Source organism: Silurus aristotelis (assembly GCF_946808225.1).
Source record: "Silurus aristotelis genome assembly, chromosome: 21".
Classification (NCBI taxonomy): domain Eukaryota; kingdom Metazoa; phylum Chordata; class Actinopteri; order Siluriformes; family Siluridae; genus Silurus; species Silurus aristotelis.
The window spans coordinates 21,531,047-21,601,871 of NC_139594.1; positions in this window are offsets into that span (position 1 = coordinate 21,531,047).

Sequence of the window (70,825 nt, forward strand, 5' to 3'; positions counted from 1 at the left end):
TGTCTGGGCTTAGGGTCACCCTTTGTGAGCTGCCGTCATTATTCTGTTCGCACTCTCCCTGATCCTCGATAATAACGAGTTCCTCTTCCAATCTAACACAGGGATTGGAACTCGGGTGAGGAGTGCGTTGTGCTTTTGGGGAGGAGGGAGGATCTAGCGTGATATCGGACTGACTGTCCGAATCCTCTTCCCTAAAAGGGGACCAATCGTTTGGTGGATCTGTCATGGTGGAAGTTGTTCTGGAAGATTTTGGTACTGGTTGGGTGGACAAATCTGGTAGGGAGTGTGCCTCGGCCTCAGCGTGCACAGAGACCTGCACCGCTATGGCACCGCCCGCTGTGTCAGGTGGTAGAGAAGAAGCAGCAAGGACATTTTGCGTCTCTGCTTCCTCTCTCGCTTCCTCCACCTCAGTAGTGGGTGTAGGGATCTTCCATTTGTCACCTATCAGTGTGTGAGCATCCTGTATTGATTTGTATCTCAGTCTTTTACCAATCCCACGTTTTGCCCATAACACAGCAGTGTTAAAGCATTCTTCCCAGCCCTGGGAAGGATAGTGCTGCAGCTTGGCCAGTTCTTCCACCAATGTGTCCTCATAGTGGTTTTTAAGGATCAACATGGTGGTATAGGTCCAGTTTTTAGCATTGCCTTCTATAAGGGCTTGTGTTGTGGGATTTGGCAGAGCTGGTTTAATGACCTCGGATAGATTTTTCTCCATCTTGGTCAATGCAGGAGGTTGTTCATGGCTCACATTATTTTTGTGGTGTACCAGTTTAATTATTTTGAACAAGGTACGGGTTTTTGTAACAAAATCTGGGTCATCTGATTGCTTTTGAGCAACATTTTTTTGTCTCTGTTGTGTGCTCGTTTTTTGCTGTTGTGGACGAGTTGTCCATGATTGATTTGTTTTTTGTGGGATCCCTGTGACAGGTCCCCAACGGACCTGAGGTTCAAAAAATTGTGGTCTGAAAGACCGCTGATGTGATGCAGTACGGTAAGTATTTGGTGCCCTCGTGTGGCCTGAAAATTTAACTGCATTTGCATAGAAGAGGGCCCTTTGTTCCTGTGCATGACGTAGGTTCTGGTTATTGCCATATTTAACCACGTCTGCATAAGAGAATGGCCTCTCTCCTTGTGGATGGTGTCCCGTACGGTGGTGAGGACGGTGCATAGCTGTGTTTCGGACAGCACGCCTGCGTCCACGGGTGACAACCATCCAACCATCTCTGTCTGGCAGAATCATATTTTCCGAAAAGCTTTTCTTTTCTATTGCTTTTTAAACAAAATATTTATTTGGGATGTTTTTTGTGTATTGAAATAAAATAAAATACAGAACTGAAATCAAGAATCTTTGTTTTTTTTTAATTTTTCAAAAATAATTCTCTCTGAGAATTTGAAAATAAAATCAAGCAGTTGCCTGATTTTAAATAAAAATAATAAAATGTGCTTTTAAAGAAATATTTTCCTGAAAATAAATTCTCTCTGAGAGCTTGAAAATAAACTGAGCAGTTGCCTCAGTTTAAATGAGAAAAATAAAATTAAATAAAACAAAATAGAAATATTCTCAAAATATTTTTTTCAAAAGATTCAAAAGAAAATGGAACAAGCCGTTGCAACGTTTCGGTTCCCTTAGAACCTTCTTCAGGCAGGCTTGTTCAGAGTATTTGCAAAAAATATTCTTTCTTTGAAAATAAAATAGATTCAGGATCAAAATAAAGCTTGAGTGTGTCTCTAATCGAGCTGGAAGAAGTGGGGAAGATTCAGTCCTCTGAGCAGCCTCTTATATAGTGTAAAGAGGCGGGTCCAATTCAAATGAGCCAATGAGAACCATTTCCCAGCTCAATTTCAAAAAGAAATAGTTCTCAGCCAATAGAATACACCTGTATTTCAGTGTATTGAGAAAAGGCATTTTTTTTAATTTGATGAGGATTAATGAATTAAATGAATTATTTAATAATAATTAAATTAATAATTAATGATTTAAAGAATTTTGCATGACCCTAGGTTTTTAACAGGCATGAGGCACGGGCCGGTTAGGGTTGGGGTTAAGGTTAGCGGTTAGGTTTAGGGTTAAGGTTAGGGTTAGGGTTAGGGTTAGGGTTAGGGTTAAGGTTAGCGGTTAGGTTTAGGGTTAAGGTTAGGATTAAGGGTTAGGGATAGAAATTGGGGGTTAGGATTTAGGATTAGGGTTAGAAATTAGGGTTAGGGATAGAAATTAGGGTTAAGGTTAGGTTTTAGGTTTAGGGCTAGAAATTATGGTTAGGGTTAGGATTTAGGGTTAGGATTAGGATTTATGGTTAGGGCTAGAAATTAGAGTTAGGGTTAGAGTTAAGGGTTAAGGTTAGGTTTTAGGGTTAGGATTAGAAATTAGGGTTAGGATTAGGATTTAGGGTTAGGGATAGAAATTAGGGTTAAGGTTAGATTTAGGGTTAGGGATAGAAATTAGGGTTAGGGTTAGGGATGGAAATTAGGGTTAAGGTTAGGTTTTAGAGTTAGGGATAGAAATTAGGGTTAGGGTTGGGGTTAGGTTTTAGGGATAGGATTTAGGGTTAGGGCTAGAAATTAGGATTAGGGTTAGGGATAGAAATTAGGGTTAAGGTTAGGTTTTAGGGTTAGGGTTAGGGATAGAAAATAGGGTTAAGTTTAGGGTTAGGGTTGGGGTTAGGTTTTGGGGTTAGGGTTAGAAGTTAGGGTTAGGTTTTAGGGTTAGGCCTAGAAATTAGGGTTAGGGTTAGGGATAGAAATAAAGGTTAAGGTTAGGTTTTAGAGTTAGGGATAGAAATTAGGGTTAGGTTTAGGGTTAGGGTTGGGTTTAGGTTTTGGGGTTAGGATTAGGATGTAGGGTTATGGTTAGAAATTAGGGTTAGGGATAGAAATTAGGGTTAAGGTTAGGATTAGGTTAAGGTTAGGGTTAGGGTTGTGGTTAGGGATACAGGGTTAGGGTTAGGGTTAGGGTTAAGGGTTAGGGTTAGGGTTAGGGATAGAAATTAGGGTTAAGGTTAGGTTTTAAAGTAAGGGATAGAAATTAGGGTTAGGGTTGGGGTTAGGTTTTAGGGATAGGACTTAGGGTTAGGGCTAGAAATTAGGATTAGGGTTAGGGATAGAAATTAGGGTTAAGGTTAGGTTTTAGGGTTAGGGTTAGGGACAGAAATTAGGGTTAAGGTTAGGTTTTAGGGTTAGGGTTAGGGATAGAAATTAGGGTTAAGTTCAGGGTTAGGGTTGGGGTTAGGTTTTGGGGTTAGGGTTAGAAGTTAGGGTTAGGTTTTAGGGTTAGGCCTAGAAATTAGGGTTAGGGTTAGGGATAGAAATAAAGGTTAAGGTTAGGTTTTAGGGTTAGGGATAGAAATTAGGGTTAGGTTTAGGGTTAGGGTTGGGTTTAGGTTTTGGGGTTAGGATTAGGATGTAGGGTTATGGTAAGAAATTAGGGTTAGGGATAGAAATTAGGGTTAAGGTTAGGATTAGGTTAAGGTTAGGGTTAGGGTTGTGGTTAGGGATACAATTCAGGGTTAGGGTTAGGTTTTAGAATTAGGGTTAGGTTTAGGTTAAGGTTAGGGCTTAGGGTTAGGGATAGGAATTAGGGTTAGGATTTAGGGTTAGGGATAGAAATTAGGGTTAGGGTTAGGTTTAGAGTCAGAGGAAGGTGCTAACCTGTTTGCACAGGCCATCAATGCCCCCTAAGAATATTTTATTCACCTCTCATTGAGGCCTTGGGGATAAACAGTACTTAGTTTCTGAATCCAAATTCTCTCTGCTCTTTTCCTCAGGGGTACAGACCATTGTGGGTTTGCCTGTAGGACCATGACCCTGAGAGCTTCCCATCCATGCTCCCGGAAGTGTTTGACCAGGTAAGTATCCATTTGTTTTTCTTTTAATATGTTGTGTTTGTGTTGTGTCATCCTGATCAAGATAGTGTTGCCCGTCTCTCCAACATATTGGGCTCCACATTGATTACAGGAAATGAGGTAGACACAATTTTTGCTGTGCACTGTACTTGAGCGATGAGTGGTGAAGACTTCCTTGGTAAATTTGTTTTGAATATGTTGTTTTTGTTCCAGGTATTGTCCCTGATGTTTAGGTTTTCCCTGCTGAAGAGGATTAAGTTTGGCTCTGACCAAATAGTTTTGTAGGTTTTTGCTTTTCCTGAAAGCTGCAATGACTTTGTGGTCTCTGAATCTTGGTGTTTGTCCCAATATTTGTATAAAATTGGACCTTATCTCCCTGATAAGCTTCACAGAGACAGAGGAATATGTCAGGACGAGCGGCACGCTGGTGCCTTCCGCCCGAGTTCCTATTGTGAGGTAGGATTTAAAAATCCTCCTCAAAAAGGACCTTTTATATCTCCTGTTCCTGAGTGCTCTAAAGAGGATTCGTGTCGCTTCCATGAAGTCCCGTTCTCGGGTACATATGCGACGAAACCTCAGGAGTTGTGATTTGACCAGGCCAGAGTAAGTGTGTTTAGGGTGAAAGCTTTCCTTGTGTAGCAGAGCGTGTGTGTCTGTTTCCTTAAAGAAAACCTTGATGTCCAATTTTCGTGTGGAGCTGAAATCCGGGCCCTTGTAAGTCGTGGTGTCCAAAAAATCCACAGAGAGCTGGCCGATGGAGGATTTCAGTTTTATGGATGGGTTATGGTTGTTAAGTGTTGTTAAAAACTCATCAAACTCCCTCTCTGTGTGTGTCCAAACTCCCCATATATCATCAAGATATCTAAAATAATAAAGAGGCCGTTTATGGCTTCAGGATAGGGCCGAGGTCTCCCATTCTGCCATAAATATGTTGGCGTAGGCCGGAGCAAACTTCTTCCCCATCGCTGTTCCCTTAATTTGAAGGAAGAATTCCCCATTGAACTCAAAGTCGTTCCTCTTTAGATTTATTTCTAACAACTGGATGAGTTCTTTATCAGGCCTGGATTTGTCTGGGTATTTTTGAAAAATATTTTTTACGGCCTGTATTCCTTCCTGGATGTCGATATTTGTGTAAAGGCTGTCAATGTCCATAGTGAACAGGACAGCCTCTTGGGGAATTTCAAGTGCTTTAACTTTTTGAATGAAGTCATATGTGTCTTTTAAATAGCTAGGGTGGCCCGTGGAAAGGGGATTTAAATAAAAGTCCAGGAATTCGGCCGTATAGTACGTTTCGCTTCCGCAATCCGATACTATAGGCCTTCCTGGAGGAATTTCGTGGGGTTTGCTCCATTTGGCCGGATCTTTATGTATTTTAGGGAGCATGTAGAATCTCCTGCTCCTGGGCTCTGTGTCCCCCAAGAGATAGGACTTCTGTTTGGCATTTATGTGCTTTTTTGTATACAGGATCTGAACTATTTCTTTGACTAGGTGTACGGTGTCTGGATAAATGGGTTTGTCTAATTTTTTATAATAAGTTCTATCCTGTAATTGTCTGTACCCTTCCCACAGATATTGCTCACGGTCCATAATAACCGTTGCACTGCCCTTGTCAGCTGGTTTGATGATAATGTTTTGGTTATTTTTTAGTTCTTCAAGAGCACTGATTTCCTCAGGAGTGAGGTTACGTTGTTCCCAATATGGTCTGCAGTGTCTCTTGAAGGATCTAAGGTCTGTATCAAACAATGTGAGAAGTTCAGTGGGCAGTTTATCCATGGGTGGGACCCAGTCCGATTTAGGTGTGAAAGGTGGGGGAGTTTGATCTGTGTCATTTTGAAAATAAGATGCCAATTTTAGTCTTCGGTGGTATTGTTGCAGATCATACCGCATTTGCCTCCCGCTATATTGTCTGTTAATTTTCCATGCTGGAATAAAAGTTAGGCCTCTATTAAGCAGGCTGAATTGTGGGTGAGTGATTTTGGTTTTCTTGACCAAAACAACCACATTTTTGTTCCCCTCCTGTGCATGCAGGCTTATGGGGAGGTTTAATTTAAATATTGAAGCCAATGTTCCAGCATTTTTCCGGCTGTACTCCCTGTCCAGTGAATATTGTCACTCTCCGTGTGGAACTCTGATCTGGGCAGGGCCGGAATATGATTCAGGTTGGCAGTGATGTAACCACTCTGTTTAATTGTGTTTGCTCTTTTGTTGGGAGCGTTCCTGAAAAGTTAAGTTCCGGAACCCAAATCCGAGCAAGCGGGAATTTTTCTTTCGCCGCTCTTACTGCCGCCTGCATTTGTTTAATGGCAGTGTCTTTGGCGTTTTGAGTCCGACTGTTAATGCCCAGCGCTAAAATAAGATGCTCTACATCATTCGAGACCAAGATTTTATTTATCACGGCCTCCATGTGTCTGAACGTGGCCCCAGGATAGCTTTCTATTTGGAGGTCTGGGTTCTTAAAGGGGGGAATCCTGGAGAGATTGGAATCCCCAATAATCAGCCATTTTTTTCGGACAGTTAGTTTCCACTCAATCATCTTTCTGGAAGTGTTTATGTGCCTGTTTGGAACACCCTCACTGGAGTCACATGGTGTTGCAGAAGGCACCCTGAGCTCCACGTTAATACGGGCCTGTGTGGCTGTTCTAAGGCTGCCGATTTTGTCTGGGCTTAGGGTCACCCTTTGTGAGCTGCCGTCATTATTCTGTTCGCACTCTCCCTGATCCTCGATAATAACGAGTTCCTCTTCCAATCTAACACAGGGATTGGAACTCGGGTGAGGAGTGCGTTGTGCTTTTGGGGAGGAGGGAGGATCTAGCGTGATATCGGACTGACTGTCCGAATCCTCTTCCCTAAAAGGGGACCAATCGTTTGGTGGATCTGTCATGGTGGAAGTTGTTCTGGAAGATTTTGGTACTGGTTGGGTGGACAAATCTGGTAGGGAGTGTGCCTCGGCCTCAGCGTGCACAGAGACCTGCACCGCTATGGCACCGCCCGCTGTGTCAGGTGGTAGAGAAGAAGCAGCAAGGACATTTTGCGTCTCTGCTTCCTCTCTCACTTCCTCCACTTCAGTAGTGGGTGTAGGGATCTTCCATTTGTCACCTATCAGTGTGTGAGCATCCTGTATTGATTTGTATCTCAGTCTTTTACCAATCCCACGTTTTGCCCATAACACAGCAGTGTTAAAGCATTCTTCCCAGCCCTGGGAAGGATAGTGCTGCAGCTTGGCCATTTCTTCCACCAATGTGTCCTCATAGTGGTTTTTAAGGATCAACATGGTGGTATAGGCCCAGTTTTTAGCATTGCCTTCTATAAGGGCTTGTGTTGTGGGATTTGGCAGAGCTGGTTTAATGACCTCGGATAGATTTTTCTCCATCTTGGTCAATGCAGGAGGTTGTTCATGGCTCACATTATTTTTGTGGTGTACCAGTTTAATTATTTTAAACAAGGTACGGGTTTTTGTAACAAAATCTGGGTCATCTGATTGCTTTTGAGCAACATTTTTTTGTCTCTGTTGTGTGCTCGTTTTTTGCTGTTGTGGACGAGTTGTCCATGATTGATTTGTTTTTTGTGGGATCCCTGTGACAGGTCCCCAACGGACCTGAGGTTCAAAAAATTGTGGTCTGAAAGACCGCTGATGTGATGCAGTACGGTAAGTATTTGGTGCCCTCGTGTGGCCTGAAAATTTAACTGCATTTGCATAGAAGAGGGCCCTTTGTTCCTGTGCATGACGTAGGTTCTGGTCATTGCCATATTTAACCACGTCTGCATAAGAGAATGGCCTCTCTCCTTGTGGATGGTGTCCTGTACGGTGGTGAGGACGGTGCATAGCTGTGTTTCGGACAGCACGCCTGCGTCCACGGGTGACAACCATCCAACCATCTCTGTCTGGCAGAATCATATTTTCCGAAAAGCTTTTCTTTTCTATTGCTTTTTAAACAAAATATTTATTTGGGATGTTTTTTGTGTATTGAAATAAAATAAAATACAGAACTGAAATCAAGAATCTTTGTTTTTTTTTAATTTTTCAAAAATAATTCTCTCTGAGAATTTGAAAATAAAATCAAGCAGTTGCCTGATTTTAAATAAAAATAATAAAATGTGCTTTTAAAGAAATATTTTCCTGAAAATAAATTCTCTCTGAGAGCTTGAAAATAAACTGAGCAGTTGCCTCAGTTTAAATGAGAAAAATAAAATTAAATAAAACAAAATAGAAATATTCTCAAAATATTTTTTTCAAAAGATTCAAAAGAAAATGGAACAAGCCGTTGCAACGTTTCGGTTCCCTTAGAACCTTCTTCAGGCAGGCTTGTTCAGAGTATTTGCAAAAAATATTCTTTCTTTGAAAATAAAATAGATTCAGGATCAAAATAAAGCTTGAGTGTGTCTCTAATCGAGCTGGAAGAAGTGGGGAAGATTCAGTCCTCTGAGCAGCCTCTTATATAGTGTAAAGAGGCGGGTCCAATTCAAATGAGCCAATGAGAACCATTTCCCAGCTCAATTTCAAAAAGAAATAGTTCTCAGCCAATAGAATACACCTGTATTTCAGTGTATTGAGAAAAGGCATTTTTTGAAATTTGATGAGGATTAATGAATTAAATGAATTATTTAATAATAATTAAATTAATAATTAATGATTTAAAGAATTTTGCATGACCCTAGGTTTTTAACAGGCATGAGGCACAGGCCGGTTAGGGTTGGGGTTAAGGTTAGCGGTTAGGTTTAGGGTTAAGGTTAGGGTTAGGGTTAGGGTTAGGGTTAAGGTTAGCGGTTAGGTTTAGGGTTAAGGTTAGGATTAAGGGTTAGGGATAGAAATTGGGGGTTAGGATTTAGGATTAGGGTTAGAAATTAGGGTTAGGGATAGAAATTAGGGTTAAGGTTAGGTTTTAGGTTTAGGGCTAGAAATTAGGGTTAGGGTTAGGATTTAGGGTTAGGATTAGGATTTATGGTTAGGGCTAGAAATTAGAGTTAGGGTTAGAGTTAAGGGTTAAGGTTAGGTTTTAGGGTTAGGGTTAGAAATTAGGGTTAGGATTAGGATTTAGGGTTAGGGATAGAAATTAGGGTTAAGGTTAGATTTAGGGTTAGGGATAGAAATTAGGGTTAGGGTTAGGGATGGAAATTAGGGTTAAGGTTAGGTTTTAGAGTTAGGGATAGAAATTAGGGTTAGGGTTGGGGTTAGGTTTTAGGGATAGGATTTAGGGTTAGGGCTAGAAATTAGGATTAGGGTTAGGGATAGAAATTAGGGTTAAGGTTAGGTTTTAGGGTTAGGGTTAGGGATAGAAATTAAGGTTAAGTTTAGGGTTAGGGTTGGGGTTAGGTTTTGGGGTTAGGGTTAGAAGTTAGGGTTAGGTTTTAGGGTTAGGCCTAGAAATTAGGGTTAGGGTTAGGGATAGAAATAAAGGTTAAGGTTAGGTTTTAGGGTTAGGGATAGAAATTAGGGTTAGGTTTAGGGTTAGGGTTGGGTTTAGGTTTTGGGGTTAGGATTAGGATGTAGGGTTATGGTTAGAAATTAGGGTTAGGGATAGAAATTAGGGTTAAGGTTAGGATTAGGTTAAGGTTAGGGTTAGGGTTGTGGTTAGGGATACAGGGTTAGGGTTAGGGTTAGGGTTAAGGGTTAGGGTTAGGGTTAGGGTTAAGGGTTAGGGTTAGGGTTAGGTTTTAAAGTAAGGGATAGAAATTAGGGTTAGGGTTGGGGTTAGGTTTTAGGGATAGGACTTAGGGTTAGGGCTAGAAATTAGGATTAGGGTTAGGGATAGAAATTAGGGTTAAGGTTAGGTTTTAGGGTTAGGGTTAGGGACAGAAATTAGGGTTAAGGTTAGGTTTTAGGGTTAGGGTTAGGGATAGAAATTAGGGTTAAGTTCAGGGTTAGGGTTGGGGTTAGGTTTTGGGGTTAGGGTTAGAAGTTAGGGTTAGGTTTTAGGGTTAGGCCTAGAAATTAGGGTTAGGGTTAGGGATAGAAATAAAGGTTAAGTTTTAGGGTTAGGGATAGAAATTAGGGTTAGGTTTAGGGTTAGGGTTGGGTTTAGGTTTTGGGGTTAGGATTAGGATGTAGGGTTATGGTAAGAAATTAGGGTTAGGGATAGAAATTAGGGTTAAGGTTAGGATTAGGTTAAGGTTAGGGTTAGGTTTGTGGTTAGGGATACAATTCAGGGTTAGGGTTAGGTTTTAGAATTAGGGTTAGGTTTAGGTTTAGGTTAAGGTTAGGGCTTAGGGTTAGGGATAGGAATTAGGGTTAGGATTTAGGGTTAGGGATAGAAATTAGGGTTAGGGTTAGGTTTAGAGTCAGAGGAAGGTGCTAACCTGTTTGCACAGGCCATCAATGCCCCCTAAGAATATTTTATTCACCTCTCATTGAGGCCTTGGGGATAAACAGTACTTAGTTTCTGAATCCAAATTCTCTCTGCTCTTTTCCTCAGGGGTACAGACCATTGTGGGTTTGCCTGTAGGACCATGACCCTGAGAGCTTCCCATCCATGCTCCCGGAAGTGTTTGACCAGGTAAGTATCCATTTGTTTTTCTTTTAATATGTTGTGTTTGTGTTGTGTCATCCTGATCAAGATAGTGTTGCCCGTCTCTCCAACATATTGGGCTCCACATTGATTACAGGAAATGAGGTAGACACAATTTTTGCTGTGCACTGTACTTGAGCGATGAGTGGTGAAGACTTCCTTGGTAAATCTGTTTTGAATATGTTGTTTTTGTTCCAGGTATTGTCCCTGATGTTTAGGTTTTCCCTGCTGAAGAGGATTAAGTTTGGCTCTGACCAAATAGTTTTGTAGGTTTTTGCTTTTCCTGAAAGCTGCAATGACTTTGTGGTCTCTGAATCTTGGTGTTTGTCCCAATATTTGTATAAAATTGGACCTTATCTCCCTGATAAGCTTCACAGAGACAGAGGAATATGTCAGGACGAGCGGCACGCTGGTGCCTTCCGCCCGAGTTCCTATTGTGAGGTAGGATTTAAAAATCCTCCTCAAAAAGGACCTTTTATATCCCCTGTTCCTGAGTTCTCTAAAGAGGATTCGTGTCGCTTCCATGAAGTCCCGTTCTCGGGTACATATGCGACGAAACCTCAGGAGTTGTGATTTGACCAGGCCAGAGTAAGTGTGTTTAGGGTGAAAGCTTTCCTTGTGTAGCAGAGCGTGTGTGTCTGTTTCCTTAAAGAAAACCTTGATGTCCAATTTTCGTGTGGAGCTGAAATCCGGGCCCTTGTAAGTCGTGGTGTCCAAAAAATCCACCGAGAGCTGGCCGATGGAGGATTTCAGTTTTATGGATGGGTTATGGTTGTTAAGTGTTGTTAAAAACTCATCAAACTCCCTCTCTGTGTGTGTCCAAACTCCCCATATATCATCAAGATATCTAAAATAATAAAGAGGCCGTTTATGGCTTCGGGATAGGGCCGAGGTCTCCCATTCTGCCATAAATATGTTGGCGTAGGCCGGAGCAAACTTCTTCCCCATCGCTGTTCCCTTAATTTGAAGGAAGAATTCCCCATTGAACTCAAAGTCGTTCCTCTTTAGATTTATTTCTAACAACTGGATGAGTTCTTTATCAGGCCTGGATTTGTCTGGGTATTTTTGAAAAATATTTTTTACGGCCTGTATTCCTTCCTGGATGTCGATATTTGTGTAAAGGCTGTCAATGTCCATAGTGAACAGGACAGCCTCTTGGGGAATTTCAAGTGCTTTAACTTTTTGAATGAAGTCATATGTGTCTTTTAAATAGCTAGGGTGGCCCGTGGAAAGGGGATTTAAATAAAAGTCCAGGAATTCGGCCGTATAGTACGTTTCGCTTCCGCAATCCGATACTATAGGCCTTCCTGGAGGAATTTCGTGGGGTTTGCTCCATTTGGCCGGATCTTTATGTATTTTAGGGAGCATGTAGAATCTCCTGCTCCTGGGCTCTGTGTCCCCCAAGAGATAGGACTTCTGTTTGGCATTTATGTGCTTTTTTGTATACAGGATCTGAACTATTTCTTTGACTAGGGGTACGGTGTCTGGATAAATGGGTTTGTCTAATTTTTTATAATAAGTTCTATCCTGTAATTGTCTGTACCCTTCCCACAGATATTGCTCACGGTCCATAATAACCGTTGCACTGCCCTTGTCAGCTGGTTTGATGATAATGTTTTGGTTATTTTTTAGTTCTTCAAGAGCACTGATTTCCTCAGGAGTGAGGTTACGTTGTTCCCAATATGGTCTGCAGTGTCTCTTGAAGGATCTAAGGTCTGTATCAAACAATGTGAGAAGTTCAGTGGGCAGTTTATCCATGGGTGGGACCCAGTCCGATTTAGGTGTGAAAGGTGGGGGAGTTTGATCTGTGTCATTTTGAAAATAAGATGCCAATTTTAGTCTTCGGTGGTATTGTTGCAGATCATACCGCATTTGCCTCCCGCTATATTGTCTGTTAATTTTCCATGCTGGAATAAAAGTTAGGCCTCTATTAAGCAGGCTGAATTGTGGGTGAGTGATTTTGGTTTTCTTGACCAAAACAACCACATTTTTGTTCCCCTCCTGTGCATGCAGGCTTATGGGGAGGTTTAATTTAAATATTGAAGCCAATGTTCCAGCATTTTTCCGGCTGTACTCCCTGTCCAGTGAATATTGTCACTCTCCGTGTGGAACTCTGATCTGGGCAGGGCCGGAATATGATTCAGGTTGGCAGTGATGTAACCACTCTGTTTAATTGTGTTTGCTCTTTTGTTGGGAGCGTTCCTGAAAAGTTAAGTTCCGGAACCCAAATCCGAGCAAGCGGGAATTTTTCTTTCGCCGCTCTTACTGCCGCCTGCATTTGTTTAATGGCAGTGTCTTTGGCGTTTTGAGTCCGACTGTTAATGCCCAGCGCTAAAATAAGATGCTCTACATCATTCGAGACCAAGATTTTATTTATCACGGCCTCCATGTGTCTGAACGTGGCCCCAGGATAGCTTTCTATTTGGAGGTCTGGGTTCTTAAAGGGGGGAATCCTGGAGAGATTGGAATCCCCAATAATCAGCCATTTTTTTCGGACAGTTAGTTTCCACTCAATCATCTTTCTGGAAGTGTTTATGTGCCTGTTTGGAACACCCTCACTGGAGTCACATGGTGTTGCAGAAGGCACCCTGAGCTCCACGTTAATACGGGCCTGTGTGGCTGTTCTAAGGCTGCCGATTTTGTCTGGGCTTAGGGTCACCCTTTGTGAGCTGCCGTCATTATTCTGTTCGCACTCTCCCTGATCCTCGATAATAACGAGTTCCTCTTCCAATCTAACACAGGGATTGGAACTCGGGTGAGGAGTGCGTTGTGCTTTTGGGGAGGAGGGAGGATCTAGCGTGATATCGGACTGACTGTCCGAATCCTCTTCCCTAAAAGGGGACCAATCGTTTGGTGGATCTGTCATGGTGGAAGTTGTTCTGGAAGATTTTGGTACTGGTTGGGTGGACAAATCTGGTAGGGAGTGTGCCTCGGCCTCAGCGTGCACAGAGACCTGCACCGCTATGGCACCGCCCGCTGTGTCAGGTGGTAGAGAAGAAGCAGCAAGGACATTTTGCGTCTCTGCTTCCTCTCTCGCTTCCTCCACCTCAGTAGTGGGTGTAGGAATCTTCCATTTGTCACCTATCAGTGTGTGAGCATCCTGTATTGATTTGTATCTCAGTCTTTTACCAATCCCACGTTTTGCCCATAACACAGCAGTGTTAAAGCATTCTTCCCAGCCCTGGGAAGGATAGTGCTGCAGCTTGGCCATTTCTTCCACCAATGTGTCCTCATAGTGGTTTTTAAGGATCAACATGGTGGTATAGGCCCAGTTTTTAGCATTGCCTTCTATAAGGGCTTGTGTTGTGGGATTTGGCAGAGCTGGTTTAATGACCTCGGATAGATTTTTCTCCATCTTGGTCAATGCAGGAGGTTGTTCATGGCTCACATTATTTTTGTGGTGTACCAGTTTAATTATTTTAAACAAGGTACGGGTTTTTGTAACAAAATCTGGGTCATCTGATTGCTTTTGAGCAACATTTTTTTGTCTCTGTTGTGTGCTCGTTTTTTGCTGTTGTGGACGAGTTGTCCATGATTGATTTGTTTTTTGTGGGATCCCTGTGACAGGTCCCCAACGGACCTGAGGTTCAAAAAATTGTGGTCTGAAAGACCGCTGATGTGATGCAGTACGGTAAGTATTTGGTGCCCTCGTGTGGCCTGAAAATTTAACTGCATTTGCATAGAAGAGGGCCCTTTGTTCCTGTGCATGACGTAGGTTCTGGTTATTGCCATATTTAACCACGTCTGCATAAGAGAATGGCCTCTCTCCTTGTGGATGGTGTCCCGTACGGTGGTGAGGACGGTGCATAGCTGTGTTTCGGACAGCACGCCTGCGTCCACGGGTGACAACCATCCAACCATCTCTGTCTGGCAGAATCATATTTTCCGAAAAGCTTTTCTTTTCTATTGCTTTTTAAACAAAATATTTATTTGGGATGTTTTTTGTGTATTGAAATAAAATAAAATACAGAACTGAAATCAAGAATCTTTGTTTTTTTTTAATTTTTCAAAAATAATTCTCTCTGAGAATTTGAAAATAAAATCAAGCAGTTGCCTGATTTTAAATAAAAATAATAAAATGTGCTTTTAAAGAAATATTTTCCTGAAAATAAATTCTCTCTGAGAGCTTGAAAATAAACTGAGCAGTTGCCTCAGTTTAAATGAGAAAAATAAAATTAAATAAAACAAAATAGAAATATTCTCAAAATATTTTTTTCAAAAGATTCAAAAGAAAATGGAACAAGCCGTTGCAACGTTTCGGTTCCCTTAGAACCTTCTTCAGGCAGGCTTGTTCAGAGTATTTGCAAAAAATATTCTTTCTTTGAAAATAAAATAGATTCAGGATCAAAATAAAGCTTGAGTGTGTCTCTAATCGAGCTGGAAGAAGTGGGGAAGATTCAGTCCTCTGAGCAGCCTCTTATATAGTGTAAAGAGGCGGGTCCAATTCAAATGAGCCAATGAGAACCATTTCCCAGCTCAATTTCAAAAAGAAATAGTTCTCAGCCAATAGAATACACCTGTATTTCAGTGTATTGAGAAAAGGCATTTTTTGAAATTTGATGAGGATTAATGAATTAAATGAATTATTTAATAATAATTAAATTAATAATTAATGATTTAAAGAATTTTGCATGACCCTAGGTTTTTAACAGGCATGAGGCACGGGCCGGTTAGGGTTGGGGTTAAGGTTAGCGGTTAGGTTTAGGGTTAAGGTTAGGGTTAGGGTTAGGGTTAGGGTTAGGGTTAAGGTTAGCGGTTAGGTTTAGGGTTAAGGTTAGGATTAAGGGTTAGGGATAGAAATTGGGGGTTAGGATTTAGGATTAGGGTTAGAAATTAGGGTTAGGGATAGAAATTAGGGTTAAGGTTAGGTTTTAGGTTTAGGGCTAGAAATTATGGTTAGGGTTAGGATTTAGGGTTAGGATTAGGATTTATGGTTAGGGCTAGAAATTAGAGTTAGGGTTAGAGTTAAGGGTTAAGGTTAGGTTTTAGGGTTAGGGTTAGAAATTAGGGTTAGGATTAGGATTTAGGGTTAGGGATAGAAATTAGGGTTAAGGTTAGATTTAGGGTTAGGGATAGAAATTAGGGTTAGGGTTAGGGATGGAAATTAGGGTTAAGGTTAGGTTTTAGAGTTAGGGATAGAAATTAGGGTTAGGGTTGGGGTTAGGTTTTAGGGATAGGATTTAGGGTTAGGGCTAGAAATTAGGATTAGGGTTAGGGATAGAAATTAGGGTTAAGGTTAGGTTTTAGGGTTAGGGTTAGGGATAGAAATTAAGGTTAAGTTTAGGGTTAGGGTTGGGGTTAGGTTTTGGGGTTAGGGTTAGAAGTTAGGGTTAGGTTTTAGGGTTAGGCCTAGAAATTAGGGTTAGGGTTAGGGATAGAAATAAAGGTTAAGGTTAGGTTTTAGGGTTAGGGATAGAAATTAGGGTTAGGTTTAGGGTTAGGGTTGGGTTTAGGTTTTGGGGTTAGGATTAGGATGTAGGGTTATGGTTAGAAATTAGGGTTAGGGATAGAAATTAGGGTTAAGGTTAGGATTAGGTTAAGGTTAGGGTTAGGGTTGTGGTTAGGGATACAGGGTTAGGGTTAGGGTTAGGGTTAAGGGTTAGGGTTAGGGTTAGGGTTAGGGATAGAAATTAGGGTTAAGGTTAGGTTTTAAAGTAAGGGATAGAAATTAGGGTTAGGGTTGGGGTTAGGTTTTAGGGATAGGACTTAGGGTTAGGGCTAGAAATTAGGATTAGGGTTAGGTTTTAGGGTTAGGGTTAGGGACAGAAATTAGGGTTAAGGTTAGGTTTTAGGGTTAGGGATAGAAATTAGGGTTAAGTTCAGGGTTAGGGTTGGGGTTAGGTTTTGGGGTTAGGGTTAGAAGTTAGGGTTAGGTTTTAGGGTTAGGCCTAGAAATTAGGGTTAGGGTTAGGGATAGAAATAAAGGTTAAGGTTAGGTTTTAGGGTTAGGGATAGAAATTAGGGTTAGGTTTAGGGTTAGGGTTGGGTTTAGGTTTTGGGGTTAGGATTAGGATGTAGGGTTATGGTAAGAAATTAGGGTTAGGGATAGAAATTAAGGTTAAGGTTAGGATTAGGTTAAGGTTAGGGTTAGGGTTGTGGTTAGGGATACAATTCAGGGTTAGGGTTAGGTTTTAGAATTAGGGTTAGGTTTAGGTTTAGGTTAAGGTTAGGGCTTAGGGTTAGGGATAGGAATTAGGGTTAGGATTTAGGGTTAGGGATAGAAATTAGGGTTAGGGTTAGGTTTAGAGTCAGAGGAAGGTGCTAACCTGTTTGCACAGGCCATTAATGCCCCCTAAGAATATTTTATTCACCTCTCATTGAGGCCTTGGGGATAAACAGTACTTAGTTTCTGAATCCAAATTCTCTCTGCTCTTTTCCTCAGGGGTACAGACCATTGTGGGTTTGCCTGTAGGACCATGACCCTGAGAGCTTCCCATCCATGCTCCCGGAAGTGTTTGACCAGGTAAGTATCCATTTGTTTTTCTTTTAATATGTTGTGTTTGTGTTGTGTCATCCTGATCAAGATAGTGTTGCCCGTCTCTCCAACATATTGGGCTCCACATTGATTACAGGAAATGAGGTAGACACAATTTTTGCTGTGCACTGTACTTGAGCGATGAGTGGTGAAGAGTTCCTTGGTAAATCTGTTTTGAATATGTTGTTTTTGTTCCAGGTATTGTCCCTGATGTTTAGGTTTTCCCTGCTGAAGAGGATTAAGTTTGGCTCTGACCAAATAGTTTTGTAGGTTTTTGCTTTTCCTGAAAGCTGCAATGACTTTGTGGTCTCTGAATCTTGGTGTTTGTCCCAATATTTGTATAAAATTGGACCTTATCTCCCTGATAAGCTTCACAGAGACAGAGGAATATGTCAGGACGAGCGGCACGCTGGTGCCTTCCGCCCGAGTTCCTATTGTGAGGTAGGATTTAAAAATCCTCCTCAAAAAGGACCTTTTATATCCCCTGTTCCTGAGTTCTCTAAAGAGGATTCGTGTCGCTTCCATGAAGTCCCGTTCTCGGGTACATATGCGACGAAACCTCAGGAGTTGTGATTTGACCAGGCCAGAGTAAGTGTGTTTAGGGTGAAAGCTTTCCTTGTGTAGCAGAGCGTGTGTGTCTGTTTCCTTAAAGAAAACCTTGATGTCCAATTTTCGTGTGGAGCTGAAATCCGGGCCCTTGTAAGTCGTGGTGTCCAAAAAATCCACCGAGAGCTGGCCGATGGAGGATTTCAGTTTTATGGATGGGTTATGGTTGTTAAGTGTTGTTAAAAACTCATCAAACTCCCTCTCTGTGTGTGTCCAAACTCCCCATATATCATCAAGATATCTAAAATAATAAAGAGGCCGTTTATGGCTTCGGGATAGGGCCGAGGTCTCCCATTCTGCCATAAATATGTTGGCGTAGGCCGGAGCAAACTTCTTCCCCATCGCTGTTCCCTTAATTTGAAGGAAGAATTCCCCATTGAACTCAAAGTCGTTCCTCTTTAGATTTATTTCTAACAACTGGATGAGTTCTTTATCAGGCCTGGATTTGTCTGGGTATTTTTGAAAAATATTTTTTACGGCCTGTATTCCTTCCTGGATGTCGATATTTGTGTAAAGGCTGTCAATGTCCATAGTGAACAGGACAGCCTCTTGGGGAATTTCAAGTGCTTTAACTTTTTGAATGAAGTCATATGTGTCTTTTAAATAGCTAGGGTGGCCCGTGGAAAGGGGATTTAAATAAAAGTCCAGGAATTCGGCCGTATAGTACGTTTCGCTTCCGCAATCCGATACTATAGGCCTTCCTGGAGGAATTTCGTGGGGTTTGCTCCATTTGGCCGGATCTTTATGTATTTTAGGGAGCATGTAGAATCTCCTGCTCCTGGGCTCTGTGTCCCCCAAGAGATAGGACTTCTGTTTGGCATTTATGTGCTTTTTTGTATACAGGATCTGAACTATTTCTTTGACTAGGGGTACGGTGTCTGGATAAATGGGTTTGTCTAATTTTTTATAATAAGTTCTATCCTGTAATTGTCTGTACCCTTCCCACAGATATTGCTCACGGTCCATAATAACCGTTGCACTGCCCTTGTCAGCTGGTTTGATGATAATGTTTTGGTTATTTTTTAGTTCTTCAAGAGCACTGATTTCCTCAGGAGTGAGGTTACGTTGTTCCCAATATGGTCTGCAGTGTCTCTTGAAGGATCTAAGGTCTGTATCAAACAATGTGAGAAGTTCAGTGGGCAGTTTATCCATGGGTGGGACCCAGTCCGATTTAGGTGTGAAAGGTGGGGGAGTTTGATCTGTGTCATTTTGAAAATAAGATGCCAATTTTAGTCTTCGGTGGTATTGTTGCAGATCATACCGCATTTGCCTCCCGCTATATTGTCTGTTAATTTTCCATGCTGGAATAAAAGTTAGGCCTCTATTAAGCAGGCTGAATTGTGAGTGAGTGATTTTGGTTTTCTTGGCCAAAACAACCACATTTTTGTTCCCCTCCTGTGCATGCAGGCTTATGGGGAGGTTTAATTTAAATATTGAAGCCAATGTTCCAGCATTTTTCCGGCTGTACTCCCTGTCCAGTGAATATTGTCACTCTCCGTGTGGAACTCTGATCTGGGCAGGGCCGGAATATGATTCAGGTTGGCAGTGATGTAACCACTCAGGATGTTTAATTGTGTTTGCTCTTTTGTTGGGAGCGTTCCTGAAAAGTTAAGTTCCGGAACCCAAATCCGAGCAAGCGGGAATTTTTCTTTCGCCGCTCTTACTGCCGCCTGCATTTGTTTAATGGCAGTGTCTTTGGCGTTTTGAGTCCGACTGTTAATGCCCAGCGCTAAAATAAGATGCTCTACATCATTCGAGACCAAGATTTTATTTATCACGGCCTCCATGTGTCTGAACGTGGCCCCAGGATAGCTTTCTATTTGGAGGTCTGGGTTCTTAAAGGGGGGAATCCTGGAGAGATTGGAATCCCCAATAATCAGCCATTTTTTTCGGACAGTTAGTTTCCACTCAATCATCTTTCTGGAAGTGTTTATGTGCCTGTTTGGAACACCCTCACTGGAGTCACATGGTGTTGCAGAAGGCACCCTGAGCTCCACGTTAATACGGGCCTGTGTGGCTGTTCTAAGGCTGCCGATTTTGTCTGGGCTTAGGGTCACCCTTTGTGAGCTGCCGTCATTATTCTGTTCGCACTCTCCCTGATCCTCGATAATAACGAGTTCCTCTTCCAATCTAACACAGGGATTGGAACTCGGGTGAGGAGTGCGTTGTGCTTTTGGGGAGGAGGGAGGATCTAGCGTGATATCGGACTGACTGTCCGAATCCTCTTCCCTAAAAGGGGACCAATCGTTTGGTGGATCTGTCATGGTGGAAGTTGTTCTGGAAGATTTTGGTACTGGTTGGGTGGACAAATCTGGTAGGGAGTGTGCCTCGGCCTCAGCGTGCACAGAGACCTGCACCGCTATGGCACCGCCCGCTGTGTCAGGTGGTAGAGAAGAAGCAGCAAGGACATTTTGCGTCTCTGCTTCCTCTCTCGCTTCCTCCACCTCAGTAGTGGGTGTAGGGATCTTCCATTTGTCACCTATCAGTGTGTGAGCATCCTGTATTGATTTGTATCTCAGTCTTTTACCAATCCCACGTTTTGCCCATAACACAGCAGTGTTAAAGCATTCTTCCCAGCCCTGGGAAGGATAGTGCTGCAGCTTGGCCATTTCTTCCACCAATGTGTCCTCATAGTGGTTTTTAAGGATCAACATGGTGGTATAGGCCCAGTTTTTAGCATTGCCTTCTATAAGGGCTTGTGTTGTGGGATTTGGCAGAGCTGGTTTAATGACCTCGGATAGATTTTTCTCCATCTTGGTCAATGCAGGAGGTTGTTCATGGCTCACATTATTTTTGTGGTGTACCAGTTTAATTATTTTAAACAAGGTACGGGTTTTTGTAACAAAATCTGGGTCATCTGATTGCTTTTGAGCAACATTTTTTTGTCTCTGTTGTGTGCTCGTTTTTTGCTGTTGTGGACGAGTTGTCCATGATTGATTTGTTTTTTGTGGGATCCCTGTGACAGGTCCCCAACGGACCTGAGGTTCAAAAAATTGTGGTCTGAAAGACCGCTGATGTGATGCAGTACGGTAAGTATTTGGTGCCCTCGTGTGGCCTGAAAATTTAACTGCATTTGCATAGAAGAGGGCCCTTTGTTCCTGTGCATGACGTAGGTTCTGGTTATTGCCATATTTAACCACGTCTGCATAAGAGAATGGCCTCTCTCCTTGTGGATGGTGTCCCGTACGGTGGTGAGGACGGTGCATAGCTGTGTTTCGGACAGCACGCCTGCGTCCACGGGTGACAACCATCCAACCATCTCTGTCTGGCAGAATCATATTTTCCGAAAAGCTTTTCTTTTCTATTGCTTTTTAAACAAAATATTTATTTGGGATGTTTTTTGTGTATTGAAATAAAATAAAATACAGAACTGAAATCAAGAATCTTTGTTTTTTTTTAATTTTTCAAAAATAATTCTCTCTGAGAATTTGAAAATAAAATCAAGCAGTTGCCTGATTTTAAATAAAAATAATAAAATGTGCTTTTAAAGAAATATTTTCCTGAAAATAAATTCTCTCTGAGAGCTTGAAAATAAACTGAGCAGTTGCCTCAGTTTAAATGAGAAAAATAAAATTAAATAAAACAAAATAGAAATATTCTCAAAATATTTTTTTCAAAAGATTCAAAAGAAAATGGAACAAGCCGTTGCAACGTTTCGGTTCCCTTAGAACCTTCTTCAGGCAGGCTTGTTCAGAGTATTTGCAAAAAATATTCTTTCTTTGAAAATAAAATAGATTCAGGATCAAAATAAAGCTTGAGTGTGTCTCTAATCGAGCTGGAAGAAGTGGGGAAGATTCAGTCCTCTGAGCAGCCTCTTATATAGTGTAAAGAGGCGGGTCCAATTCAAATGAGCCAATGAGAACCATTTCCCAGCTCAATTTCAAAAAGAAATAGTTCTCAGCCAATAGAATACACCTGTATTTCAGTGTATTGAGAAAAGGCATTTTTTGAAATTTGATGAGGATTAATGAATTAAATGAATTATTTAATAATAATTAAATTAATAATTAATGATTTAAAGAATTTTGCATGACCCTAGGTTTTTAACAGGCATGAGGCACGGGCCGGTTAGGGTTGGGGTTAAGGTTAGCGGTTAGGTTTAGGGTTAAGGTTAGGGTTAGGGTTAGGGTTAGGGTTAGGGTTAAGGTTAGCGGTTAGGTTTAGGGTTAAGGTTAGGATTAAGGGTTAGGGATAGAAATTGGGGGTTAGGATTTAGGATTAGGGTTAGAAATTAGGGTTAGGGATAGAAATTAGGGTTAAGGTTAGGTTTTAGGTTTAGGGCTAGAAATTAGGGTTAGGGTTAGGATTTAGGGTTAGGATTAGGATTTATGGTTAGGGCTAGAAATTAGAGTTAGGGTTAGAGTTAAGGGTTAAGGTTAGGTTTTAGGGTTAGGGTTAGAAATTAGGGTTAGGATTAGGATTTAGGGTTAGGGATAGAAATTAGGGTTAAGGTTAGATTTAGGGTTAGGGATAGAAATTAGGGTTAGGGTTAGGGATGGAAATTAGGGTTAAGGTTAGGTTTTAGAGTTAGGGATAGAAATTAGGGTTAGGGTTGGGGTTAGGTTTTAGGGATAGGATTTAGGGTTAGGGCTAGAAATTAGGATTAGGGTTAGGGATAGAAATTAGGGTTAAGGTTAGGTTTTAGGGTTAGGGTTAGGGATAGAAATTAAGGTTAAGTTTAGGGTTAGGGTTGGGGTTAGGTTTTGGGGTTAGGGTTAGAAGTTAGGGTTAGGTTTTAGGGTTAGGCCTAGAAATTAGGGTTAGGGTTAGGGATAGAAATAAAGGTTAAGGTTAGGTTTTAGGGTTAGGGATAGAAATTAGGGTTAGGTTTAGGGTTAGGGTTGGGTTTAGGTTTTGGGGTTAGGATTAGGATGTAGGGTTATGGTTAGAAATTAGGGTTAGGGATAGAAATTAGGGTTAAGGTTAGGATTAGGTTAAGGTTAGGGTTAGGGTTGTGGTTAGGGATACAGGGTTAGGGTTAGGGTTAGGGTTAGGGTTAAGGGTTAGGGTTAGGGTTAGGGTTAAGGGTTAGGGTTAGGGTTAGGTTTTAAAGTAAGGGATAGAAATTAGGGTTAGGGTTGGGGTTAGGTTTTAGGGATAGGACTTAGGGTTGGGGCTAGAAATTAGGATTAGGGTTAGGGATAGAAATTAGGGTTAAGGTTAGGTTTTAGGGTTAGGGTTAGGGACAGAAATTAGGGTTAAGGTTAGGTTTTAGGGTTAGGGTTAGGGATAGAAATTAGGGTTAAGTTCAGGGTTAGGGTTGGGGTTAGGTTTTGGGGTTAGGGTTAGAAGTTAGGGTTAGGTTTTAGGGTTAGGCCTAGAAATTAGGGTTAGGGTTAGGGATAGAAATAAAGGTTAAGGTTAGGTTTTAGGGTTAGGGATAGAAATTAGGGTTAGGTTTAGGGTTAGGGTTGGGTTTAGGTTTTGGGGTTAGGATTAGGATGTAGGGTTATGGTAAGAAATTAGGGTTAGGGATAGAAATTAGGGTTAAGGTTAGGATTAGGTTAAGGTTAGGGTTAGGGTTGTGGTTAGGGATACAATTCAGGGTTAGGGTTAGGTTTTAGAATTAGGGTTAGGTTTAGGTTTAGGTTAAGGTTAGGGCTTAGGGTTAGGGATAGGAATTAGGGTTAGGATTTAGGGTTAGGGATAGAAATTAGGGTTAGGGTTAGGTTTAGAGTCAGAGGAAGGTGCTAACCTGTTTGCACAGGCCATCAATGCCCCCTAAGAATATTTTATTCACCTCTCATTGAGGCCTTGGGGATAAACAGTACTTAGTTTCTGAATCCAAATTCTCTCTGCTCTTTTCCTCAGGGGTACAGACCATTGTGGGTTTGCCTGTAGGACCATGACCCTGAGAGCTTCCCATCCATGCTCCCGGAAGTGTTTGACCAGGTAAGTATCCATTTGTTTTTCTTTTAATATGTTGTGTTTGTGTTGTGTCATCCTGATCAAGATAGTGTTGCCCGTCTCTCCAACATATTGGGCTCCACATTGATTACAGGAAATGAGGTAGACACAATTTTTGCTGTGCACTGTACTTGAGCGATGAGTGGTGAAGACTTCCTTGGTAAATCTGTTTTGAATATGTTGTTTTTGTTCCAGGTATTGTCCCTGATGTTTAGGTTTTCCCTGCTGAAGAGGATTAAGTTTGGCTCTGACCAAATAGTTTTGTAGGTTTTTGCTTTTCCTGAAAGCTGCAATGACTTTGTGGTCTCTGAATCTTGGTGTTTGTCCCAATATTTGTATAAAATTGGACCTTATCTCCCTGATAAGCTTCACAGAGACAGAGGAATATGTCAGGACGAGCGGCACGCTGGTGCCTTCCGCCCGAGTTCCTATTGTGAGGTAGGATTTAAAAATCCTCCTCAAAAAGGACCTTTTATATCCCCTGTTCCTGAGTTCTCTAAAGAGGATTCGTGTCGCTTCCATGAAGTCCCGTTCTCGGGTACATATGCGACGAAACCTCAGGAGTTGTGATTTGACCAGGCCAGAGTAAGTGTGTTTAGGGTGAAAGCTTTCCTTGTGTAGCAGAGCGTGTGTGTCTGTTTCCTTAAAGAAAACCTTGATGTCCAATTTTCGTGTGGAGCTGAAATCCGGGCCCTTGTAAGTCGTGGTGTCCAAAAAATCCACCGAGAGCTGGCCGATGGAGGATTTCAGTTTTATGGATGGGTTATGGTTGTTAAGTGTTGTTAAAAACTCATCAAACTCCCTCTCTGTGTGTGTCCAAACTCCCCATATATCATCAAGATATCTAAAATAATAAAGAGGCCGTTTATGGCTTCGGGATAGGGCCGAGGTCTCCCATTCTGCCATAAATATGTTGGCGTAGGCCGGAGCAAACTTCTTCCCCATCGCTGTTCCCTTAATTTGAAGGAAGAATTCCCCATTGAACTCAAAGTCGTTCCTCTTTAGATTTATTTCTAACAACTGGATGAGTTCTTTATCAGGCCTGGATTTGTCTGGGTATTTTTGAAAAATATTTTTTACGGCCTGTATTCCTTCCTGGATGTCGATATTTGTGTAAAGGCTGTCAATGTCCATAGTGAACAGGACAGCCTCTTGGGGAATTTCAAGTGCTTTAACTTTTTGAATGAAGTCATATGTGTCTTTTAAATAGCTAGGGTGGCCCGTGGAAAGGGGATTTAAATAAAAGTCCAGGAATTCGGCCGTATAGTACGTTTCGCTTCCGCAATCCGATACTATAGGCCTTCCTGGAGGAATTTCGTGGGGTTTGCTCCATTTGGCCGGATCTTTATGTATTTTAGGGAGCATGTAGAATCTCCTGCTCCTGGGCTCTGTGTCCCCCAAGAGATAGGACTTCTGTTTGGCATTTATGTGCTTTTTTGTATACAGGATCTGAACTATTTCTTTGACTAGGGGTACGGTGTCTGGATAAATGGGTTTGTCTAATTTTTTATAATAAGTTCTATCCTGTAATTGTCTGTACCCTTCCCACAGATATTGCTCACGGTCCATAATAACCGTTGCACTGCCCTTGTCAGCTGGTTTGATGATAATGTTTTGGTTATTTTTTAGTTCTTCAAGAGCACTGATTTCCTCAGGAGTGAGGTTACGTTGTTCCCAATATGGTCTGCAGTGTCTCTTGAAGGATCTAAGGTCTGTATCAAACAATGTGAGAAGTTCAGTGGGCAGTTTATCCATGGGTGGGACCCAGTCCGATTTGGGTGTGAAAGGTGGGGGAGTTTGATCTGTGTCATTTTGAAAATAAGATGCCAATTTTAGTCTTCGGTGGTATTGTTGCAGATCATACCGCATTTGCCTCCCGCTATATTGTCTGTTAATTTTCCATGCTGGAATAAAAGTTAGGCCTCTATTAAGCAGGCTGAATTGTGGGTGAGTGATTTTGGTTTTCTTGGCCAAAACAACCACATTTTTGTTCCCCTCCTGTGCATGCAGGCTTATGGGGAGGTTTAATTTAAATATTGAAGCCAATGTTCCAGCATTTTTCCGGCTGTACTCCCTGTCCAGTGAATATTGTCACTCTCCGTGTGGAACTCTGATCTGGGCAGGGCCGGAATATGATTCAGGTTGGCAGTGATGTAACCACTCAGGATGTTTAATTGTGTTTGCTCTTTTGTTGGGAGCGTTCCTGAAAAGTTAAGTTCCGGAACCCAAATCCGAGCAAGCGGGAATTTTTCTTTCGCCGCTCTTACTGCCGCCTGCATTTGTTTAATGGCAGTGTCTTTGGCGTTTTGAGTCCGACTGTTAATGCCCAGCGCTAAAATAAGATGCTCTACATCATTCGAGACCAAGATTTTATTTATCACGGCCTCCATGTGTCTGAACGTGGCCCCAGGATAGCTTTCTATTTGGAGGTCTGGGTTCTTAAAGGGGGGAATCCTGGAGAGATTGGAATCCCCAATAATCAGCCATTTTTTTCGGACAGTTAGTTTCCACTCAATCATCTTTCTGGAAGTGTTTATGTGCCTGTTTGGAACACCCTCACTGGAGTCACATGGTGTTGCAGAAGGCACCCTGAGCTCCACGTTAATACGGGCCTGTGTGGCTGTTCTAAGGCTGCCGATTTTGTCTGGGCTTAGGGTCACCCTTTGTGAGCTGCCGTCATTATTCTGTTCGCACTCTCCCTGATCCTCGATAATAACGAGTTCCTCTTCCAATCTAACACAGGGATTGGAACTCGGGTGAGGAGTGCGTTGTGCTTTTGGGGAGGAGGGAGGATCTAGCGTGATATCGGACTGACTGTCCGAATCCTCTTCCCTAAAAGGGGACCAATCGTTTGGTGGATCTGTCATGGTGGAAGTTGTTCTGGAAGATTTTGGTACTGGTTGGGTGGACAAATCTGGTAGGGAGTGTGCCTCGGCCTCAGCGTGCACAGAGACCTGCACCGCTATGGCACCGCCCGCTGTGTCAGGTGGTAGAGAAGAAGCAGCAAGGACATTTTGCGTCTCTGCTTCCTCTCTCGCTTCCTCCACCTCAGTAGTGGGTGTAGGGATCTTCCATTTGTCACCTATCAGTGTGTGAGCATCCTGTATTGATTTGTATCTCAGTCTTTTACCAATCCCACGTTTTGCCCATAACACAGCAGTGTTAAAGCATTCTTCCCAGCCCTGGGAAGGATAGTGCTGCAGCTTGGCCATTTCTTCCACCAATGTGTCCTCATAGTGGTTTTTAAGGATCAACATGGTGGTATAGGCCCAGTTTTTAGCATTGCCTTCTATAAGGGCTTGTGTTGTGGGATTTGGCAGAGCTGGTTTAATGACCTCGGATAGATTTTTCTCCATCTTGGTCAATGCAGGAGGTTGTTCATGGCTCACATTATTTTTGTGGTGTACCAGTTTAATTATTTTAAACAAGGTACGGGTTTTTGTAACAAAATCTGGGTCATCTGATTGCTTTTGAGCAACATTTTTTTGTCTCTGTTGTGTGCTCGTTTTTTGCTGTTGTGGACGAGTTGTCCATGATTGATTTGTTTTTTGTGGGATCCCTGTGACAGGTCCCCAACGGACCTGAGGTTCAAAAAATTGTGGTCTGAAAGACCGCTGATGTGATGCAGTACGGTAAGTATTTGGTGCCCTCGTGTGGCCTGAAAATTTAACTGCATTTGCATAGAAGAGGGCCCTTTGTTCCTGTGCATGACGTAGGTTCTGGTTATTGCCATATTTAACCACGTCTGCATAAGAGAATGGCCTCTCTCCTTGTGGATGGTGTCCCGTACGGTGGTGAGGACGGTGCATAGCTGTGTTTCGGACAGCACGCCTGCGTCCACGGGTGACAACCATCCAACCATCTCTGTCTGGCAGAATCATATTTTCCGAAAAGCTTTTCTTTTCTATTGCTTTTTAAACAAAATATTTATTTGGGATGTTTTTTGTGTATTGAAATAAAATAAAATACAGAACTGAAATCAAGAATCTTTTTTTTTTTTTAATTTTTCAAAAATAATTCTCTCTGAGAATTTGAAAATAAAATCAAGCAGTTGCCTGATTTTAAATAAAAATAATAAAATGTGCTTTTAAAGAAATATTTTCCTGAAAATAAATTCTCTCTGAGAGCTTGAAAATAAACTGAGCAGTTGCCTCAGTTTAAATGAGAAAAATAAAATTAAATAAAACAAAATAGAAATATTCTCAAAATATTTTTTTCAAAAGATTCAAAAGAAAATGGAACAAGCCGTTGCAACGTTTCGGTTCCCTTAGAACCTTCTTCAGGCAGGCTTGTTCAGAGTATTTGCAAAAAATATTCTTTCTTTGAAAATAAAATAGATTCAGGATCAAAATAAAGCTTGAGTGTGTCTCTAATCGAGCTGGAAGAAGTGGGGAAGATTCAGTCCTCTGAGCAGCCTCTTATATAGTGTAAAGAGGCGGGTCCAATTCAAATGAGCCAATGAGAACCATTTCCCAGCTCAATTTCAAAAAGAAATAGTTCTCAGCCAATAGAATACACCTGTATTTCAGTGTATTGAGAAAAGGCATTTTTTGAAATTTGATGAGGATTAATGAATTAAATGAATTATTTAATAATAATTAAATTAATAATTAATGATTTAAAGAATTTTGCATGACCCTAGGTTTTTAACAGGCATGAGGCACGGGCCGGTTAGGGTTGGGGTTAAGGTTAGCGGTTAGGTTTAGGGTTAAGGTTAGGGTTAGGGTTAGGGTTAGGGTTAGGGTTAAGGTTAGCGGTTAGGTTTAGGGTTAAGGTTAGGATTAAGGGTTAGGGATAGAAATTGGGGGTTAGGATTTAGGATTAGGGTTAGAAATTAGGGTTAGGGATAGAAATTAGGGTTAAGGTTAGGTTTTAGGTTTAGGGCTAGAAATAAGGGTTAGGGTTAGGATTTAGGGTTAGGATTAGGATTTATGGTTAGGGCTAGAAATTAGAGTTAGGGTTAGAGTTAAGGGTTAAGGTTAGGTTTTAGGGTTAGGGTTAGAAATTAGGGTTAGGATTAGGATTTAGGGTTAGGGATAGAAATTAGGGTTAAGGTTAGATTTAGGGTTAGGGATAGAAATTAGGGTTAGGGTTAGGGATGGAAATTAGGGTTAAGGTTAGGTTTTAGAGTTAGGGATAGAAATTAGGGTTAGGGTTGGGGTTAGGTTTTAGGGATAGGATTTAGGGTTAGGGCTAGAAATTAGGATTAGGGTTAGGGATAGAAATTAGGGTTAAGGTTAGGTTTTAGGGTTAGGGTTAGGGATAGAAATTAAGGTTAAGTTTAGGGTTAGGGTTGGGGTTAGGTTTTGGGGTTAGGGTTAGAAGTTAGGGTTAGGTTTTAGGGTTAGGCCTAGAAATTAGGGTTAGGGTTAGGGATAGAAATAAAGGTTAAGGTTAGGTTTTAGGGTTAGGGATAGAAATTAGGGTTAGGTTTAGGGTTAGGTTTGGGGTTAAGGTTAGCGGTTAGGGTTAGGATTTAGGGTTACGGTTAGGGTTAAGGTTAGGGTTGGGGTTAGGTTTAGGGTTAAGGTTAGGATTAAGGGTTAGGGATAGAAATTAGGGTTAGGATTTAGGGTTAGGGTTAAGGTTAGGGTTGGGGTTAGGTTTAGGGTTAAGGTTAGGATTAAGGGTTAGGGATAAAAATTAGGGTTAGGGTTAGGATTTAGGGTTAGGGTTAGAAATTAGGGTTAGGGATAGAAATTAGGGTTGAGGTTAGGTTTTAGGGTTAGGGTTAGGGATAGAAATTAAGGTTAAGTTTAGGGTTAGGGTTGGGGTTAGGTTTTGGGGTTAGGGTTAGAAGTTAGGGTTAGGTTTTAGGGTTAGGCCTAGAAATTAGGGTTAGGGTTAGGGATAGAAATAAAGGTTAAGGTTAGGTTTTAGGGTTAGGGATAGAAATTAGGGTTAGGTTTAGGGTTAGGTTTGGGGTTAAGGTTAGCGGTTAGGGTTAGGATTTAGGGTTACGGTTAGGGTTAAGGTTAGGGTTGGGGTTAGGTTTAGGGTTAAGGTTAGGATTAAGGGTTAGGGATAGAAATTAGGGTTAGGATTTAGGGTTAGGGTTAAGGTTAGGGTTGGGGTTAGGTTTAGGGTTAAGGTTAGGATTAAGGGTTAGGGATAAAAATTAGGGTTAGGGTTAGGATTTAGGGTTAGGGTTAGAAATTAGGGTTAGGGATAGAAATTAGGGTTGAGGTTAGGTTTTAGGGTTAGGGATGGAAATTAGGGTAAAGGTTAGGTTTTAGGGTTAGGGATAGAGGTTAGGGTTAGGATTAGGATTTAGGGTTAGGGCTAGAAATTAGGGTTAGGGTTAGGGATAGGAATTAGGGTTAAGGTTAGCTTTTAGGGTTAGGGATAGAAGTTAGGGTTAGGGATAGAAATTAGGGTTAAGGTTAGGTTTTAGAGTAAGGGATAGAAATTAGGGTTAGGGTTGGGGTTAGGTTTTAGGGATAGGACTTAGGGTTAGGGCTAGAAATTAGGATTAGGGTTAGGAATAGAAATGAGGGTTAAGGTTAGGTTTTAGGGTTAGGGTTAGGGACAGAAATTAGGGTTAAGGTTAGGTTTTAGGGTTAGGGTTAGGGATAGAAATTAGGGTTAAGTTTAGGGTTAGGGTTGGGGTTAGGTTTTGGGGTTAGGGTTAGAAGTTAGGGTTAGGTTTTAGGGTTAGGCCTAGAAATTAGGGTTAGGGTTAGGGATAGAAATAAAGGTTAAGGTTAGGTTTTAGGGTTAGGGATAGAAATTAGGGTTAGGTTTAGGGTTAGGGTTGGGTTTAGGTTTTGGGGTTAGGATTAGGATGTAGGGTTATGGTTAGAAATTAGGGTTAGGGATAGAAATTAGGGTTAAGGTTAGGATTAGGTTAAGGTTAGGGTTAGGGTTGTGGTTAGGGATACAATTCAGGGTTAGGGTTAGGTTTTAGAATTAGGGTTAGGTTTAGGTTAAGGTTAGGGCTTAGGGTTAGGGATAGGAATTAGGGTTAGGATTTAGGGTTAGGGATAGAAATTAGGGTTAGGGTTAGGTTTAGAGTCAGAGGAAGGTGCTAACCTGTTTGCACAGGCCATCAATGCCCCCTAAGAATATTTTATTCACCTCTCATTGAGGCCTTGGGGATAAACAGTACTTAGTTTCTGAATCCAAATTCTCTCTGCTCTTTTCCTCAGGGGTACAGACCATTGTGGGTTTGCCTGTAGGACCATGACCCTGAGAGCTTCCCATCCATGCTCCCGGAAGTGTTTGACCAGGTAAGTATCCATTTGTTTTTCTTTTAATATGTTGTGTTTGTGTTGTGTCATCCTGATCAAGATAGTGTTGCCCGTCTCTCCAACATATTGGGCTCCACATTGATTACAGGAAATGAGGTAGACACAATTTTTGCTGTGCACTGTACTTGAGCGATGAGTGGTGAAGACTTCCTTGGTAAATCTGTTTTGAATATGTTGTTTTTGTTCCAGGTATTGTCCCTGATGTTTAGGTTTTCCCTGCTGAAGAGGATTAAGTTTGGCTCTGACCAAAAAGTTTTGTAGGTTTTTGCTTTTCCTGAAAGCTGCAATGACTTTGTGGTCTCTGAATCTTGGTGTTTGTCCCAATATTTGTATAAAATTGGACCTTATCTCCCTGATAAGCTTCACAGAGACAGAGGAATATGTCAGGACGAGCGGCACGCTGGTGCCTTCCGCCCGAGTTCCTATTGTGAGGTAGGATTTAAAAATCCTCCTCAAAAAGGACCTTTTATATCCCCTGTTCCTGAGTGCTCTAAAGAGGATTCGTGTCGCTTCCATGAAGTCCCGTTCTCGGGTACATATGCGACGAAACCTCAGGAGTTGTGATTTGACCAGGCCAGAGTAAGTGTGTTTAGGGTGAAAGCTTTCCTTGTGTAGCAGAGCGTGTGTGTCTGTTTCCTTAAAGAAAACCTTGATGTCCAATTTTCGTGTGGAGCTGAAATCCGGGCCCTTGTAAGTCGTGGTGTCCAAAAAATCCACCGAGAGCTGGCCGATGGAGGATTTCAGTTTTATGGATGGGTTATGGTTGTTAAGTGTTGTTAAAAACTCATCAAACTCCCTCTCTGTGTGTGTCCAAACTCCCCATATATCATCAAGATATCTAAAATAATGAAGAGGCCGTTTATGGCACCGGGATAGGGCCGAGGTCTCCCATTCTGCCATAAATATGTTGGCGTAGGCCGGAGCAAACTTCTTCCCCATCGCTGTTCCCTTAATCTGAAGGAAGAATTCCCCATTGAACTCAAAGTCGTTCCTCTTTAGATTTATTTCTAACAACTGGATGAGTTCTTTATCAGGCCTGGATTTGTCCGGGTATTTTTGAAAAATATTTTTTACGGCCTGTATTCCTTCCTGGATGTCGATATTTGTGTAAAGGCTGTCAATGTCCATAGTGAACAGGACAGCCTCTTGGGGAATTTCAAGTGCTTTAACTTTTTGAATGAAGTCATATGTGTCTTTTAAATAGCTAGGGTGGCCCGTGGAAAGGGGATTTAAATAAAAGTCCAGGAATTCGGCCGTATAGTACGTTTCGCTTCCGCAATCCGATACTATAGGCCTTCCTGGAGGAATTTCGTGGGGTTTGCTCCATTTTGCCGGATCTTTATGTATTTTAGGGAGCATGTAGAATCTCCTGCTCCTGGGCTCTGTGTCCCCCAAGAGATAGGACTTCTGTTTGGCATTTATGTGCTTTTTTGTATACAGGATCTGAACTATTTCTTTGACTAGGGGTACGGTGTCTGGATAAATGGGTTTGTCTAATTTTTTATAATAAGTTCTATCCTGTAATTGTCTGTACCCTTCCCATAGATATTGCTCACGGTCCATAATAACCGTTGCACTGCCCTTGTCAGCTGGTTTGATGATAATGTTTTGGTTATTTTTTAGTTCTTCAAGAGCACTGATTTCCTCAGGAGTGAGGTTGCGTTGTTCCCAATATGGTCTGCAGTGTCTCTTGAAGGATCTAAGGTCTGTATCAAACAATGTGAGAAGTTCAGTGGGCAGTTTATCCATGGGTGGGACCCAGTCCGATTTAGGTGTGAAAGGTGGGGGAGTTTGATCCGTGTCATTTTGAAAATAAGATGCCAATTTTAGTCTTCGGTGGTATTGTTGCAGATCATACCGCATTTGCCTCCCGCTATATTGTCTGTTAATTTTCCATGCTGGAATAAAAGTTAGGCCTCTATTAAGCAGGCTGAATTGTGGGTGAGTGATTTTGGTTTTCTTGGCCAAAACAACCACATTTTTGTTCCCCTCCTGTGCATGCAGGCTTATGGGGAGGTTTAATTTAAATATTGAAGCCAATGTTCCAGCATTTTTCCGGCTGTACTCCCTGTCCAGTGAATATTGTCACTCTCCGTGTGGAACTCTGATCTGGGCAGGGCCGGAATATGATTCAGGTTGGCAGTGATGTAACCACTCAGGATGTTTAATTGTGTTTGCTCTTTTGTTGGGAGCGTTCCTGAAAAGTTAAGTTCCGGAACCCAAATCCGAGCAAGCGGGAATTTTTCTTTCGCCGCTCTTACTGCCGCCTGCATTTGTTTAATGGCAGTGTCTTTGGCGTTTTGAGTCCGACTGTTAATGCCCAGCGCTAAAATAAGATGCTCTACATCATTCGAGACCAAGATTTTATTTATCACGGCCTCCATGTGTCTGAACGTGGCCCCAGGATAGCTTTCTATTTGGAGGTCTGGGTTCTTAAAGGGGGGAATCCTGGAGAGGTTGGAATCCCCAATAACTAGGCATTTCTTACGGACAGTTAGTTTCCACTCTATCATTTTTCTGGGAGTGTTTATGTGCCTATTTGGAACAGACTCACTGGAGTCACATGGTGTTGCAGAAGGCACCCTGAGCTCCACGTTAATACGGGCCTGTGTGGCTGTTCTAAGGCTGCCGATTTTGTCTGGGCTTAGGGTCACCCTTTGTGAGCTGCCGTCATTATTCTGTTCGCACTCTCCCTGATCTTCGATAATAACGAGTTCCTCTTCCAATCTAACACAGGGATTGGAACTCGGGTGAGGAGTGCGTTGAGCTTTTGGGGAGGAAGGAGGATCTAGGGTGAATTCTGAATCCTCCTCTCTAAAAGGGGACCAATCGTTTGGTGGATCTGTCATGGTGGAAGTGGTTCTGGAAGATTTTGGTACTGGTTGGGTGGACAAATCTGGTAGGGAGTGTGCCTCGGCCTCAGCGTGCACCGAGACCTGCACCGCTATGGCACCGCCCGCTGTGTCTGGCGGCAGAGAAGAAGCAGCAGGGACACTTTGCGTCTCTGCTTCCTCTCTCGCTTCCTCCACCTCAGTAGTGGGTGTAGGGATCTTACATTTGTCCCCTACCAGAGTGTGAGCCTCCTGTATTGATTTGTATCTCAGCCTTTTACCAATCCCTCGTTTTGCCCATAACACCGCCGTGTTAAAGCATTCTTCCCAGCCTCGGGAAGGATAGTGCTGCAGCTTGGCCATTTCTTCCACCAATGTGTCCTCATAATGGTTTTTAAGGATTAACATGGTGGTATAGGCCCAGTTTTTAGCATTACCATCTATAAGGGCTTGTGTTGTGGGGTTTGGCAGAGCTGGTTTGATGACCTCAGATAGATTTTTCTCCATCTTGGTCAATGCAGGAGGTTGTTCTTGGCTCACATTATTTTTGTGGTGTACCAGTTTGATTATTTTGAACATGGTACGGGTTTTTGAGGCAAAATCCGGGTCATCCGATTGTTTTTGAACCACATTTTGTCTCTGCTGTGTGTTCCTTTTTTGTTGTTGTGGACGAGTTGTCCATGTTCGATTTAGTTTTTGTGGGATCCTTGTGACAGGTCCCCAACGGACCTGAGGTTCAAAAAATTGTGGTCTGAAAGACCGCTGGTGTGATGCAGTATGGTAAGTATTTGGTGCCCTCGTGTGGCCTGAAAATTTTACTGCGTTTGAATAGGAGAGAGCTCTTTGTCCCTGTGCATGACATAGGTTCTGGTTATTGCCATATTTAACCACGTCTGCATAAGAGAATGACCTCTCTCCTTGTGGATGGTGTCCCGTACGGTGGTGAGGACGGTTCATAGGTGTGTCTTGGACAGCACGCCTGCGTCCACGGGTGACAACCATCCAACCATCTCTGTCTGGCAGAATCATTTTTTCAAAAAGTTTTTCTTTTCTATTGCTTTTTAAACAAAATATTTATCTGGGATGTTTTTGTGTAATCAAATAAAATAAAATAATGAACTGAAATCAAGAATCTTTTTGTGTTTTTTCAAAATAAATCTCTCTTGAGAATTTGAAAATAAAATCAAGCAGTTGCCTGATTTTAAATAAAAATAATAAAATGTGCTCTCAAAGGAATATTTTCCTGAAAAAAGTCTCTAAAGAGCTTGAAAATAAACCAAGCAGTTGGCTTAGTTTAAATGGGAAAGTAAAATAAAATCCTTATAAAAGAAATGTTTTTTTTCCAAAAGATTTCTGAAAGCTGAGAAAGGAACAAGCCGTTGCAACGTTTCGGTTCCCTTAGAACCTTCTTCAGGCAGGCTTGTTCAGAGTATTTGCAAAAAATATTCTTTCTTTGAAAATAAAATAGATTCAGGATCAAAATAAAGCTTGAGTGTGTCTCTAATCGAGCTGGAAGAAGTGGGGAAGATTCAGTCCTCTGAGCAGCCTCTTATATAGTGTAAAGAGGCGGGGTCCAATTCAAAGGAGCCAATGAGAACCATTTCCCAGCTCAATTTCAAAAAGAAATAGTTCTCAGCCAATAGAATACACCTGTATTTCAGTGTATTGAGAAAAGGCATTTTTTGAAATTTGATGAGGATTAATGAATTAAATGAATTATTTAATAATAATTAAATTAATAATTAATGATTTAAAGAATTTTGCATGACCCTAGGTTTTTAACAGGCATGAGGCACGGGCCGGTTAGGGTTGGGGTTAAGGTTAGCGGTTAGGTTTAGGGTTAAGGTTAGGGTTAGGGTTAGGGTTAGGGTTAGGGTTAAGGTTAGCGGTTAGGTTTAGGGTTAAGGTTAGGATTAAGGGTTAGGGATAGAAATTGGGGGTTAGGATTTAGGATTAGGGTTAGAAATTAGGGTTAGGGATAGAAATTAGGGTTAAGGTTAGGTTTTAGGTTTAGGGCTAGAAATTAGGGTTAGGGTTAGGATTTAGGGTTAGGATTAGGATTTATGGTTAGGGCTAGAAATTAGAGTTAGGGTTAGAGTTAAGGGTTAAGGTTAGGTTTTAGGGTTAGGGTTAGAAATTAGGGTTAGGATTAGGATTTAGGGTTAGGGATAGAAATTAGGGTTAAGGTTAGATTTAGGGTTAGGGATAGAAATTAGGGTTAGGGTTAGGGATGGAAATTAGGGTTAAGGTTAGGTTTTAGAGTTAGGGATAGAAATTAGGGTTGGGGTTAGGTTTTAGGGATAGGATTTAGGGTTAGGGCTAGAAATTAGGATTAGGGTTAGGGATAGAAATTAGGGTTAAGGTTAGGTTTTAGGGTTAGGGTTAGGGATAGAAATTAAGGTTAAGTTTAGGGTTAGGGTTGGGGTTAGGTTTTGGGGTTAGGGTTAGAAGTTAGGGTTAGGTTTTAGGGTTAGGCCTAGAAATTAGGGTTAGGGTTAGGGATAGAAATAAAGGTTAAGGTTAGGTTTTAGGGTTAGGGATAGAAATTAGGGTTAGGTTTAGGGTTAGGTTTGGGGTTAAGGTTAGCGGTTAGGGTTAGGATTTAGGGTTACGGTTAGGGTTAAGGTTAGGGTTGGGGTTAGGTTTAGGGTTAAGGTTAGGATTAAGGGTTAGGGATAGAAATTAGGGTTAGGATTTAGGGTTAGGGTTAAGGTTAGGGTTGGGGTTAGGTTTAGGGTTAAGGTTAGGATTAAGGGTTAGGGATAAAAATTAGGGTTAGGGTTAGGATTTAGGGTTAGGGTTAGAAATTAGGGTTAGGGATAGAAATTAGGGTTGAGGTTAGGTTTTAGGGTTAGGGATGGAAATTAGGGTAAAGGTTAGGTTTTAGGGTTAGGGATAGAGGTTAGGGTTAGGATTAGGATTTAGGGTTAGGGCTAGAAATTAGGGTTAGGGTTAGGGATAGGAATTAGGGTTAAGGTTAGCTTTTAGGGTTAGGGATAGAAGTTAGGGTTAGGGATAGAAATTAGGGTTAAGGTTAGGTTTTAGAGTAAGGGATAGAAATTAGGGTTAGGGTTGGGGTTAGGTTTTAGGGATAGGACTTAGGGTTAGGGCTAGAAATTAGGATTAGGGTTAGGAATAGAAATGAGGGTTAAGGTTAGGTTTTAGGGTTAGGGTTAGGGACAGAAATTAGGGTTAAGGTTAGGTTTTAGGGTTAGGGTTAGGGATAGAAATTAGGGTTAAGTTTAGGGTTAGGGTTGGGGTTAGGTTTTGGGGTTAGGGTTAGAAGTTAGGGTTAGGTTTTAGGGTTAGGCCTAGAAATTAGGGTTAGGGTTAGGGATAGAAATAAAGGTTAAGGTTAGGTTTTAGGGTTAGGGATAGAAATTAGGGTTAGGTTTAGGGTTAGGGTTGGGTTTAGGTTTTGGGGTTAGGATTAGGATGTAGGGTTATGGTTAGAAATTAGGGTTAGGGATAGAAATTAGGGTTAAGGTTAGGATTAGGTTAAGGTTAGGGTTAGGGTTGTGGTTAGGGATACAATTCAGGGTTAGGGTTAGGTTTTAGAATTAGGGTTAGGTTTAGGTTAAGGTTAGGGCTTAGGGTTAGGGATAGGAATTAGGGTTAGGATTTAGGGTTAGGGATAGAAATTAGGGTTAGGGTTAGGTTTAGAGTCAGAGGAAGGTGCTAACCTGTTTGCACAGGCCATCAATGCCCCCTAAGAATATTTTATTCACCTCTCATTGAGGCCTTGGGGATAAACAGTACTTAGTTTCTGAATCCAAATTCTCTCTGCTCTTTTCCTCAGGGGTACAGACCATTGTGGGTTTGCCTGTAGGACCATGACCCTGAGAGCTTCCCATCCATGCTCCCGGAAGTGTTTGACCAGGTAAGTATCCATTTGTTTTTCTTTTAATATGTTGTGTTTGTGTTGTGTCATCCTGATCAAGATAGTGTTGCCCGTCTCTCCAACATATTGGGCTCCACATTGATTACAGGAAATGAGGTAGACACAATTTTTGCTGTGCACTGTACTTGAGCGATGAGTGGTGAAGACTTCCTTGGTAAATCTGTTTTGAATATGTTGTTTTTGTTCCAGGTATTGTCCCTGATGTTTAGGTTTTCCCTGCTGAAGAGGATTAAGTTTGGCTCTGACCAAAAAGTTTTGTAGGTTTTTGCTTTTCCTGAAAGCTGCAATGACTTTGTGGTCTCTGAATCTTGGTGTTTGTCCCAATATTTGTATAAAATTGGACCTTATCTCCCTGATAAGCTTCACAGAGACAGAGGAATATGTCAGGACGAGCGGCACGCTGGTGCCTTCCGCCCGAGTTCCTATTGTGAGGTAGGATTTAAAAATCCTCCTCAAAAAGGACCTTTTATATCCCCTGTTCCTGAGTGCTCTAAAGAGGATTCGTGTCGCTTCCATGAAGTCCCGTTCTCGGGTACATATGCGACGAAACCTCAGGAGTTGTGATTTGACCAGGCCAGAGTAAGTGTGTTTAGGGTGAAAGCTTTCCTTGTGTAGCAGAGCGTGTGTGTCTGTTTCCTTAAAGAAAACCTTGATGTCCAATTTTCGTGTGGAGCTGAAATCCGGGCCCTTGTAAGTCGTGGTGTCCAAAAAATCCACCGAGAGCTGGCCGATGGAGGATTTCAGTTTTATGGATGGGTTATGGTTGTTAAGTGTTGTTAAAAACTCATCAAACTCCCTCTCTGTGTGTGTCCAAACTCCCCATATATCATCAAGATATCTAAAATAATGAAGAGGCCGTTTATGGCACCGGGATAGGGCCGAGGTCTCCCATTCTGCCATAAATATGTTGGCGTAGGCCGGAGCAAACTTCTTCCCCATCGCTGTTCCCTTAATCTGAAGGAAGAATTCCCCATTGAACTCAAAGTCGTTCCTCTTTAGATTTATTTCTAACAACTGGATGAGTTCTTTATCAGGCCTGGATTTGTCCGGGTATTTTTGAAAAATATTTTTTACGGCCTGTATTCCTTCCTGGATGTCGATATTTGTGTAAAGGCTGTCAATGTCCATAGTGAACAGGACAGCCTCTTGGGGAATTTCAAGTGCTTTAACTTTTTGAATGAAGTCATATGTGTCTTTTAAATAGCTAGGGTGGCTCGTGGAAAGGGGATTTAAATAAAAGTCCAGGAATTCGGCCGTATAGTACGTTTCGCTTCCGCAATCCGATACTATAGGCCTTCCTGGAGGAATTTCGTGGGGTTTGCTCCATTTTGCCGGATCTTTATGTATTTTAGGGAGCATGTAGAATCTCCTGCTCCTGGGCTCTGTGTCCCCCAAGAGATAGGACTTCTGTTTGGCATTTATGTGCTTTTTTGTATACAGGATCTGAACTATTTCTTTGACTAGGGGTACGGTGTCTGGATAAATGGGTTTGTCTAATTTTTTATAATAAGTTCTATCCTGTAATTGTCTGTACCCTTCCCATAGATATTGCTCACGGTCCATAATAACCGTTGCACTGCCCTTGTCAGCTGGTTTGATGATAATGTTTTGGTTATTTTTTAGTTCTTCAAGAGCACTGATTTCCTCAGGAGTGAGGTTGCGTTGTTCCCAATATGGTCTGCAGTGTCTCTTGAAGGATCTAAGGTCTGTATCAAACAATGTGAGAAGTTCAGTGGGCAGTTTATCCATGGGTGGGACCCAGTCCGATTTAGGTGTGAAAGGTGGGGGAGTTTGATCCGTGTCATTTTGAAAATAAGATGCCAATTTTAGTCTTCGGTGGTATTGTTGCAGATCATACCGCATTTGCCTCCCGCTATATTGTCTGTTAATTTTCCATGCTGGAATAAAAGTTAGGCCTCTATTAAGCAGGCTGAATTGTGGGTGAGTGATTTTGGTTTTCTTGGCCAAAACAACCACATTTTTGTTCCCCTCCTGTGCATGCAGGCTTATGGGGAGGTTTAATTTAAATATTGAAGCCAATGTTCCAGCATTTTTCCGGCTGTACTCCCTGTCCAGTGAATATTGTCACTCTCCGTGTGGAACTCTGATCTGGGCAGGGCCGGAATATGATTCAGGTTGGCAGTGATGTAACCACTCAGGATGTTTAATTGTGTTTGCTCTTTTGTTGGGAGCGTTCCTGAAAAGTTAAGTTCCGGAACCCAAATCCGAGCAAGCGGGAATTTTTCTTTCGCCGCTCTTACTGCCGCCTGCATTTGTTTAATGGCAGTGTCTTTGGCGTTTTGAGTCCGACTGTTAATGCCCAGCGCTAAAATAAGATGCTCTACATCATTCGAGACCAAGATTTTATTTATCACGGCCTCCATGTGTCTGAACGTGGCCCCAGGATAGCTTTCTATTTGGAGGTCTGGGTTCTTAAAGGGGGGAATCCTGGAGAGGTTGGAATCCCCAATAACTAGGCATTTCTTACGGACAGTTAGTTTCCACTCTATCATTTTTCTGGGAGTGTTTATGTGCCTATTTGGAACAGACTCACTGGAGTCACATGGTGTTGCAGAAGGCACCCTGAGCTCCACGTTAATACGGGCCTGTGTGGCTGTTCTAAGGCTGCCGATTTTGTCTGGGCTTAGGGTCACCCTTTGTGAGCTGCCGTCATTATTCTGTTCGCACTCTCCCTGATCTTCGATAATAACGAGTTCCTCTTCCAATCTAACACAGGGATTGGAACTCGGGTGAGGAGTGCGTTGAGCTTTTGGGGAGGAAGGAGGATCTAGGGTGAATTCTGAATCCTCCTCTCTAAAAGGGGACCAATCGTTTGGTGGATCTGTCATGGTGGAAGTGGTTCTGGAAGATTTTGGTACTGGTTGGGTGGACAAATCTGGTAGGGAGTGTGCCTCGGCCTCAGCGTGCACCGAGACCTGCACCGCTATGGCACCGCCCGCTGTGTCTGGCGGCAGAGAAGAAGCAGCAGGGACACTTTGCGTCTCTGCTTCCTCTCTCGCTTCCTCCACCTCAGTAGTGGGTGTAGGGATCTTACATTTGTCCCCTACCAGAGTGTGAGCCTCCTGTATTGATTTGTATCTCAGCCTTTTACCAATCCCTCGTTTTGCCCATAACACCGCCGTGTTAAAGCATTCTTCCCAGCCTCGGGAAGGATAGTGCTGCAGCTTGGCCATTTCTTCCACCAATGTGTCCTCATAATGGTTTTTAAGGATTAACATGGTGGTATAGGCCCAGTTTTTAGCATTACCATCTATAAGGGCTTGTGTTGTGGGGTTTGGCAGAGCTGGTTTGATGACCTCAGATAGATTTTTCTCCATCTTGGTCAATGCAGGAGGTTGTTCTTGGCTCACATTATTTTTGTGGTGTACCAGTTTGATTATTTTGAACATGGTACGGGTTTTTGAGGCAAAATCCGGGTCATCCGATTGTTTTTGAACCACATTTTGTCTCTGCTGTGTGTTCCTTTTTTGTTGTTGTGGACGAGTTGTCCATGTTCGATTTAGTTTTTGTGGGATCCTTGTGACAGGTCCCCAACGGACCTGAGGTTCAAAAAATTGTGGTCTGAAAGACCGCTGGTGTGATGCAGTATGGTAAGTATTTGGTGCCCTCGTGTGGCCTGAAAATTTTACTGCGTTTGAATAGGAGAGAGCTCTTTGTCCCTGTGCATGACATAGGTTCTGGTTATTGCCATATTTAACCACGTCTGCATAAGAGAATGACCTCTCTCCTTGTGGATGGTGTCCCGTACGGTGGTGAGGACGGTTCATAGGTGTGTCTTGGACAGCACGCCTGCGTCCACGGGTGACAACCATCCAACCATCTCTGTCTGGCAGAATCATTTTTTCAAAAAGTTTTTCTTTTCTATTGCTTTTTAAACAAAATATTTATCTGGGATGTTTTTGTGTAATCAAATAAAATAAAATAATGAACTGAAATCAAGAATCTTTTTGTGTTTTTTCAAAATAAATCTCTCTTGAGAATTTGAAAATAAAATCAAGCAGTTGCCTGATTTTAAATAAAAATAATAAAATGTGCTCTCAAAGGAATATTTTCCTGAAAAAAGTCTCTAAAGAGCTTGAAAATAAACCAAGCAGTTGGCTTAGTTTAAATGGGAAAGTAAAATAAAATCCTTATAAAAGAAATGTTTTTTTTCCAAAAGATTTCTGAAAGCTGAGAAAGGAACAAGCCGTTGCAACGTTTCGGTTCCCTTAGAACCTTCTTCAGGCAGGCTTGTTCAGAGTATTTGCAAAAAATATTCTTTCTTTGAAAATAAAATAGATTCAGGATCAAAATAAAGCTTGAGTGTGTCTCTAATCGAGCTGGAAGAAGTGGGGAAGATTCAGTCCTCTGAGCAGCCTCTTATATAGTGTAAAGAGGCGGGGTCCAATTCAAAGGAGCCAATGAGAACCATTTCCCAGCTCAATTTCAAAAAGAAATAGTTCTCAGCCAATAGAATACACCTGTATTTCAGTGTATTGAGAAAAGGCATTTTTTGAAATTTGATGAGGATTAATGAATTAAATGAATTATTTAATAATAATTAAATTAATAATTAATGATTTAAAGAATTTTGCATGACCCTAGGTTTTTAACAGGCATGAGGCACGGGCCGGTTAGGGTTGGGGTTAAGGTTAGCGGTTAGGTTTAGGGTTAAGGTTAGGGTTAGGGTTAGGGTTAGGGTTAGGGTTAAGGTTAGCGGTTAGGTTTAGGGTTAAGGTTAGGATTAAGGGTTAGGGATAGAAATTGGGGGTTAGGATTTAGGATTAGGGTTAGAAATTAGGGTTAGGGATAGAAATTAGGGTTAAGGTTAGGTTTTAGGTTTAGGGCTAGAAATTAGGGTTAGGGTTAGGATTTAGGGTTAGGATTAGGATTTATGGTTAGGGCTAGAAATTAGAGTTAGGGTTAGAGTTAAGGGTTAAGGTTAGGTTTTAGGGTTAGGGTTAGAAATTAGGGTTAGGATTAGGATTTAGGGTTAGGGATAGAAATTAGGGTTAAGGTTAGATTTAGGGTTAGGGATAGAAATTAGGGTTAGGGTTAGGGATGGAAATTAGGGTTAAGGTTAGGTTTTAGAGTTAGGGATAGAAATTAGGGTTGGGGTTAGGTTTTAGGGATAGGATTTAGGGTTAGGGCTAGAAATTAGGATTAGGGTTAGGGATAGAAATTAGGGTTAAGGTTAGGTTTTAGGGTTAGGGTTAGGGATAGAAATTAAGGTTAAGTTTAGGGTTAGGGTTGGGGTTAGGTTTTGGGGTTAGGGTTAGAAGTTAGGGTTAGGTTTTAGGGTTAGGCCTAGAAATTAGGGTTAGGGTTAGGGATAGAAATAAAGGTTAAGGTTAGGTTTTAGGGTTAGGGATAGAAATTAGGGTTAGGTTTAGGGTTAGGTTTGGGGTTAAGGTTAGCGGTTAGGGTTAGGATTTAGGGTTACGGTTAGGGTTAAGGTTAGGGTTGGGGTTAGGTTTAGGGTTAAGGTTAGGATTAAGGGTTAGGGATAGAAATTAGGGTTAGGATTTAGGGTTAGGGTTAAGGTTAGGGTTGGGGTTAGGTTTAGGGTTAAGGTTAGGATTAAGGGTTAGGGATAAAAATTAGGGTTAGGGTTAGGATTTAGGGTTAGGGTTAGAAATTAGGGTTAGGGATAGAAATTAGGGTTGAGGTTAGGTTTTAGGGTTAGGGATGGAAATTAGGGTAAAGGTTAGGTTTTAGGGTTAGGGATAGAGGTTAGGGTTAGGATTAGGATTTAGGGTTAGGGCTAGAAATTAGGGTTAGGGTTAGGGATAGGAATTAGGGTTAAGGTTAGCTTTTAGGGTTAGGGATAGAAGTTAGGGTTAGGGATAGAAATTAGGGTTAAGGTTAGGTTTTAGAGTAAGGGATAGAAATTAGGGTTAGGGTTGGGGTTAGGTTTTAGGGATAGGACTTAGGGTTAGGGCTAGAAATTAGGATTAGGGTTAGGAATAGAAATGAGGGTTAAGGTTAGGTTTTAGGGTTAGGGTTAGGGACAGAAATTAGGGTTAAGGTTAGGTTTTAGGGTTAGGGTTAGGGATAGAAATTAGGGTTAAGTTTAGGGTTAGGGTTGGGGTTAGGTTTTGGGGTTAGGGTTAGAAGTTAGGGTTAGGTTTTAGGGTTAGGCCTAGAAATTAGGGTTAGGGTTAGGGATAGAAATAAAGGTTAAGGTTAGGTTTTAGGGTTAGGGATAGAAATTAGGGTTAGGTTTAGGGTTAGGGTTGGGTTTAGGTTTTGGGGTTAGGATTAGGATGTAGGGTTATGGTTAGAAATTAGGGTTAGGGATAGAAATTAGGGTTAAGGTTAGGATTAGGTTAAGGTTAGGGTTAGGGTTGTGGTTAGGGATACAATTCAGGGTTAGGGTTAGGTTTTAGAATTAGGGTTAGGTTTAGGTTAAGGTTAGGGCTTAGGGTTAGGGATAGGAATTAGGGTTAGGATTTAGGGTTAGGGATAGAAATTAGGGTTAGGGTTAGGTTTAGAGTCAGAGGAAGGTGCTAACCTGTTTGCACAGGCCATCAATGCCCCCTAAGAATATTTTATTCACCTCTCATTGAGGCCTTGGGGATAAACAGTACTTAGTTTCTGAATCCAAATTCTCTCTGCTCTTTTCCTCAGGGGTACAGACCATTGTGGGTTTGCCTGTAGGACCATGACCCTGAGAGCTTCCCATCCATGCTCCCGGAAGTGTTTGACCAGGTAAGTATCCATTTGTTTTTCTTTTAATATGTTGTGTTTGTGTTGTGTCATCCTGATCAAGATAGTGTTGCCCGTCTCTCCAACATATTGGGCTCCACATTGATTACAGGAAATGAGGTAGACACAATTTTTGCTGTGCACTGTACTTGAGCGATGAGTGGTGAAGACTTCCTTGGTAAATCTGTTTTGAATATGTTGTTTTTGTTCCAGGTATTGTCCCTGATGTTTAGGTTTTCCCTGCTGAAGAGGATTAAGTTTGGCTCTGACCAAAAAGTTTTGTAGGTTTTTGCTTTTCCTGAAAGCTGCAATGACTTTGTGGTCTCTGAATCTTGGTGTTTGTCCCAATATTTGTATAAAATTGGACCTTATCTCCCTGATAAGCTTCACAGAGACAGAGGAATATGTCAGGACGAGCGGCACGCTGGTGCCTTCCGCCCGAGTTCCTATTGTGAGGTAGGATTTAAAAATCCTCCTCAAAAAGGACCTTTTATATCCCCTGTTCCTGAGTGCTCTAAAGAGGATTCGTGTCGCTTCCATGAAGTCCCGTTCTCGGGTACATATGCGACGAAACCTCAGGAGTTGTGATTTGACCAGGCCAGAGTAAGTGTGTTTAGGGTGAAAGCTTTCCTTGTGTAGCAGAGCGTGTGTGTCTGTTTCCTTAAAGAAAACCTTGATGTCCAATTTTCGTGTGGAGCTGAAATCCGGGCCCTTGTAAGTCGTGGTGTCCAAAAAATCCACCGAGAGCTGGCCGATGGAGGATTTCAGTTTTATGGATGGGTTATGGTTGTTAAGTGTTGTTAAAAACTCATCAAACTCCCTCTCTGTGTGTGTCCAAACTCCCCATATATCATCAAGATATCTAAAATAATGAAGAGGCCGTTTATGGCACCGGGATAGGGCCGAGGTCTCCCATTCTGCCATAAATATGTTGGCGTAGGCCGGAGCAAACTTCTTCCCCATCGCTGTTCCCTTAATCTGAAGGAAGAATTCCCCATTGAACTCAAAGTCGTTCCTCTTTAGATTTATTTCTAACAACTGGATGAGTTCTTTATCAGGCCTGGATTTGTCCGGGTATTTTTGAAAAATATTTTTTACGGCCTGTATTCCTTCCTGGATGTCGATATTTGTGTAAAGGCTGTCAATGTCCATAGTGAACAGGACAGCCTCTTGGGGAATTTCAAGTGCTTTAACTTTTTGAATGAAGTCATATGTGTCTTTTAAATAGCTAGGCTGGCTCGTGGAAAGGGGATTTAAATAAAAGTCCAGGAATTCGGCCGTATAGTACGTTTCGCTTCCGCAATCCGATACTATAGGCCTTCCTGGAGGAATTTCGTGGGGTTTGCTCCATTTTGCCGGATCTTTATGTATTTTAGGGAGCATGTAGAATCTCCTGCTCCTGGGCTCTGTGTCCCCCAAGAGATAGGACTTCTGTTTGGCATTTATGTGCTTTTTTGTATACAGGATCTGAACTATTTCTTTGACTAGGGGTACGGTGTCTGGATAAATGGGTTTGTCTAATTTTTTATAATAAGTTCTATCCTGTAATTGTCTGTACCCTTCCCATAGATATTGCTCACGGTCCATAATAACCGTTGCACTGCCCTTGTCAGCTGGTTTGATGATAATGTTTTGGTTATTTTTTAGTTCTTCAAGAGCACTGATTTCCTCAGGAGTGAGGTTGCGTTGTTCCCAATATGGTCTGCAGTGTCTCTTGAAGGATCTAAGGTCTGTATCAAACAATGTGAGAAGTTCAGTGGGCAGTTTATCCATGGGTGGGACCCAGTCCGATTTAGGTGTGAAAGGTGGGGGAGTTTGATCCGTGTCATTTTGAAAATAAGATGCCAATTTTAGTCTTCGGTGGTATTGTTGCAGATCATACCGCATTTGCCTCCCGCTATATTGTCTGTTAATTTTCCATGCTGGAATAAAAGTTAGGCCTCTATTAAGCAGGCTGAATTGTGGGTGAGTGATTTTGGTTTTCTTGGCCAAAACAACCACATTTTTGTTCCCCTCCTGTGCATGCAGGCTTATGGGGAGGTTTAATTTAAATATTGAAGCCAATGTTCCAGCATTTTTCCGGCTGTACTCCCTGTCCAGTGAATATTGTCACTCTCCGTGTGGAACTCTGATCTGGGCAGGGCCGGAATATGATTCAGGTTGGCAGTGATGTAACCACTCAGGATGTTTAATTGTGTTTGCTCTTTTGTTGGGAGCGTTCCTGAAAAGTTAAGTTCCGGAACCCAAATCCGAGCAAGCGGGAATTTTTCTTTCGCCGCTCTTACTGCCGCCTGCATTTGTTTAATGGCAGTGTCTTTGGCGTTTTGAGTCCGACTGTTAATGCCCAGCGCTAAAATAAGATGCTCTACATCATTCGAGACCAAGATTTTATTTATCACGGCCTCCATGTGTCTGAACGTGGCCCCAGGATAGCTTTCTATTTGGAGGTCTGGGTTCTTAAAGGGGGGAATCCTGGAGAGGTTGGAATCCCCAATAACTAGGCATTTCTTACGGACAGTTAGTTTCCACTCTATCATTTTTCTGGGAGTGTTTATGTGCCTATTTGGAACAGACTCACTGGAGTCACATGGTGTTGCAGAAGGCACCCTGAGCTCCACGTTAATACGGGCCTGTGTGGCTGTTCTAAGGCTGCCGATTTTGTCTGGGCTTAGGGTCACCCTTTGTGAGCTGCCGTCATTATTCTGTTCGCACTCTCCCTGATCTTCGATAATAACGAGTTCCTCTTCCAATCTAACACAGGGATTGGAACTCGGGTGAGGAGTGCGTTGAGCTTTTGGGGAGGAAGGAGGATCTAGGGTGAATTCTGAATCCTCCTCTCTAAAAGGGGACCAATCGTTTGGTGGATCTGTCATGGTGGAAGTGGTTCTGGAAGATTTTGGTACTGGTTGGGTGGACAAATCTGGTAGGGAGTGTGCCTCGGCCTCAGCGTGCACCGAGACCTGCACCGCTATGGCACCGCCCGCTGTGTCTGGCGGCAGAGAAGAAGCAGCAGGGACACTTTGCGTCTCTGCTTCCTCTCTCGCTTCCTCCACCTCAGTAGTGGGTGTAGGGATCTTACATTTGTCCCCTACCAGAGTGTGAGCCTCCTGTATTGATTTGTATCTCAGCCTTTTACCAATCCCTCGTTTTGCCCATAACACCGCCGTGTTAAAGCATTCTTCCCAGCCTCGGGAAGGATAGTGCTGCAGCTTGGCCATTTCTTCCACCAATGTGTCCTCATAATGGTTTTTAAGGATTAACATGGTGGTATAGGCCCAGTTTTTAGCATTACCATCTATAAGGGCTTGTGTTGTGGGGTTTGGCAGAGCTGGTTTGATGACCTCAGATAGATTTTTCTCCATCTTGGTCAATGCAGGAGGTTGTTCTTGGCTCACATTATTTTTGTGGTGTACCAGTTTGATTATTTTGAACATGGTACGGGTTTTTGAGGCAAAATCCGGGTCATCCGATTGTTTTTGAACCACATTTTGTCTCTGCTGTGTGTTCCTTTTTTGTTGTTGTGGACGAGTTGTCCATGTTCGATTTAGTTTTTGTGGGATCCTTGTGACAGGTCCCCAACGGACCTGAGGTTCAAAAAATTGTGGTCTGAAAGACCGCTGGTGTGATGCAGTATGGTAAGTATTTGGTGCCCTCGTGTGGCCTGAAAATTTTACTGCGTTTGAATAGGAGAGAGCTCTTTGTCCCTGTGCATGACATAGGTTCTGGTTATTGCCATATTTAACCACGTCTGCATAAGAGAATGACCTCTCTCCTTGTGGATGGTGTCCCGTACGGTGGTGAGGACGGTTCATAGGTGTGTCTTGGACAGCACGCCTGCGTCCACGGGTGACAACCATCCAACCATCTCTGTCTGGCAGAATCATTTTTTCAAAAAGTTTTTCTTTTCTATTGCTTTTTAAACAAAATATTTATCTGGGATGTTTTTGTGTAATCAAATAAAATAAAATAATGAACTGAAATCAAGAATCTTTTTGTGTTTTTTCAAAATAAATCTCTCTTGAGAATTTGAAAATAAAATCAAGCAGTTGCCTGATTTTAAATAAAAATAATAAAATGTGCTCTCAAAGGAATATTTTCCTGAAAAAAGTCTCTAAAGAGCTTGAAAATAAACCAAGCAGTTGGCTTAGTTTAAATGGGAAAGTAAAATAAAATCCTTATAAAAGAAATGTTTTTTTTCCAAAAGATTTCTGAAAGCTGAGAAAGGAACAAGCCGTTGCAACGTTTCGGTTCCCTTAGAACCTTCTTCAGGCAGGCTTGTTCAGAGTATTTGCAAAAAATATTCTTTCTTTGAAAATAAAATAGATTCAGGATCAAAATAAAGCTTGAGTGTGTCTCTAATCGAGCTGGAAGAAGTGGGGAAGATTCAGTCCTCTGAGCAGCCTCTTATATAGTGTAAAGAGGCGGGGTCCAATTCAAAGGAGCCAATGAGAACCATTTCCCAGCTCAATTTCAAAAAGAAATAGTTCTCAGCCAATAGAATACACCTGTATTTCAGTGTATTGAGAAAAGGCATTTTTTGAAATTTGATGAGGATTAATGAATTAAATGAATTATTTAATAATAATTAAATTAATAATTAATGATTTAAAGAATTTTGCATGACCCTAGGTTTTTAACAGGCATGAGGCACGGGCCGGTTAGGGTTGGGGTTAAGGTTAGCGGTTAGGTTTAGGGTTAAGGTTAGGGTTAGGGTTAGGGTTAGGGTTAGGGTTAAGGTTAGCGGTTAGGTTTAGGGTTAAGGTTAGGATTAAGGGTTAGGGATAGAAATTGGGGGTTAGGATTTAGGATTAGGGTTAGAAATTAGGGTTAGGGATAGAAATTAGGGTTAAGGTTAGGTTTTAGGTTTAGGGCTAGAAATTAGGGTTAGGGTTAGGATTTAGGGTTAGGATTAGGATTTATGGTTAGGGCTAGAAATTAGAGTTAGGGTTAGAGTTAAGGGTTAAGGTTAGGTTTTAGGGTTAGGGTTAGAAATTAGGGTTAGGATTAGGATTTAGGGTTAGGGATAGAAATTAGGGTTAAGGTTAGATTTAGGGTTAGGGATAGAAATTAGGGTTAGGGTTAGGGATGGAAATTAGGGTTAAGGTTAGGTTTTAGAGTTAGGGATAGAAATTAGGGTTGGGGTTAGGTTTTAGGGATAGGATTTAGGGTTAGGGCTAGAAATTAGGATTAGGGTTAGGGATAGAAATTAGGGTTAAGGTTAGGTTTTAGGGTTAGGGTTAGGGATAGAAATTAAGGTTAAGTTTAGGGTTAGGGTTGGGGTTAGGTTTTGGGGTTAGGGTTAGAAGTTAGGGTTAGGTTTTAGGGTTAGGCCTAGAAATTAGGGTTAGGGTTAGGGATAGAAATAAAGGTTAAGGTTAGGTTTTAGGGTTAGGGATAGAAATTAGGGTTAGGTTTAGGGTTAGGTTTGGGGTTAAGGTTAGCGGTTAGGGTTAGGATTTAGGGTTACGGTTAGGGTTAAGGTTAGGGTTGGGGTTAGGTTTAGGGTTAAGGTTAGGATTAAGGGTTAGGGATAGAAATTAGGGTTAGGATTTAGGGTTAGGGTTAAGGTTAGGGTTGGGGTTAGGTTTAGGGTTAAGGTTAGGATTAAGGGTTAGGGATAAAAATTAGGGTTAGGGTTAGGATTTAGGGTTAGGGTTAGAAATTAGGGTTAGGGATAGAAATTAGGGTTGAGGTTAGGTTTTAGGGTTAGGGATGGAAATTAGGGTAAAGGTTAGGTTTTAGGGTTAGGGATAGAGGTTAGGGTTAGGATTAGGATTTAGGGTTAGGGCTAGAAATTAGGGTTAGGGTTAGGGATAGGAATTAGGGTTAAGGTTAGCTTTTAGGGTTAGGGATAGAAGTTAGGGTTAGGGATAGAAATTAGGGTTAAGGTTAGGTTTTAGAGTAAGGGATAGAAATTAGGGTTAGGGTTGGGGTTAGGTTTTAGGGATAGGACTTAGGGTTAGGGCTAGAAATTAGGATTAGGGTTAGGAATAGAAATGAGGGTTAAGGTTAGGTTTTAGGGTTAGGGTTAGGGACAGAAATTAGGGTTAAGGTTAGGTTTTAGGGTTAGGGTTAGGGATAGAAATTAGGGTTAAGTTTAGGGTTAGGGTTGGGGTTAGGTTTTGGGGTTAGGGTTAGAAGTTAGGGTTAGGTTTTAGGGTTAGGCCTAGAAATTAGGGTTAGGGTTAGGGATAGAAATAAAGGTTAAGGTTAGGTTTTAGGGTTAGGGATAGAAATTAGGGTTAGGTTTAGGGTTAGGGTTGGGTTTAGGTTTTGGGGTTAGGATTAGGATGTAGGGTTATGGTTAGAAATTAGGGTTAGGGATAGAAATTAGGGTTAAGGTTAGGATTAGGTTAAGGTTAGGGTTAGGGTTGTGGTTAGGGATACAATTCAGGGTTAGGGTTAGGTTTTAGAATTAGGGTTAGGTTTAGGTTAAGGTTAGGGCTTAGGGTTAGGGATAGGAATTAGGGTTAGGATTTAGGGTTAGGGATAGAAATTAGGGTTAGGGTTAGGTTTAGAGTCAGAGGAAGGTGCTAACCTGTTTGCACAGGCCATCAATGCCCCCTAAGAATATTTTATTCACCTCTCATTGAGGCCTTGGGGATAAACAGTACTTAGTTTCTGAATCCAAATTCTCTCTGCTCTTTTCCTCAGGGGTACAGACCATTGTGGGTTTGCCTGTAGGACCATGACCCTGAGAGCTTCCCATCCATGCTCCCGGAAGTGTTTGACCAGGTAAGTATCCATTTGTTTTTCTTTTAATATGTTGTGTTTGTGTTGTGTCATCCTGATCAAGATAGTGTTGCCCGTCTCTCCAACATATTGGGCTCCACATTGATTACAGGAAATGAGGTAGACACAATTTTTGCTGTGCACTGTACTTGAGCGATGAGTGGTGAAGACTTCCTTGGTAAATCTGTTTTGAATATGTTGTTTTTGTTCCAGGTATTGTCCCTGATGTTTAGGTTTTCCCTGCTGAAGAGGATTAAGTTTGGCTCTGACCAAAAAGTTTTGTAGGTTTTTGCTTTTCCTGAAAGCTGCAATGACTTTGTGGTCTCTGAATCTTGGTGTTTGTCCCAATATTTGTATAAAATTGGACCTTATCTCCCTGATAAGCTTCACAGAGACAGAGGAATATGTCAGGACGAGCGGCACGCTGGTGCCTTCCGCCCGAGTTCCTATTGTGAGGTAGGATTTAAAAATCCTCCTCAAAAAGGACCTTTTATATCCCCTGTTCCTGAGTGCTCTAAAGAGGATTCGTGTCGCTTCCATGAAGTCCCGTTCTCGGGTACATATGCGACGAAACCTCAGGAGTTGTGATTTGACCAGGCCAGAGTAAGTGTGTTTAGGGTGAAAGCTTTCCTTGTGTAGCAGAGCGTGTGTGTCTGTTTCCTTAAAGAAAACCTTGATGTCCAATTTTCGTGTGGAGCTGAAATCCGGGCCCTTGTAAGTCGTGGTGTCCAAAAAATCCACCGAGAGCTGGCCGATGGAGGATTTCAGTTTTATGGATGGGTTATGGTTGTTAAGTGTTGTTAAAAACTCATCAAACTCCCTCTCTGTGTGTGTCCAAACTCCCCATATATCATCAAGATATCTAAAATAATGAAGAGGCCGTTTATGGCACCGGGATAGGGCCGAGGTCTCCCATTCTGCCATAAATATGTTGGCGTAGGCCGGAGCAAACTTCTTCCCCATCGCTGTTCCCTTAATCTGAAGGAAGAATTCCCCATTGAACTCAAAGTCGTTCCTCTTTAGATTTATTTCTAACAACTGGATGAGTTCTTTATCAGGCCTGGATTTGTCCGGGTATTTTTGAAAAATATTTTTTACGGCCTGTATTCCTTCCTGGATGTCGATATTTGTGTAAAGGCTGTCAATGTCCATAGTGAACAGGACAGCCTCTTGGGGAATTTCAAGTGCTTTAACTTTTTGAATGAAGTCATATGTGTCTTTTAAATAGCTAGGGTGGCTCGTGGAAAGGGGATTTAAATAAAAGTCCAGGAATTCGGCCGTATAGTACGTTTCGCTTCCGCAATCCGATACTATAGGCCTTCCTGGAGGAATTTCGTGGGGTTTGCTCCATTTTGCCGGATCTTTATGTATTTTAGGGAGCATGTAGAATCTCCTGCTCCTGGGCTCTGTGTCCCCCAAGAGATAGGACTTCTGTTTGGCATTTATGTGCTTTTTTGTATACAGGATCTGAACTATTTCTTTGACTAGGGGTACGGTGTCTGGATAAATGGGTTTGTCTAATTTTTTATAATAAGTTCTATCCTGTAATTGTCTGTACCCTTCCCATAGATATTGCTCACGGTCCATAATAACCGTTGCACTGCCCTTGTCAGCTGGTTTGATGATAATGTTTTGGTTATTTTTTAGTTCTTCAAGAGCACTGATTTCCTCAGGAGTGAGGTTGCGTTGTTCCCAATATGGTCTGCAGTGTCTCTTGAAGGATCTAAGGTCTGTATCAAACAATGTGAGAAGTTCAGTGGGCAGTTTATCCATGGGTGGGACCCAGTCCGATTTAGGTGTGAAAGGTGGGGGAGTTTGATCCGTGTCATTTTGAAAATAAGATGCCAATTTTAGTCTTCGGTGGTATTGTTGCAGATCATACCGCATTTGCCTCCCGCTATATTGTCTGTTAATTTTCCATGCTGGAATAAAAGTTAGGCCTCTATTAAGCAGGCTGAATTGTGGGTGAGTGATTTTGGTTTTCTTGGCCAAAACAACCACATTTTTGTTCCCCTCCTGTGCATGCAGGCTTATGGGGAGGTTTAATTTAAATATTGAAGCCAATGTTCCAGCATTTTTCCGGCTGTACTCCCTGTCCAGTGAATATTGTCACTCTCCGTGTGGAACTCTGATCTGGGCAGGGCCGGAATATGATTCAGGTTGGCAGTGATGTAACCACTCAGGATGTTTAATTGTGTTTGCTCTTTTGTTGGGAGCGTTCCTGAAAAGTTAAGTTCCGGAACCCAAATCCGAGCAAGCGGGAATTTTTCTTTCGCCGCTCTTACTGCCGCCTGCATTTGTTTAATGGCAGTGTCTTTGGCGTTTTGAGTCCGACTGTTAATGCCCAGCGCTAAAATAAGATGCTCTACATCATTCGAGACCAAGATTTTATTTATCACGGCCTCCATGTGTCTGAACGTGGCCCCAGGATAGCTTTCTATTTGGAGGTCTGGGTTCTTAAAGGGGGGAATCCTGGAGAGGTTGGAATCCCCAATAACTAGGCATTTCTTACGGACAGTTAGTTTCCACTCTATCATTTTTCTGGGAGTGTTTATGTGCCTATTTGGAACAGACTCACTGGAGTCACATGGTGTTGCAGAAGGCACCCTGAGCTCCACGTTAATACGGGCCTGTGTGGCTGTTCTAAGGCTGCCGATTTTGTCTGGGCTTAGGGTCACCCTTTGTGAGCTGCCGTCATTATTCTGTTCGCACTCTCCCTGATCTTCGATAATAACGAGTTCCTCTTCCAATCTAACACAGGGATTGGAACTCGGGTGAGGAGTGCGTTGAGCTTTTGGGGAGGAAGGAGGATCTAGGGTGAATTCTGAATCCTCCTCTCTAAAAGGGGACCAATCGTTTGGTGGATCTGTCATGGTGGAAGTGGTTCTGGAAGATTTTGGTACTGGTTGGGTGGACAAATCTGGTAGGGAGTGTGCCTCGGCCTCAGCGTGCACCGAGACCTGCACCGCTATGGCACCGCCCGCTGTGTCTGGCGGCAGAGAAGAAGCAGCAGGGACACTTTGCGTCTCTGCTTCCTCTCTCGCTTCCTCCACCTCAGTAGTGGGTGTAGGGATCTTACATTTGTCCCCTACCAGAGTGTGAGCCTCCTGTATTGATTTGTATCTCAGCCTTTTACCAATCCCTCGTTTTGCCCATAACACCGCCGTGTTAAAGCATTCTTCCCAGCCTCGGGAAGGATAGTGCTGCAGCTTGGCCATTTCTTCCACCAATGTGTCCTCATAATGGTTTTTAAGGATTAACATGGTGGTATAGGCCCAGTTTTTAGCATTACCATCTATAAGGGCTTGTGTTGTGGGGTTTGGCAGAGCTGGTTTGATGACCTCAGATAGATTTTTCTCCATCTTGGTCAATGCAGGAGGTTGTTCTTGGCTCACATTATTTTTGTGGTGTACCAGTTTGATTATTTTGAACATGGTACGGGTTTTTGAGGCAAAATCCGGGTCATCCGATTGTTTTTGAACCACATTTTGTCTCTGCTGTGTGTTCCTTTTTTGTTGTTGTGGACGAGTTGTCCATGTTCGATTTAGTTTTTGTGGGATCCTTGTGACAGGTCCCCAACGGACCTGAGGTTCAAAAAATTGTGGTCTGAAAGACCGCTGGTGTGATGCAGTATGGTAAGTATTTGGTGCCCTCGTGTGGCCTGAAAATTTTACTGCGTTTGAATAGGAGAGAGCTCTTTGTCCCTGTGCATGACATAGGTTCTGGTTATTGCCATATTTAACCACGTCTGCATAAGAGAATGACCTCTCTCCTTGTGGATGGTGTCCCGTACGGTGGTGAGGACGGTTCATAGGTGTGTCTTGGACAGCACGCCTGCGTCCACGGGTGACAACCATCCAACCATCTCTGTCTGGCAGAATCATTTTTTCAAAAAGTTTTTCTTTTCTATTGCTTTTTAAACAAAATATTTATCTGGGATGTTTTTGTGTAATCAAATAAAATAAAATAATGAACTGAAATCAAGAATCTTTTTGTGTTTTTTCAAAATAAATCTCTCTTGAGAATTTGAAAATAAAATCAAGCAGTTGCCTGATTTTAAATAAAAATAATAAAATGTGCTCTCAAAGGAATATTTTCCTGAAAAAAGTCTCTAAAGAGCTTGAAAATAAACCAAGCAGTTGGCTTAGTTTAAATGGGAAAGTAAAATAAAATCCTTATAAAAGAAATGTTTTTTTTCCAAAAGATTTCTGAAAGCTGAGAAAGGAACAAGCCGTTGCAACGTTTCGGTTCCCTTAGAACCTTCTTCAGGCAGGCTTGTTCAGAGTATTTGCAAAAAATATTCTTTCTTTGAAAATAAAATAGATTCAGGATCAAAATAAAGCTTGAGTGTGTCTCTAATCGAGCTGGAAGAAGTGGGGAAGATTCAGTCCTCTGAGCAGCCTCTTATATAGTGTAAAGAGGCGGGGTCCAATTCAAAGGAGCCAATGAGAACCATTTCCCAGCTCAATTTCAAAAAGAAATAGTTCTCAGCCAATAGAATACACCTGTATTTCAGTGTATTGAGAAAAGGCATTTTTTGAAATTTGATGAGGATTAATGAATTAAATGAATTATTTAATAATAATTAAATTAATAATTAATGATTTAAAGAATTTTGCATGACCCTAGGTTTTTAACAGGCATGAGGCACGGGCCGGTTAGGGTTGGGGTTAAGGTTAGCGGTTAGGTTTAGGGTTAAGGTTAGGGTTAGGGTTAGGGTTAGGGTTAGGGTTAAGGTTAGCGGTTAGGTTTAGGGTTAAGGTTAGGATTAAGGGTTAGGGATAGAAATTGGGGGTTAGGATTTAGGATTAGGGTTAGAAATTAGGGTTAGGGATAGAAATTAGGGTTAAGGTTAGGTTTTAGGTTTAGGGCTAGAAATTAGGGTTAGGGTTAGGATTTAGGGTTAGGATTAGGATTTATGGTTAGGGCTAGAAATTAGAGTTAGGGTTAGAGTTAAGGGTTAAGGTTAGGTTTTAGGGTTAGGGTTAGAAATTAGGGTTAGGATTAGGATTTAGGGTTAGGGATAGAAATTAGGGTTAAGGTTAGATTTAGGGTTAGGGATAGAAATTAGGGTTAGGGTTAGGGATGGAAATTAGGGTTAAGGTTAGGTTTTAGAGTTAGGGATAGAAATTAGGGTTGGGGTTAGGTTTTAGGGATAGGATTTAGGGTTAGGGCTAGAAATTAGGATTAGGGTTAGGGATAGAAATTAGGGTTAAGGTTAGGTTTTAGGGTTAGGGTTAGGGATAGAAATTAAGGTTAAGTTTAGGGTTAGGGTTGGGGTTAGGTTTTGGGGTTAGGGTTAGAAGTTAGGGTTAGGTTTTAGGGTTAGGCCTAGAAATTAGGGTTAGGGTTAGGGATAGAAATAAAGGTTAAGGTTAGGTTTTAGGGTTAGGGATAGAAATTAGGGTTAGGTTTAGGGTTAGGTTTGGGGTTAAGGTTAGCGGTTAGGGTTAGGATTTAGGGTTACGGTTAGGGTTAAGGTTAGGGTTGGGGTTAGGTTTAGGGTTAAGGTTAGGATTAAGGGTTAGGGATAGAAATTAGGGTTAGGATTTAGGGTTAGGGTTAAGGTTAGGGTTGGGGTTAGGTTTAGGGTTAAGGTTAGGATTAAGGGTTAGGGATAAAAATTAGGGTTAGGGTTAGGATTTAGGGTTAGGGTTAGAAATTAGGGTTAGGGATAGAAATTAGGGTTGAGGTTAGGTTTTAGGGTTAGGGATGGAAATTAGGGTAAAGGTTAGGTTTTAGGGTTAGGGATAGAGGTTAGGGTTAGGATTAGGATTTAGGGTTAGGGCTAGAAATTAGGGTTAGGGTTAGGGATAGGAATTAGGGTTAAGGTTAGCTTTTAGGGTTAGGGATAGAAGTTAGGGTTAGGGATAGAAATTAGGGTTAAGGTTAGGTTTTAGAGTAAGGGATAGAAATTAGGGTTAGGGTTGGGGTTAGGTTTTAGGGATAGGACTTAGGGTTAGGGCTAGAAATTAGGATTAGGGTTAGGAATAGAAATGAGGGTTAAGGTTAGGTTTTAGGGTTAGGGTTAGGGACAGAAATTAGGGTTAAGGTTAGGTTTTAGGGTTAGGGTTAGGGATAGAAATTAGGGTTAAGTTTAGGGTTAGGGTTGGGGTTAGGTTTTGGGGTTAGGGTTAGAAGTTAGGGTTAGGTTTTAGGGTTAGGCCTAGAAATTAGGGTTAGGGTTAGGGATAGAAATAAAGGTTAAGGTTAGGTTTTAGGGTTAGGGATAGAAATTAGGGTTAGGTTTAGGGTTAGGGTTGGGTTTAGGTTTTGGGGTTAGGATTAGGATGTAGGGTTATGGTTAGAAATTAGGGTTAGGGATAGAAATTAGGGTTAAGGTTAGGATTAGGTTAAGGTTAGGGTTAGGGTTGTGGTTAGGGATACAATTCAGGGTTAGGGTTAGGTTTTAGAATTAGGGTTAGGTTTAGGTTAAGGTTAGGGCTTAGGGTTAGGGATAGGAATTAGGGTTAGGATTTAGGGTTAGGGATAGAAATTAGGGTTAGGGTTAGGTTTAGAGTCAGAGGAAGGTGCTAACCTGTTTGCACAGGCCATCAATGCCCCCTAAGAATATTTTATTCACCTCTCATTGAGGCCTTGGGGATAAACAGTACTTAGTTTCTGAATCCAAATTCTCTCTGCTCTTTTCCTCAGGGGTACAGACCATTGTGGGTTTGCCTGTAGGACCATGACCCTGAGAGCTTCCCATCCATGCTCCCGGAAGTGTTTGACCAGGTAAGTATCCATTTGTTTTTCTTTTAATATGTTGTGTTTGTGTTGTGTCATCCTGATCAAGATAGTGTTGCCCGTCTCTCCAACATATTGGGCTCCACATTGATTACAGGAAATGAGGTAGACACAATTTTTGCTGTGCACTGTACTTGAGCGATGAGTGGTGAAGACTTCCTTGGTAAATCTGTTTTGAATATGTTGTTTTTGTTCCAGGTATTGTCCCTGATGTTTAGGTTTTCCCTGCTGAAGAGGATTAAGTTTGGCTCTGACCAAAAAGTTTTGTAGGTTTTTGCTTTTCCTGAAAGCTGCAATGACTTTGTGGTCTCTGAATCTTGGTGTTTGTCCCAATATTTGTATAAAATTGGACCTTATCTCCCTGATAAGCTTCACAGAGACAGAGGAATATGTCAGGACGAGCGGCACGCTGGTGCCTTCCGCCCGAGTTCCTATTGTGAGGTAGGATTTAAAAATCCTCCTCAAAAAGGACCTTTTATATCCCCTGTTCCTGAGTGCTCTAAAGAGGATTCGTGTCGCTTCCATGAAGTCCCGTTCTCGGGTACATATGCGACGAAACCTCAGGAGTTGTGATTTGACCAGGCCAGAGTAAGTGTGTTTAGGGTGAAAGCTTTCCTTGTGTAGCAGAGCGTGTGTGTCTGTTTCCTTAAAGAAAACCTTGATGTCCAATTTTCGTGTGGAGCTGAAATCCGGGCCCTTGTAAGTCGTGGTGTCCAAAAAATCCACCGAGAGCTGGCCGATGGAGGATTTCAGTTTTATGGATGGGTTATGGTTGTTAAGTGTTGTTAAAAACTCATCAAACTCCCTCTCTGTGTGTGTCCAAACTCCCCATATATCATCAAGATATCTAAAATAATGAAGAGGCCGTTTATGGCACCGGGATAGGGCCGAGGTCTCCCATTCTGCCATAAATATGTTGGCGTAGGCCGGAGCAAACTTCTTCCCCATCGCTGTTCCCTTAATCTGAAGGAAGAATTCCCCATTGAACTCAAAGTCGTTCCTCTTTAGATTTATTTCTAACAACTGGATGAGTTCTTTATCAGGCCTGGATTTGTCCGGGTATTTTTGAAAAATATTTTTTACGGCCTGTATTCCTTCCTGGATGTCGATATTTGTGTAAAGGCTGTCAATGTCCATAGTGAACAGGACAGCCTCTTGGGGAATTTCAAGTGCTTTAACTTTTTGAATGAAGTCATATGTGTCTTTTAAATAGCTAGGCTGGCTCGTGGAAAGGGGATTTAAATAAAAGTCCAGGAATTCGGCCGTATAGTACGTTTCGCTTCCGCAATCCGATACTATAGGCCTTCCTGGAGGAATTTCGTGGGGTTTGCTCCATTTTGCCGGATCTTTATGTATTTTAGGGAGCATGTAGAATCTCCTGCTCCTGGGCTCTGTGTCCCCCAAGAGATAGGACTTCTGTTTGGCATTTATGTGCTTTTTTGTATACAGGATCTGAACTATTTCTTTGACTAGGGGTACGGTGTCTGGATAAATGGGTTTGTCTAATTTTTTATAATAAGTTCTATCCTGTAATTGTCTGTACCCTTCCCATAGATATTGCTCACGGTCCATAATAACCGTTGCACTGCCCTTGTCAGCTGGTTTGATGATAATGTTTTGGTTATTTTTTAGTTCTTCAAGAGCACTGATTTCCTCAGGAGTGAGGTTGCGTTGTTCCCAATATGGTCTGCAGTGTCTCTTGAAGGATCTAAGGTCTGTATCAAACAATGTGAGAAGTTCAGTGGGCAGTTTATCCATGGGTGGGACCCAGTCCGATTTAGGTGTGAAAGGTGGGGGAGTTTGATCCGTGTCATTTTGAAAATAAGATGCCAATTTTAGTCTTCGGTGGTATTGTTGCAGATCATACCGCATTTGCCTCCCGCTATATTGTCTGTTAATTTTCCATGCTGGAATAAAAGTTAGGCCTCTATTAAGCAGGCTGAATTGTGGGTGAGTGATTTTGGTTTTCTTGGCCAAAACAACCACATTTTTGTTCCCCTCCTGTGCATGCAGGCTTATGGGGAGGTTTAATTTAAATATTGAAGCCAATGTTCCAGCATTTTTCCGGCTGTACTCCCTGTCCAGTGAATATTGTCACTCTCCGTGTGGAACTCTGATCTGGGCAGGGCCGGAATATGATTCAGGTTGGCAGTGATGTAACCACTCAGGATGTTTAATTGTGTTTGCTCTTTTGTTGGGAGCGTTCCTGAAAAGTTAAGTTCCGGAACCCAAATCCGAGCAAGCGGGAATTTTTCTTTCGCCGCTCTTACTGCCGCCTGCATTTGTTTAATGGCAGTGTCTTTGGCGTTTTGAGTCCGACTGTTAATGCCCAGCGCTAAAATAAGATGCTCTACATCATTCGAGACCAAGATTTTATTTATCACGGCCTCCATGTGTCTGAACGTGGCCCCAGGATAGCTTTCTATTTGGAGGTCTGGGTTCTTAAAGGGGGGAATCCTGGAGAGGTTGGAATCCCCAATAACTAGGCATTTCTTACGGACAGTTAGTTTCCACTCTATCATTTTTCTGGGAGTGTTTATGTGCCTATTTGGAACAGACTCACTGGAGTCACATGGTGTTGCAGAAGGCACCCTGAGCTCCACGTTAATACGGGCCTGTGTGGCTGTTCTAAGGCTGCCGATTTTGTCTGGGCTTAGGGTCACCCTTTGTGAGCTGCCGTCATTATTCTGTTCGCACTCTCCCTGATCTTCGATAATAACGAGTTCCTCTTCCAATCTAACACAGGGATTGGAACTCGGGTGAGGAGTGCGTTGAGCTTTTGGGGAGGAAGGAGGATCTAGGGTGAATTCTGAATCCTCCTCTCTAAAAGGGGACCAATCGTTTGGTGGATCTGTCATGGTGGAAGTGGTTCTGGAAGATTTTGGTACTGGTTGGGTGGACAAATCTGGTAGGGAGTGTGCCTCGGCCTCAGCGTGCACCGAGACCTGCACCGCTATGGCACCGCCCGCTGTGTCTGGCGGCAGAGAAGAAGCAGCAGGGACACTTTGCGTCTCTGCTTCCTCTCTCGCTTCCTCCACCTCAGTAGTGGGTGTAGGGATCTTACATTTGTCCCCTACCAGAGTGTGAGCCTCCTGTATTGATTTGTATCTCAGCCTTTTACCAATCCCTCGTTTTGCCCATAACACCGCCGTGTTAAAGCATTCTTCCCAGCCTCGGGAAGGATAGTGCTGCAGCTTGGCCATTTCTTCCACCAATGTGTCCTCATAATGGTTTTTAAGGATTAACATGGTGGTATAGGCCCAGTTTTTAGCATTACCATCTATAAGGGCTTGTGTTGTGGGGTTTGGCAGAGCTGGTTTGATGACCTCAGATAGATTTTTCTCCATCTTGGTCAATGCAGGAGGTTGTTCTTGGCTCACATTATTTTTGTGGTGTACCAGTTTGATTATTTTGAACATGGTACGGGTTTTTGAGGCAAAATCCGGGTCATCCGATTGTTTTTGAACCACATTTTGTCTCTGCTGTGTGTTCCTTTTTTGTTGTTGTGGACGAGTTGTCCATGTTCGATTTAGTTTTTGTGGGATCCTTGTGACAGGTCCCCAACGGACCTGAGGTTCAAAAAATTGTGGTCTGAAAGACCGCTGGTGTGATGCAGTATGGTAAGTATTTGGTGCCCTCGTGTGGCCTGAAAATTTTACTGCGTTTGAATAGGAGAGAGCTCTTTGTCCCTGTGCATGACATAGGTTCTGGTTATTGCCATATTTAACCACGTCTGCATAAGAGAATGACCTCTCTCCTTGTGGATGGTGTCCCGTACGGTGGTGAGGACGGTTCATAGGTGTGTCTTGGACAGCACGCCTGCGTCCACGGGTGACAACCATCCAACCATCTCTGTCTGGCAGAATCATTTTTTCAAAAAGTTTTTCTTTTCTATTGCTTTTTAAACAAAATATTTATCTGGGATGTTTTTGTGTAATCAAATAAAATAAAATAATGAACTGAAATCAAGAATCTTTTTGTGTTTTTTCAAAATAAATCTCTCTTGAGAATTTGAAAATAAAATCAAGCAGTTGCCTGATTTTAAATAAAAATAATAAAATGTGCTCTCAAAGGAATATTTTCCTGAAAAAAGTCTCTAAAGAGCTTGAAAATAAACCAAGCAGTTGGCTTAGTTTAAATGGGAAAGTAAAATAAAATCCTTATAAAAGAAATGTTTTTTTTCCAAAAGATTTCTGAAAGCTGAGAAAGGAACAAGCCGTTGCAACGTTTCGGTTCCCTTAGAACCTTCTTCAGGCAGGCTTGTTCAGAGTATTTGCAAAAAATATTCTTTCTTTGAAAATAAAATAGATTCAGGATCAAAATAAAGCTTGAGTGTGTCTCTAATCGAGCTGGAAGAAGTGGGGAAGATTCAGTCCTCTGAGCAGCCTCTTATATAGTGTAAAGAGGCGGGGTCCAATTCAAAGGAGCCAATGAGAACCATTTCCCAGCTCAATTTCAAAAAGAAATAGTTCTCAGCCAATAGAATACACCTGTATTTCAGTGTATTGAGAAAAGGCATTTTTTGAAATTTGATGAGGATTAATGAATTAAATGAATTATTTAATAATAATTAAATTAATAATTAATGATTTAAAGAATTTTGCATGACCCTAGGTTTTTAACAGGCATGAGGCACGGGCCGGTTAGGGTTGGGGTTAAGGTTAGCGGTTAGGTTTAGGGTTAAGGTTAGGGTTAGGGTTAGGGTTAGGGTTAGGGTTAAGGTTAGCGGTTAGGTTTAGGGTTAAGGTTAGGATTAAGGGTTAGGGATAGAAATTGGGGGTTAGGATTTAGGATTAGGGTTAGAAATTAGGGTTAGGGATAGAAATTAGGGTTAAGGTTAGGTTTTAGGTTTAGGGCTAGAAATTAGGGTTAGGGTTAGGATTTAGGGTTAGGATTAGGATTTATGGTTAGGGCTAGAAATTAGAGTTAGGGTTAGAGTTAAGGGTTAAGGTTAGGTTTTAGGGTTAGGGTTAGAAATTAGGGTTAGGATTAGGATTTAGGGTTAGGGATAGAAATTAGGGTTAAGGTTAGATTTAGGGTTAGGGATAGAAATTAGGGTTAGGGTTAGGGATGGAAATTAGGGTTAAGGTTAGGTTTTAGAGTTAGGGATAGAAATTAGGGTTGGGGTTAGGTTTTAGGGATAGGATTTAGGGTTAGGGCTAGAAATTAGGATTAGGGTTAGGGATAGAAATTAGGGTTAAGGTTAGGTTTTAGGGTTAGGGTTAGGGATAGAAATTAAGGTTAAGTTTAGGGTTAGGGTTGGGGTTAGGTTTTGGGGTTAGGGTTAGAAGTTAGGGTTAGGTTTTAGGGTTAGGCCTAGAAATTAGGGTTAGGGTTAGGGATAGAAATAAAGGTTAAGGTTAGGTTTTAGGGTTAGGGATAGAAATTAGGGTTAGGTTTAGGGTTAGGTTTGGGGTTAAGGTTAGCGGTTAGGGTTAGGATTTAGGGTTACGGTTAGGGTTAAGGTTAGGGTTGGGGTTAGGTTTAGGGTTAAGGTTAGGATTAAGGGTTAGGGATAGAAATTAGGGTTAGGATTTAGGGTTAGGGTTAAGGTTAGGGTTGGGGTTAGGTTTAGGGTTAAGGTTAGGATTAAGGGTTAGGGATAAAAATTAGGGTTAGGGTTAGGATTTAGGGTTAGGGTTAGAAATTAGGGTTAGGGATAGAAATTAGGGTTGAGGTTAGGTTTTAGGGTTAGGGATGGAAATTAGGGTAAAGGTTAGGTTTTAGGGTTAGGGATAGAGGTTAGGGTTAGGATTAGGATTTAGGGTTAGGGCTAGAAATTAGGGTTAGGGTTAGGGATAGGAATTAGGGTTAAGGTTAGCTTTTAGGGTTAGGGATAGAAGTTAGGGTTAGGGATAGAAATTAGGGTTAAGGTTAGGTTTTAGAGTAAGGGATAGAAATTAGGGTTAGGGTTGGGGTTAGGTTTTAGGGATAGGACTTAGGGTTAGGGCTAGAAATTAGGATTAGGGTTAGGAATAGAAATGAGGGTTAAGGTTAGGTTTTAGGGTTAGGGTTAGGGACAGAAATTAGGGTTAAGGTTAGGTTTTAGGGTTAGGGTTAGGGATAGAAATTAGGGTTAAGTTTAGGGTTAGGGTTGGGGTTAGGTTTTGGGGTTAGGGTTAGAAGTTAGGGTTAGGTTTTAGGGTTAGGCCTAGAAATTAGGGTTAGGGTTAGGGATAGAAATAAAGGTTAAGGTTAGGTTTTAGGGTTAGGGATAGAAATTAGGGTTAGGTTTAGGGTTAGGGTTGGGTTTAGGTTTTGGGGTTAGGATTAGGATGTAGGGTTATGGTTAGAAATTAGGGTTAGGGATAGAAATTAGGGTTAAGGTTAGGATTAGGTTAAGGTTAGGGTTAGGGTTGTGGTTAGGGATACAATTCAGGGTTAGGGTTAGGTTTTAGAATTAGGGTTAGGTTTAGGTTAAGGTTAGGGCTTAGGGTTAGGGATAGGAATTAGGGTTAGGATTTAGGGTTAGGGATAGAAATTAGGGTTAGGGTTAGGTTTAGAGTCAGAGGAAGGTGCTAACCTGTTTGCACAGGCCATCAATGCCCCCTAAGAATATTTTATTCACCTCTCATTGAGGCCTTGGGGATAAACAGTACTTAGTTTCTGAATCCAAATTCTCTCTGCTCTTTTCCTCAGGGGTACAGACCATTGTGGGTTTGCCTGTAGGACCATGACCCTGAGAGCTTCCCATCCATGCTCCCGGAAGTGTTTGACCAGGTAAGTATCCATTTGTTTTTCTTTTAATATGTTGTGTTTGTGTTGTGTCATCCTGATCAAGATAGTGTTGCCCGTCTCTCCAACATATTGGGCTCCACATTGATTACAGGAAATGAGGTAGACACAATTTTTGCTGTGCACTGTACTTGAGCGATGAGTGGTGAAGACTTCCTTGGTAAATCTGTTTTGAATATGTTGTTTTTGTTCCAGGTATTGTCCCTGATGTTTAGGTTTTCCCTGCTGAAGAGGATTAAGTTTGGCTCTGACCAAAAAGTTTTGTAGGTTTTTGCTTTTCCTGAAAGCTGCAATGACTTTGTGGTCTCTGAATCTTGGTGTTTGTCCCAATATTTGTATAAAATTGGACCTTATCTCCCTGATAAGCTTCACAGAGACAGAGGAATATGTCAGGACGAGCGGCACGCTGGTGCCTTCCGCCCGAGTTCCTATTGTGAGGTAGGATTTAAAAATCCTCCTCAAAAAGGACCTTTTATATCCCCTGTTCCTGAGTGCTCTAAAGAGGATTCGTGTCGCTTCCATGAAGTCCCGTTCTCGGGTACATATGCGACGAAACCTCAGGAGTTGTGATTTGACCAGGCCAGAGTAAGTGTGTTTAGGGTGAAAGCTTTCCTTGTGTAGCAGAGCGTGTGTGTCTGTTTCCTTAAAGAAAACCTTGATGTCCAATTTTCGTGTGGAGCTGAAATCCGGGCCCTTGTAAGTCGTGGTGTCCAAAAAATCCACCGAGAGCTGGCCGATGGAGGATTTCAGTTTTATGGATGGGTTATGGTTGTTAAGTGTTGTTAAAAACTCATCAAACTCCCTCTCTGTGTGTGTCCAAACTCCCCATATATCATCAAGATATCTAAAATAATGAAGAGGCCGTTTATGGCACCGGGATAGGGCCGAGGTCTCCCATTCTGCCATAAATATGTTGGCGTAGGCCGGAGCAAACTTCTTCCCCATCGCTGTTCCCTTAATCTGAAGGAAGAATTCCCCATTGAACTCAAAGTCGTTCCTCTTTAGATTTATTTCTAACAACTGGATGAGTTCTTTATCAGGCCTGGATTTGTCCGGGTATTTTTGAAAAATATTTTTTACGGCCTGTATTCCTTCCTGGATGTCGATATTTGTGTAAAGGCTGTCAATGTCCATAGTGAACAGGACAGCCTCTTGGGGAATTTCAAGTGCTTTAACTTTTTGAATGAAGTCATATGTGTCTTTTAAATAGCTAGGGTGGCTCGTGGAAAGGGGATTTAAATAAAAGTCCAGGAATTCGGCCGTATAGTACGTTTCGCTTCCGCAATCCGATACTATAGGCCTTCCTGGAGGAATTTCGTGGGGTTTGCTCCATTTTGCCGGATCTTTATGTATTTTAGGGAGCATGTAGAATCTCCTGCTCCTGGGCTCTGTGTCCCCCAAGAGATAGGACTTCTGTTTGGCATTTATGTGCTTTTTTGTATACAGGATCTGAACTATTTCTTTGACTAGGGGTACGGTGTCTGGATAAATGGGTTTGTCTAATTTTTTATAATAAGTTCTATCCTGTAATTGTCTGTACCCTTCCCATAGATATTGCTCACGGTCCATAATAACCGTTGCACTGCCCTTGTCAGCTGGTTTGATGATAATGTTTTGGTTATTTTTTAGTTCTTCAAGAGCACTGATTTCCTCAGGAGTGAGGTTGCGTTGTTCCCAATATGGTCTGCAGTGTCTCTTGAAGGATCTAAGGTCTGTATCAAACAATGTGAGAAGTTCAGTGGGCAGTTTATCCATGGGTGGGACCCAGTCCGATTTAGGTGTGAAAGGTGGGGGAGTTTGATCCGTGTCATTTTGAAAATAAGATGCCAATTTTAGTCTTCGGTGGTATTGTTGCAGATCATACCGCATTTGCCTCCCGCTATATTGTCTGTTAATTTTCCATGCTGGAATAAAAGTTAGGCCTCTATTAAGCAGGCTGAATTGTGGGTGAGTGATTTTGGTTTTCTTGGCCAAAACAACCACATTTTTGTTCCCCTCCTGTGCATGCAGGCTTATGGGGAGGTTTAATTTAAATATTGAAGCCAATGTTCCAGCATTTTTCCGGCTGTACTCCCTGTCCAGTGAATATTGTCACTCTCCGTGTGGAACTCTGATCTGGGCAGGGCCGGAATATGATTCAGGTTGGCAGTGATGTAACCACTCAGGATGTTTAATTGTGTTTGCTCTTTTGTTGGGAGCGTTCCTGAAAAGTTAAGTTCCGGAACCCAAATCCGAGCAAGCGGGAATTTTTCTTTCGCCGCTCTTACTGCCGCCTGCATTTGTTTAATGGCAGTGTCTTTGGCGTTTTGAGTCCGACTGTTAATGCCCAGCGCTAAAATAAGATGCTCTACATCATTCGAGACCAAGATTTTATTTATCACGGCCTCCATGTGTCTGAACGTGGCCCCAGGATAGCTTTCTATTTGGAGGTCTGGGTTCTTAAAGGGGGGAATCCTGGAGAGGTTGGAATCCCCAATAACTAGGCATTTCTTACGGACAGTTAGTTTCCACTCTATCATTTTTCTGGGAGTGTTTATGTGCCTATTTGGAACAGACTCACTGGAGTCACATGGTGTTGCAGAAGGCACCCTGAGCTCCACGTTAATACGGGCCTGTGTGGCTGTTCTAAGGCTGCCGATTTTGTCTGGGCTTAGGGTCACCCTTTGTGAGCTGCCGTCATTATTCTGTTCGCACTCTCCCTGATCTTCGATAATAACGAGTTCCTCTTCCAATCTAACACAGGGATTGGAACTCGGGTGAGGAGTGCGTTGAGCTTTTGGGGAGGAAGGAGGATCTAGGGTGAATTCTGAATCCTCCTCTCTAAAAGGGGACCAATCGTTTGGTGGATCTGTCATGGTGGAAGTGGTTCTGGAAGATTTTGGTACTGGTTGGGTGGACAAATCTGGTAGGGAGTGTGCCTCGGCCTCAGCGTGCACCGAGACCTGCACCGCTATGGCACCGCCCGCTGTGTCTGGCGGCAGAGAAGAAGCAGCAGGGACACTTTGCGTCTCTGCTTCCTCTCTCGCTTCCTCCACCTCAGTAGTGGGTGTAGGGATCTTACATTTGTCCCCTACCAGAGTGTGAGCCTCCTGTATTGATTTGTATCTCAGCCTTTTACCAATCCCTCGTTTTGCCCATAACACCGCCGTGTTAAAGCATTCTTCCCAGCCTCGGGAAGGATAGTGCTGCAGCTTGGCCATTTCTTCCACCAATGTGTCCTCATAATGGTTTTTAAGGATTAACATGGTGGTATAGGCCCAGTTTTTAGCATTACCATCTATAAGGGCTTGTGTTGTGGGGTTTGGCAGAGCTGGTTTGATGACCTCAGATAGATTTTTCTCCATCTTGGTCAATGCAGGAGGTTGTTCTTGGCTCACATTATTTTTGTGGTGTACCAGTTTGATTATTTTGAACATGGTACGGGTTTTTGAGGCAAAATCCGGGTCATCCGATTGTTTTTGAACCACATTTTGTCTCTGCTGTGTGTTCCTTTTTTGTTGTTGTGGACGAGTTGTCCATGTTCGATTTAGTTTTTGTGGGATCCTTGTGACAGGTCCCCAACGGACCTGAGGTTCAAAAAATTGTGGTCTGAAAGACCGCTGGTGTGATGCAGTATGGTAAGTATTTGGTGCCCTCGTGTGGCCTGAAAATTTTACTGCGTTTGAATAGGAGAGAGCTCTTTGTCCCTGTGCATGACATAGGTTCTGGTTATTGCCATATTTAACCACGTCTGCATAAGAGAATGACCTCTCTCCTTGTGGATGGTGTCCCGTACGGTGGTGAGGACGGTTCATAGGTGTGTCTTGGACAGCACGCCTGCGTCCACGGGTGACAACCATCCAACCATCTCTGTCTGGCAGAATCATTTTTTCAAAAAGTTTTTCTTTTCTATTGCTTTTTAAACAAAATATTTATCTGGGATGTTTTTGTGTAATCAAATAAAATAAAATAATGAACTGAAATCAAGAATCTTTTTGTGTTTTTTCAAAATAAATCTCTCTTGAGAATTTGAAAATAAAATCAAGCAGTTGCCTGATTTTAAATAAAAATAATAAAATGTGCTCTCAAAGGAATATTTTCCTGAAAAAAGTCTCTAAAGAGCTTGAAAATAAACCAAGCAGTTGGCTTAGTTTAAATGGGAAAGTAAAATAAAATCCTTATAAAAGAAATGTTTTTTTTCCAAAAGATTTCTGAAAGCTGAGAAAGGAACAAGCCGTTGCAACGTTTCGGTTCCCTTAGAACCTTCTTCAGGCAGGCTTGTTCAGAGTATTTGCAAAAAATATTCTTTCTTTGAAAATAAAATAGATTCAGGATCAAAATAAAGCTTGAGTGTGTCTCTAATCGAGCTGGAAGAAGTGGGGAAGATTCAGTCCTCTGAGCAGCCTCTTATATAGTGTAAAGAGGCGGGGTCCAATTCAAAGGAGCCAATGAGAACCATTTCCCAGCTCAATTTCAAAAAGAAATAGTTCTCAGCCAATAGAATACACCTGTATTTCAGTGTATTGAGAAAAGGCATTTTTTGAAATTTGATGAGGATTAATGAATTAAATGAATTATTTAATAATAATTAAATTAATAATTAATGATTTAAAGAATTTTGCATGACCCTAGGTTTTTAACAGGCATGAGGCACGGGCCGGTTAGGGTTGGGGTTAAGGTTAGCGGTTAGGTTTAGGGTTAAGGTTAGGGTTAGGGTTAGGGTTAGGGTTAGGGTTAAGGTTAGCGGTTAGGTTTAGGGTTAAGGTTAGGATTAAGGGTTAGGGATAGAAATTGGGGGTTAGGATTTAGGATTAGGGTTAGAAATTAGGGTTAGGGATAGAAATTAGGGTTAAGGTTAGGTTTTAGGTTTAGGGCTAGAAATTAGGGTTAGGGTTAGGATTTAGGGTTAGGATTAGGATTTATGGTTAGGGCTAGAAATTAGAGTTAGGGTTAGAGTTAAGGGTTAAGGTTAGGTTTTAGGGTTAGGGTTAGAAATTAGGGTTAGGATTAGGATTTAGGGTTAGGGATAGAAATTAGGGTTAAGGTTAGATTTAGGGTTAGGGATAGAAATTAGGGTTAGGGTTAGGGATGGAAATTAGGGTTAAGGTTAGGTTTTAGAGTTAGGGATAGAAATTAGGGTTGGGGTTAGGTTTTAGGGATAGGATTTAGGGTTAGGGCTAGAAATTAGGATTAGGGTTAGGGATAGAAATTAGGGTTAAGGTTAGGTTTTAGGGTTAGGGTTAGGGATAGAAATTAAGGTTAAGTTTAGGGTTAGGGTTGGGGTTAGGTTTTGGGGTTAGGGTTAGAAGTTAGGGTTAGGTTTTAGGGTTAGGCCTAGAAATTAGGGTTAGGGTTAGGGATAGAAATAAAGGTTAAGGTTAGGTTTTAGGGTTAGGGATAGAAATTAGGGTTAGGTTTAGGGTTAGGTTTGGGGTTAAGGTTAGCGGTTAGGGTTAGGATTTAGGGTTACGGTTAGGGTTAAGGTTAGGGTTGGGGTTAGGTTTAGGGTTAAGGTTAGGATTAAGGGTTAGGGATAGAAATTAGGGTTAGGATTTAGGGTTAGGGTTAAGGTTAGGGTTGGGGTTAGGTTTAGGGTTAAGGTTAGGATTAAGGGTTAGGGATAAAAATTAGGGTTAGGGTTAGGATTTAGGGTTAGGGTTAGAAATTAGGGTTAGGGATAGAAATTAGGGTTGAGGTTAGGTTTTAGGGTTAGGGATGGAAATTAGGGTAAAGGTTAGGTTTTAGGGTTAGGGATAGAGGTTAGGGTTAGGATTAGGATTTAGGGTTAGGGCTAGAAATTAGGGTTAGGGTTAGGGATAGGAATTAGGGTTAAGGTTAGCTTTTAGGGTTAGGGATAGAAGTTAGGGTTAGGGATAGAAATTAGGGTTAAGGTTAGGTTTTAGAGTAAGGGATAGAAATTAGGGTTAGGGTTGGGGTTAGGTTTTAGGGATAGGACTTAGGGTTAGGGCTAGAAATTAGGATTAGGGTTAGGAATAGAAATGAGGGTTAAGGTTAGGTTTTAGGGTTAGGGTTAGGGACAGAAATTAGGGTTAAGGTTAGGTTTTAGGGTTAGGGTTAGGGATAGAAATTAGGGTTAAGTTTAGGGTTAGGGTTGGGGTTAGGTTTTGGGGTTAGGGTTAGAAGTTAGGGTTAGGTTTTAGGGTTAGGCCTAGAAATTAGGGTTAGGGTTAGGGATAGAAATAAAGGTTAAGGTTAGGTTTTAGGGTTAGGGATAGAAATTAGGGTTAGGTTTAGGGTTAGGGTTGGGTTTAGGTTTTGGGGTTAGGATTAGGATGTAGGGTTATGGTTAGAAATTAGGGTTAGGGATAGAAATTAGGGTTAAGGTTAGGATTAGGTTAAGGTTAGGGTTAGGGTTGTGGTTAGGGATACAATTCAGGGTTAGGGTTAGGTTTTAGAATTAGGGTTAGGTTTAGGTTAAGGTTAGGGCTTAGGGTTAGGGATAGGAATTAGGGTTAGGATTTAGGGTTAGGGATAGAAATTAGGGTTAGGGTTAGGTTTAGAGTCAGAGGAAGGTGCTAACCTGTTTGCACAGGCCATCAATGCCCCCTAAGAATATTTTATTCACCTCTCATTGAGGCCTTGGGGATAAAC